This window comes from Lepisma saccharinum, chromosome 15 (genome assembly GCF_977018435.1).
Source record: "Lepisma saccharinum chromosome 15, izLepSacc3.1, whole genome shotgun sequence".
Lineage (NCBI taxonomy): Eukaryota > Metazoa > Arthropoda > Insecta > Zygentoma > Lepismatidae > Lepisma > Lepisma saccharinum.
In genome coordinates, this window is record NC_139243.1 from 25,046,115 (window position 1) to 25,118,203 (window position 72,089).

Below are 72,089 nucleotides of genomic sequence, written 5' to 3' on the forward strand. Positions count from 1 at the left end.
TTCGCTTGTTCAATTGGGTTATGTCAAAGTTACGGGGTTTCCAACACTTATGCGACGAACGGCAAGGAATTAACCTTGTTCCCACTTTTCTCGGTCTAGTTAAAGTTTGTACGTACCTCACCACGATTGTAATCGTCCCATGTAACTGCAACGCCTTCCTTTCACAAAAAGTCGAAGTGATCACTCCATTTGCCTTCTTCCCATTTAGCTGTCAGCGCAGCAGGCGTGGTTCGGCAGGTACTCTCTAGCCGGTTGGGACTGGATGACGAAGCACCTGGCTGGTGCGTGCCGTTCGAAGCGAGCGAGAAAGACCGAGGTCGGAGGACGAACTGAACTGCAATCGCAGCAGGATTTTCAAGCGGGCGTAAGCCGCAAAAATATGCCACCAGGAGGCAGCAGCAGAGAGCGATCGTGAGGCGAAACGCCCTCGATGGCGAAAAATTGAACTTGCAATTTTTTTTTGTTTTAACAATGTAAGGATTGTAAACCGCAAGGGACAAACGTTACAAATGTTATTCTGATACAACAAAACACAACTCTCTCCATAAAGCGTGGCCGCACTGCAAGCAGAAGACGCTCGCCGCAAGCGAAGGTGCTGCCAGTGTTTCGGTGGGGCACCGCTCTATTCACTTGGCTTACGGGAAGAAACCGAAGTGCACACACTTTCTCTTCTATACGCTCTGGTAGAACTGTAACAAATACCTTTCTTGACTATCGTCGCACAACTGATGAAAACAAGCGCTCATTTCTTACTTCGTATGCCGGTGAATCTGCACTGGCAACAACCGGAAGTTCCGGGGGGACCGGGTAAGACCTCACCAATGTTTATGTTTACATTTTTAACACGGTCTATTCGGGTAGAGTGGGTTCAATTTCGGAAATAGTGTCTCCGCGGGGAACTTTGTCGGGCTGGATCGATTTCTCCCTCCATTTCATCCCGGTGGCGTTTTTAGGTGGTTTTGTCCGCACTTATCTGAGAGGGTGTTATGTGGTTAGTCTTGGGTGGCGATGAGGGTTGATCTATTCGCGATTAAAATTACCACCTGAGCGCTAGTATCGCTTCCAATATGGCCGCTCTAAGTATGATAAATCTTTGTTTACATTCATCAGTAGTACAAAGTAGCAGCGTGTTGTCATGACTAGTATGGTAGAAAACGTTTAAATTACGCATTAATTTTAATTATTGCGAATGCGATGTGAATTCCAGATACTCTAACAAACGTGAAGCTGTACTGAGAACGAAGTATTTAATTATGATAGGCAAAAATAACACCGAAAATGCAGACGAAACTATGTATACGCACTGGTTGTCCAAAGCAGTGCTGTATCATCTGCACGTCATGTTGTAACTGGGGTTCTCGGAAATTATTTGAAAATTAAGGAATTGAAATTAGCCTGTACTTGAAAAGCTGGGACAGTAGAAAATTGCGAACATATCGTTGCAGTTCTTTCTCGAAAGAGAAAGACTGGTTTAATAATAATATTCACGATTTCATGACCAGGCTATACTCACTGAAAAAGGACATCGTACTGAATGAAATAGTAACATTAGCAGGTCCACTTTTCTTTCTGGTTACATTTGACATTAATTAATGCTCAAACTATTTTCATTTTCTCTCTTTATCGACTTGCACCTGTTCCAAATTTCGCACATACGTAATACCGGTAATACATGGACGCATTGGGCAAGACGCTTCATGATTTTTCGAAAAAAAAAAGCTTTATTTATAAAGTACAATTTAAAACTTTACTTTCATGGTAATATATATTTATCTCTCGAAAAATAAAGTAAGCAGACTCGTGTATTCTTCGTAATTTCCTTGCCGGATTACAGTGTTATATCCCCCATACCAATCTTCTGTCAATTACGTTTTCGCTGATTTATTAACAAATTTCATTTTCTTGATTCCACGGGGTGGAAACGCATGAAAACTTTTAATTTGTTCTGACCCATAAAACGATTTAGAGCAAAAAAAAACAACTGAACAGTAGACCTTACTCTCTCGCATATTCCCCATGCTTTAAACGACTTCAACACAACGTATCCTACTTAGAGTACTTCCTGGAAATCCCACCAGATGGCATATCGGTTAATTTTAATCGCGAATTGTCGGTGTCCGGGGAATTCGTTCCCGTCCATGGCCGTTCGGGCCGGCTACCCGGGTGAAGGTATACGTATCACTGTTCTATTAAACCACGCGGTATGTGTTCCTATACAATACCTGTTCGCTACACTATCACTTGGTAGCAAAATCGCGAGGACTAGTTGAACGTGTAACCACTGCGCGAGGATCTGCGTACGTACGTCTTGATCCTGTCAAGGTTCCAGTTGAACTCCTTACGTACTACTACTGAATGTAAACACAGATCTATCCTACGTAGAGCGGCCATATTGGAAGCGACACTATCGCTCAGGTGGTAATTTTAATCGCGAATAGCGTAAATACGCATGAAATACATAGCGCAACAACGTAGGCATGACTCGTGTGACGTCAGAACACAAGGTAGCTGTCGCGTTGTGCGTTAAGAGAGACCCCGCATCTTCCATGTGACTGTGGTATAACAATTAGTCCTGTACCGACAAGGTACCACTAAAATAATGTTCATAAAATTATAATTCATTAATCTTGTATGCTATTTTGTTAAGAACTGTATGGTATTTCAAGATAATGTTTATCCTTCCATCGTTATCATTTATAATTTTGTGGTATTAAAGTATGTTTTCTGTATGAGAGTACAGGACATATAGGAAATACTTTGTTGTAGTAGCAGTAGATTTGCGGTAAATTTGGTTGAATGGCAAATTGTGTGAAATGTATTTGCTTTGTAATTATACTAATATAAGTCAGAACTTATTGTAAATCTTTCAATCATGTACAATAATTGTAAGTATATCCCGGATATGTATTAGTGAATTTGATTTTTTTCTCCTATGCAAATTTTACATTTACATATTCGTCGGCAATGACTTGCTTTTAGAGCACAAATGAAGGTGCAAGAGGTTAAGTTACGATATACAAATATATACTAAAGTGTTATTTTTTTTGTCTGTTTTTGTGCTAGAAGTATAAAGGTAAGCAGATATTTATATTTGTAGTACTGATGTGTATGATAGAAAATAAATAAATATGTAGTGTATTGTATATTCTGGTGATTGTAGTTATGGATGTTCGGAGACCTTCCTCCACAATATACTTTGATGTAGGGTGACCAGACGTACTGATTCTCGCAAGGACAGTCCTTTTTTTTTCAGGGTCATGTCCTGCGGTCTGCGATGCTACTCCAAACAAACAAATATGTCCTACTTTTCAACAGCGTCCTGCAAAATATTCAGACGAATTGTTTAACTCTGTGAAACTGTTAGTGCCTTGTTAGTTTGCATAGAAATACTTGTAGATCTAAAAAAAATTTACGCTCGCTTCGCTCGGAACTTTCTTCTTTCTGTAAGGTTTATATTTCCGTACGTTTATATTTATATAAGACAATTATATTCTCAGTATTGATTAATATTTTAATATTATTTCACAGTGTATGGATGTTGTATGGTAAGGAAGTAAGAAAATAAAAAAAAAAGTAAGAAGATAGGACATAGAAAGGTCAATATGTAAAGTTAAAAAGTTAAACAAGAGGATGAACGAAAAGACAGAAATGAAATAATGAAAGGGAAGACCTCCCTGGTGGAGCGGTTGAACGCTAGGATGCCAGGGGTCCTGGAATCGAATCCCAACCCAAGCGACATTAAATAACAAAAATCAAATCAAGAAGAAAACAGATGAAAGAGAATTGTGTAATATTTCAGGAGACATATAAGCAGCATGATCTTTCCTTTGCCAAAGGAGGGAGCAGGGTTTACTTGTCCCTGTGCTCTTTTAGTTATAGCTGCACCCCCTCTCCCCCTCGTACGCATCCATGGATGTCCTGCTTTTCTGTTCAGAAAATCTGGTCACCCTACTTTGATGGTGCAAATAGGCCAAATTGCTGATACACCCAGAGAATTTAATTTGCTTGCTTACACGTACAATAATCATTGAAAAAGGACTAAGAAGTTGTTCAATGTTTATGTATTATTATTATTAAGTTTTATACATATGTAATAAATGCCCCCCCCCAAACACTGAGGTGATAAACAACCTAAGTTGCTTCAGTTCATCCTTGCCTGTTCTGTTTATTTTTATTACATAGTTATATTATTCATGTTCAAGTAGAATAGTAAAGTGGTTAGCTTTACTAAACTTAGATCTCATTACAAATTAAACAAGCAAACATTGTTTTTAACTGGAAAATATAAGCTTTATTCAAGTATCTTTGAGTGCTGTAATCAGTTTTACAATAATGAACTTGTGGACCAACGTCCGGAGCGATTTTACTATACCGGGAATTTCTCCATTTTGTTTGAAATTCGGCATACTCACTAATTTTGGCCCCCTCACACGTGGAAGTAGGAAAATAATCTAAATTATGTTCTTATTTCTACACCCTCGATTTCCAAATTTCCCACAGATTCCGGGCTTCGCCCCTGGGGTAATTGACCTACCGCCCCCAACCGCTAGCGGAGCCCTGCCTCCGCTCCGCTCCGGCTCCCCGGCTTTCTCTATAGAGTCCCTGTTAAAGGCATGTTAGAAATTGGCCAGATTCACCTGCCCCCAAATAAGGGCCAAATTTTAAGTGCAGATTCGTGATTATGAGCCCCAAATTAGTAAGTATCCCAAATTTCAAACAAATTTGATAAATTCCCTGTATTGTTAAATTATACCAATATCCGATTGTTTAATTCAGATTTCATCATGGTATGCAGGCATTTTTTTTTCATCATTTCATGGTTCGATTTCTATTTATGTCTAGTGCCTCCCCAATGGTGCAGTGGTTGCGTTGTTGCCTTGTAATCAAGGGGTCCCGTGTTTGATACCCAGTGGAGGCACATAGTGGTTCGGATCCACTTTAAACTGTAGGCCCAGTCCCAATTAGCCTTACTGTGCACAAAGTGGACTTAAAACACCAAATCAAACCAATCTATTTATGTCTGTTAACACACACTTCAGAGTTTTAGTGATTACTTACTGTGTGTTTGCTTAATAATGGTTTTTCACTTCCATATACTCCCATATGTTTCTTCTCTTGCAACCAGCCATTTGTTTACTGCTGTCTTGGTTACGGACTCTTGCTGCAATGTAGATCACATTTATGTGGTGTGAAGGGGTTTCATAGTTAAGTTAGGCAAGTCAGTTTGAACACTCTTAGTATTCATAGAAAATCTCTAAATATTTTCATAGTTATATTAGGCGGACCAGGTTTAGGGCTCTTAGCATTACAGTAATTTCCCTAAATGCTTTTCAGCATCTCATCATGTTATTGATTCGAGCCTCATGTCAGCAGTAGACTGTGGAATGGTTTGTTGATGGGAAGCAGGAATGTTGGCATAGGGTACCTTTTACATCATCTTTTTCCTGATGAATGGGACTTTTTGGAACTATAAAGAGTAGTTTACTCTGCTAAGCTTACTTTTCATTTTTCCGCGCAAATTTTCCTCACAATCGATTTTGCTACCCGTCTGGTGAGTACACTCCTGACGAAGCCACCAGACAGGTGGTGAAATAGAGGAAAATTTGCACAGAAAAATGAAAAGTAAGCTTATCAGAGTAAATTACCTATCTCCATGTAAACACATATCTTTATAAAGAGTGCTTATTACTTTCAGAAAGATTCAAATTTACTTTCACAATTGTTTCCATTATTCTGCGCTACTTTTTCTTTAATCTATGAATGCAAAATACTTTTTTTATGGAAAATGCAGATGCTTTCACTAATTTAACCAGGTTTCATGATTCTTCACAGTGTAGAGAAAACACATGCTCACTTGTAAGGTACTACTTTTTTTTTTTTTTTTTTTGCAATGCTTGTGAGATTGGGCATTTAGGTTCCATTTCTTTCTCATAAGACTGTCGGAAATTTCAATAGTTGTAGTGAGGTAGTTACATTCATTGCTCTCTCTAGTGATAATACTTATCTTTATTTTTCATGTTATGCTTTATGGTTAGTGTGAATGATTTAACTTGGAGCATTGAAAGTTACGCGGAAACAGCTGGACTGTGTTTCAAGCACTTCATGACAATCAGAATGTTCCATTGTTGTCGAAAATATGTGGGCAGCAAACAGTTCTCTGTTTTAAGTTAGCTCGCATCCTGGGGGTATATTGCTTTGTGTGTGTTCCGCTATTTGTAGAGCAATGAATAATTATGGCCAAGAAGTATATATGTAGTTTGAATACGGACCTGCTACTAGAATTAAAATTCCTGCATCTTGACCAGTAATGTGTGTCTACATGTAAACAACGATAGTCTACATTCTACACGCAGACAATTTTATACACATAGATGACGTAATCTATGTAAACAACATGGTGAAAGGTGATAACTTATCAAAGGACACCATGGACGTAAACTTATAGTCTACGGCACATCACTGATCTTGACACAAACTCAAAATACATATCTTGCTTTGTGCATCCAATATGTGGGGAGTTTCATGAATGGTTGGTGAAGAAGAAAGTTGTTCTCAAGAAGATTGGTTCTTTTAATAAATATTAGGTCAGTCAAAAAGTAAATGCAATCATTTTTTTATTTTTCACAGCAACAATAGAAAACTTACAATGATATAATTTTCCAACATAGTCCCCCTCAACTTCAATACACTTGGTCCAACGTTCCACAAGCTTTCCGATACCTGAGAAAAAAAGGTTTTGGGTTGAGCAGCAAGCCACGTATGCACCGCTTCCTTCACCTGGTGATCTGTGTCGAATCGACGGCCTCTTAAAGCATCTTTAAGGGGACCGAACAGATGGTAATCCGACGGGGCGAGATCGGGACTGTATGCAAGATGCTCTAACACCTCAAAGCCCAGATTCTGAAGAGTTGGAGCGGTGTTGGCGGCGGTATGGGGACGCACGTTGTCATGCAACAAAAGAATGCCTTCCGACAATCGACCTTGTCGTTTGCTTAGAATTGCAGGCTTCAACTTATTCGAAAGCATATCACTGTATCGTTCACTGTTTGTTGTTGTCCCCTTTTCCACATAATGTTTCATAATTACCCCTTCTGAGTCCCAAAAGTGTGAGCATCACTTTTCCTGCAGAGTGTTGACGCTTGACTTTTTTTTTTCCACTGGAGATTCAGGGTGTTTCCATTCCATGCTCTGGCGTTTGCTCTCAGGTTCGAAGTGGTGGATCCATGTTTTATCTCCAGTGATGATTCGTTTTAAAAAGTCTTCACCTTTGTTAGCATGTCTGTTCAATAATTGCTGACAGATTCTCACACGATTTCGCTTGTTCTCGTCAGTGAGTTCTTTAGGGACCCATCTCGCACAGACTTTATGAAAGTTGAGCCTGTTATGTATAATTTCATATGCAGAACCATGACTAATGTGCAAATGGTTTGTCACTTCATCAACAGACACTCGTCGGTTATTCAGAACCAGCTCACGGACTTGCTCAATGTTGTCATCAGTAGTGGATGTGGCTGGAGACCTGCTCTTTCCTCGTCCTTCACACTTGTTCGACCACTTTTGAACTTTTTAATCCACTGGTAAACACTTCGCAGCGGTAAGACATTGTCACCGTATTGTGCTGAAAGTCTTCTATGGATTTCAGCTCCTGGCACACCTTCAGACCACAAAAAACGGATTACAGAACCCTGTTCTTCTGTGGTGCACACGGACAGTGGCGCAGCCATGTTTATTTGGCAACACTGCAGAGCGAACTGAAGTGATGACGCTGTAACCTGCCACAGGCGAAGACAACGATGCTATCTATCGGCTTGCAAGCGCAGAAAGCTGTACAGCCAACCTACAGAAGAAAAGAAAAACATTGCATTTACTTTTTGACTAACCTAATACTTCTAAACTTCAGCGTAGGACAAACATCAAAGGTTGCTCAGAAGGGACCTGAAAGTCATACTAAGATTATAATAAATAATACCTCTTGACAACTGGAGGTCACATTTAATTAATTGTTTATCATGCATCATTTATGTGATCCATACTTTAATAAATAATAATTAAAATACATTAATAATAACAATAATTCTATAGTTAGACCTATCTGACTTTTCAGGAAGGGGTGGGGTTAAACTGACTTCCTTGAGATGTCGCATATTTGGGTCAAAATATTACGGTCACCTCTCACATTAAACTCTCTAATTTTTGGAATTATCAAAGTTCTGAAACCATTTATTTTTTGATTGGAATGGTAGAACATGAAAACATGAACTGTTTCTTGTATTTTATACTAAATGTTTTTTTTATTTTATGTATTTTTCTTTTGTTATTCTCTTTGAATAATAACTAACTGAACTTTTTTTCCATTATTAACTATTAAAATAACTAGCTTTCTGTTTTCTTTGTAAATTGAGATGAATGATGCCAACTTCTAAGTTTGTGTGAGTGGACAGATCCATTTTACTTCCCTGCCGACACCCATGGGTGAATGTCAAAGATTGCCTCTACTCAGTTTTTAGAGTGAATTTATACACTCAGAAGTGTGTAAGATAATTTTTATCGACATTTAATGGTCAATTCCTCCTGTCCCTACCAAGCAGCATTGCCAGTCTCTTGACAAAGTACAGTATTCTTTGTACTGTGAAATCATGCTAAATAGTACTAAATTGTACTAGTATTTAAAAATTGACAGTAATTTTGATTTTAAATATAGGCTATCCTTATTAAAAGGAAAATAAAATATTGACAAGTGCAGGATATATGAATCGGTAGGCTATAAAGATGTGAATTGCAAAATATACAGTAGACAGGAACAGAGAATATATTAATTTGAAGATTTCACCATCAACCACTCAGCTTATAGTTAGGGTTTTAACATGAGGGTCCAAATTTAGGATATTTCACACATGTTATAATACAAAAAAGCCCATTGGCATCCGATTATGAAATTTGGCACACATATTCTCAATTGATGTCTTTAAAATGTGTATTGAAAAAAAAAAAAGAATGGTGTTTTTCATATTTTGATTTTTTCTTTAGTTTTTGTGAAATTCAAATACCACAGTCTTGGCTGGAATTTGAACCCGGGACCCCTGGTGTGTCATAGCATGCTATGCTAACCTCTGCCACAGAGGGCAGCAGGTGTATTTGAGGGAGTGATGAAGATACGAAGATTAAAAAGAAAGGGACTGGACTGAATCTTTTGTGACCTTCAAAAAACTGATGAAGGGAAGGAAGTCCACCCCGACATTACAGGGCCTTGAATAAGTAGTGTGAAAAGAGGACAATTCTGCGTTCTCTGTCGGTTCCTCTGAATTATGATCCGCTAGAGGCACTAGTGATAGAACGGCAACGTGGTATTCGTCTGGAAGTAAATGGAGTTTTTGCTGCAACATCTGATTCTTTTACATGAAGTATTTCTATGAATGCGATAATTGCTATGATATTCGACCACGTCCTGTTATTGTGACTTTCATTAATAATATGGGAGAAAATATACGTGTGGAATGTTCTTGGTAACTGTAAATTTTTGTGTATGAATTAGTTTCATTATTATTGTTTTTATTATTATTATTATCATCATCATTTCTTTTAAAGAAATACACACTGAAGCATTTGTATTTTTTATATTTACCCACAAAACTCCCTTAGTGCCATCGATATGAGTGTAAGGAAACTTTCAGACCAATGGGACAAGCGATACCGGATGTTCACTCTGATGTGACCAGTGACACAGATACTTCCAGACTGTAAAATACCATTCATTAAGCTTGAGGGTCCAAACAGCAAACCGATCAGCACATGTTCATGTGTCGCATTCACGTGCTGCTTGTTACTTTGGTCAGAAAATTCCTTAAAGGAAGGGAAGGGGTACTCAGACCGAAGTGATGTGCCACAGGGGAGTTCCCAATGATGTGCAAGCAACATGGTGCCTTCAGTCTATTAGCAAGCGTTTGCTGCTAATTTTGCGAACAACAGATCTAGTTGACCCCGATAAGCTGCATGTGTCGATTTGTTGCTTGTGTGTCACTCAAACGGACCATTTGCTCAATAGCTTATAACGTTTTGCCATGGTTTGCTGTTTGTGCATGCGCGATACGATGAGGTCACACCGAAGTGGCACGCAGCACTTGTCGCTTGAGGATTTCACCAACAGAACGCAGTCTGTGCTGCCCATCATACTGATGGTGTGAAACATTGCTCTCGATTGGCTCGTTTCCAAGCGACATGTGTCATGTGTCGCTTCAGTCTAAAAGCTGCCTTGGACCAAAGGACCCACGTTGCTTTAGTGTGAAATCATTTGTCGCATGCCGCTTTTGTCTAAAATCTCCTTGAGGAAACTGTGCAGTCAGAGCTTGTGCCCCTACAGTTCGAAAGGCTGCATTGATTACCGATTGCTCGCTTCCAAGTTACACTTGTGGTTTGTCGCTGCGGTATGAAATATCTCCCAGGATGCTATTTATATTCTAATAACACAGAAAAATGAACTCTAGTACACAATCCAACACCTGACATCCAGAATCATATTGCGATGTTTCTTCTTGTGTTACGCATGCTATTTATTTTATTTTACTTTTCTTTCCAAATTAATGCCATTTCATGACTGCAAATCACTTCACAAATACAACTGTTTCCATCAATTCACTTACCGCCTTTGAAGACAAACAAATATACACAACATATTCCAAAAACTTACTAAGCTGTATTAATTTCATAAGAAAATTAGTTGTGGTACCAATTGCACTGCCATCTATGTTGTCATCCACCTCGGGAATCAGTTTTTGTGTCGTTTTCCACACTACCTATTCAAGGCACTGTACCGACTACCGACGGCACCCTCGCTCTGCCTGTTTTAGGGTAAGGGGTGAGGTGGCAAGACACTTGTCAACTCCTAACTAGTCCTCCTTTGTCAGTGTGTACTAATACCCTACATTTCTGGCTGTGATTTTATCTCTGATTGGGGAAATGAAGGATGTTAAAAAAGATCTAAAACTGTACATACACAGGCCCACGGCTAGAATTGATCTTTGTGGGGGGTGGGGCTAACGGGTTATCAGGGGGCTTTGTAAACCAAGTCCAGTTTTAAAAAGTTTAACAGTATTAAATGAATGTAAAAGGGGGGCATTGTGTTATTATAAAACATAAAATTTAGAAATATCATGCAAATACTATAGTTCTTTCTATACCTTCTAAAACATCTATTGAAGTGTTAATTGACTGCTACTGACACCATCCCTTAATACACACACTATACTATTTTTGATGGTACAGGTATTTATATCATACAAGTAGAAATGTACAATATTCACTTCAATCATAGGGCCTACCGTACCCCTGCCGAAGCAATAAAACTCCTCTTCGTTCCCAAAACCATGGATCTGTTGGCATTTGACATGGCTGTGGAAGGAATGTGGATGATGACGTTAAAGTCCCAGATATTTGTCAAACGAAAGGCTGCAATAGAGGCAGGGAAGTTACAGAAGAAGAAGCTCCCCTATGAAATAGCTTTCTAAAGTCTAGAGAAACTTCTAAACACTTGCCGGTACTTAGATTTCTGCTCACAATGAAGATGAACAAATCTAATAGATGCTGTTCATGTTTTGTGAATTTATCCCTCGCAAACTTGTGAACAAAATAATATGTGCTGTCTACATTTTCACTCTTCACCTCAAAGAAATTAGAATACAAAATAGTTTTGCCTAATGTCAAGGGGGCTGGCACCGCCTGGCTACGGGCCTGTATATACGAGTATGCATCAAAAAGTTTCGAGACTAGTTCTGTAACATGCCAACAGATGGCAGCGCAAGACTGCACGCACAGGCACAGGGAGCACCAACCTTCATAAGTCAGTGTCCCAAGAGACATCGTCCTGTGTACATCGTGAGCTGTGCAGCTGGTGCTCTTCTGACCACGTGCGTTACCACGTCTGCGATTTCATCACAACTAGCGAACGTGAAATTCTGTGTGAAACTGGGCAAATCCACCACAAAAAAAAAATCACTGGTCACAGGCAAGATCTGTGGAGAGTTTCCCTCACCTCGCCTGAAGAGATTTGTTTATAACAGTCCCTTTTCCTCAAAGGGAAGGGATCATAAACTTGTGATGTCCCTGCTGAAGGGAACTTTTTCTCTACCTTGACAAATTCATTTGTAAACAGTGACAGGTGTTACAACAGTGACAACAGGATATTTGACTCATTGTATCATTTTTTTAAATTATGATTTTTATTTTGAAAAATAATTTTTGATGATTTTTTAAATTTAAAGCATTTTTTTTATTTTCTTAACCCTAGAACACTACCGTGTTACAATATTACAGTGTAACTACCGCTACGTAAATTTTACGTACATGAAGGAATCTATTTTTAAAACAACCTCTACATCATGAAAACAAATTTCTATTCATTGTGAACATTATTTTGTTTATTTTTCCTTATATTGGAATTTTATTCTTCATTTTAAAATGTATAAACATGGTTTTATTAAACATAGAATATTTTAAGAGAAGGTCTTGCTTGACAAGCTCATTCGTACATTAAGAATGAAGGTGAAAAGTTCGAACAATGAAAAGCAAACAATAATAATATTCACAACGCTGTAAATAAGGAACAAATGTAATTTTAAAGTCACAAGAAAGTAGTGCATGCTTCTAAACGTTCGTTTTCTAAATCCAAGTATCCAAATCGAATTTAGAAATGTCAAAATTACTCGTACGTGAAAGATATTTCTCGTTTTACACAGCTATGTAAAATTGACGTACGGTGCACAACATAACAAACCAAATCAAGACTATCAGTGCTTACACCCTCCTTACCACAGTGCTACCTTATGTCCGACAGACAACTTGAGACACTGCTAAGCAGAGGGGTAAGTGGGTGCGAGGTGGGAGGTAGGGGAGGGATTTGAGCACAAGGCATACGTAAAATGTACGGTAGTGTTCCACAAATTGGCTTCCCACAGGAGCAGTCCGTAGTTGTCATCCTCCTGTTCTTGTAGTTGCAGAAACTGCAATACATTCTGTTCCCTTGTGACGTGGCTGCTACTGTACTTGTCTCTTCCTTCCCAAGTACTTTCAAAATTGACTTTCTTAAGTGCGTAAATCCATGATACGAGGGTCACTATTTATATTTTGAGCCTAACAATGAAAAAACAGGAATTTGGCATTGAAAACTGCTTTATTGTTTTTCGAAGTATTCTCCTTTATGGTCAATACACTTTTGCATTCGTTGAAACCATTTGTCAAAGCAGTTTTTCCAATCTTGAGACACCTCCATAATATGGTTTTTGAACGCATCAACGGCATCTTCAGCCGACGAAAATCGTTGTCCACGCAATTTATTCCTTACATTCGGGAACAAGAAGAAGTCATTGGGTGCCAAATCAGGACTGTATGGCGGATGACCCATCAATTCGATTTTTTGAGTGTTCATAAAGTCGGTTGTTAGACGAGATGTGTGTGACAGCTGGCATTGTCTTGATGAAGAATGATCCGACGGCGTTTGTTTGTTTTCCGTATTTGACCGAAGACCTCTGGCAAACAAATTGTTGTGTACCATTCAGAGTTGACCGTTCTACGTTCCTCTAAAGGCACAGTTCCCACATGACCAGTTTTCCCGAAAAACAGGTGACCATTTGTTTCGATGTGCTTCGAGCGCGAACAACTTTTGTTGGATTGGGTTCATCTTGAAACACCCATACAGTCGACTGCTGTTTACGTTCCGGCTCATATGCATATATCCATGATTCGTCACCTGTTACAATCTTATATACGTCTTTTGAAGCACCACGATTGTATTTATTGAGCATTTGTTTGCACCAATTGACGCGAGCGTCTTTTTGAGTTTTTGTCAAATTGTGTGGGATCCAACGAGAACATACCTTTCTCACAGCTAAATGATCATGTAATATTTTATATATGCTGGTGGAACTAATGCCTACGGTTGCCTCAATCTCACAGTATGACGATCTTGCAGTATTGGGTTTTGCACAGCATCAATGTTTTCTTGAACAACAACTGATTTTGGACGACCTTCGCGAATCTCGTCGGTGAGCGAATGGCGGCCAAGATTAAATTCGTTATACCAGCGTTTCACAGTGGCAAAGGATGGGGCTTCATTGCCAAATGTGGAAGTAAGTTGATCGATGTCTTGTCTTGTCTTGATAATCCACGTCGAAAATCGTAAAAAATCATCGCACGAAAATGTTCACGAGTTAATTCCATTTTATTGTTGTCGCACAATCTCCAAGGCAACATAAACAACACAAATGAAGCTATTGACAAAACATTTGAAGTACGTTATGGTCAATAATGCCAGACGATTCCGTGTAAACGTCAAATCGCACCTAACTTCAATCAGTGTTGCCAAGGCTCAAAATATAAATAGTGACCCTCGTACTATGGGAATACTTGTTAAGTGTGTTAATGAAACTATAATAATTTCAGTAACTTTTTTTCCAGTGAAAATAGAATATTCTGGATGTACCATATAATTGTAACTTAAAATATTTTTATAGCCTTTGTAGCTGAATTTTGACAATTTTGTTAACGATAGTTAGCAAAATATCAGCTGTCATGCTTATTTACAGTTTAATGATAATGACACTATTTATGGTTTAACATGAGTAGTATTTTGCATTTTATTCTACCCAAATTTTTTTCTGTTTTTGGCCATAAAAGTTATTGAATTTTAAATCAAGAGAAATGCAAGTGTGTGTTCAGTTTACATATTACATTTTCTTTCGTGTGAGCTTCACCCTGTCAGTACATATATATTTTGTTTCCTTTATTTTCATTTCTTAGTGCCTAATAAGCACCATTCAATGATTTCAATATTAATGTACTTTCACAAGAAGTGATTCTGATATGTACATTATTGTATAAATTATTTGTTTAAAGTAATTTAAATCAGTGTTCTTTTTTTTAAAAAAAATAACCTGATTTTAATCAAGATTTAAATTAATCCACCTTGATCACATGTAATCATAATAACAAAATTGTGTTATTAATATTAAAATATCTACTAATAATATTGGGTTGGTGCGAATGAAATGTCCGCTTTGACGTCTGGTGGGAAACTCACCTCAACAACATAACACAGGGATTAACTGAGGTCACGTGTCTAACGTCATAAACTCTGTATACATCCAACAAAGAGGCTGGAGTACCCAGACAGTCAGGAGGCAGTATGTTGCTGAACAGGGTCATCTGAAAGTGCACCATGGAGAGCACACAATTGCGAGTGATTTTTCTTTACGAATTCAAACTGGGACATTCTGCTCAGCAAGCCGCCAAAAACATTAACAGTGTATTTGGGCCAGGAATGGCATATTAACACACCATTCGCTGCTGGTTTGTCAAATTTCGTTCCGTTGACACAGCATTGCAAAATGAGCCCCGTGGCCATCGACCAACATCATGTTCGGATGAGCTCCTCAGGAACGCCGTGGAAGCGGACCCCTGGAAAAGTGTTCGTGCATTGCAGACGAGTTAGGCATATACCATACCACTGCCGTTCGGCGGCTCCGTGCGATCGGTAAAGTGAAAAAGTTGGACTCATGTGTACCACATGACTTGACACCGGTCAACTAGACTCGCCGTCTGGAGGTGTGCAGTTCTCTGAGTGTAAGGATTAACCGGGATGGTTTCCTGCATCGGATTGTCACTTCAGATGAAAAATGGATCTGCTATGACAATCGTAAACGATTAGGACAATGGTTGGATCGTGATCAACATCCAGGATGGTTTCCGAAACCACCACTCCACCCACGGAAGGTGTTGTTGCTGGTATGGTGGTCTATGGTGGGTGTGATCCATCATGTCTTTCTCAGGCGAGGTGAAACCATCAATGCAGATCGTTACAGTGCTGAACTCCATGAAATGCACTGCAAACTTCTTCACAAGCATCCAGCAATGGTCCACAGACAATGCTCGCCCACATGTCGCGCAAAGGATGGTGCAGGCTCTCCATGAGTTTCAATATGAAACCCTTCCTCATCCAGCATATTCTCCCTACCTCCCTCCCACTGACTACCATCTCTTCCAGCATCTTGATCACTTCCTGATAGGGAAGACTTTCGCTGATGATCGGGGGGTGCAACATGCCATTGAGGAGTTCTTTGCGTCGCAGACTCCACACTTCTTTCGCCATGGAATCCAATTGTTGGCTGAGCGATGGCAAAAGTGTGTGGCTGCAGACGGCGACTATTTTGACTAACCAGATATTGTAGTTTTGATTTTTTTGGCCTTTTGCAATGACACACCTGGGCCGGGCATTTCATTCGCACCAACCCAATATTTATAGTATTACTATTATTAGTAGATATTTATTTTACTAATATTATATGATAAACACCTCTGTGCATGTAAAGTGGTCAACTATCGATTTCGCCACTGAAGTTTCCAGGTTCATAAATGTATGCTGTACATATGGTTCTATGTAATTCTTTTAATTTGTGAAGGGTGTTTCATAAAGTGCGCAGGTTTTAAATCGCTTGTCATTTTTTTGTTTGAAGGTTGGCAACACTGTTCTTATCATTTTTGTTATATCTTATCATTCCGATTATTAATTGAGCAATTATTTTTTTTTTCAGATGTTCAGTTGAGTTGCCATGGAGCGGTAAACTATCGCAACGCGTCTGTATTTTAAAAAATACATTACAGAAACTGGGAGTGCTATGCAGAGACAGTTCGTAAACTGTCGACTATGCGGTAGCTATGCATTGTTAGTAACGGATGTTTATTCCTGGCACCCCGACAACAATAGAAAAGAACGGGAAATCACATATCCACGGTATCCAGTTCATCCAGAGCAGGCCACTCCTCGTTTCTGTGATGTGTTTTCAAAATAACGACGCATTGCTCGATGATGAACCGCTCCATGGCAACTCAACTGAAAAAAAAAATTGCTCAATTAATAATCGGAATGAGAAGAGATAACAAAAATGATAAGAACAGTGTTGCCAACCTTTAAACAAAAAATTACAAGCGGTTTAAAACCTGCGCACTTTATGAAACAACCTTTACATGATTGTAAATTTTGTCATCAGTCAATTTAATTTAATACATAACTAATAATTCACATAATTTTGCAGGAAATTTACTATGATGGCACTAATGCAGGTTGCCAGATATTACAAAAGCATGCATTTGCTTAAACGTATTAGAACAAGTATCCCAACTGAAGTTCAACGCAGGTCATGTTGTCCAACTAGACTTTGTGACAAAACTGATGATCTCTCAGATGGAACAGTGACTTTTTGTTTTAGAAAAGAAACTGGTGAGTAAAGTTAATGCTATTGTTATTATATTTATTTCTCTTGTAGTTTACGGTTGTTACAAGCATAAAAACACAGACATGTCTGATGAAGGGAGTGTGTGTTCTCCTGAAACGTCACAACAAAAACTTTTTATACCTGTAACAACCGTAGACTACAAGAGAAATAATTCTTCGAGGGGATATCAAGAAGTAATTACAGCCAAACGGAAGTGTATTCACAAGAACTGAAATATACATTTTGAAGGTTGAACATTACTCTACTTTTCCACATAACATCCATTCACATTTATACAATTGTCCCACTGTGACACTAATTTTTCGATGCCCATGCGGTAGAAATTGTTCAGCTGGATTCGTAACCAAGGATGCATGACTGTCACACCTTCCTTGTCGCAGCTGAAGTGTTTGCCAGCAAGGTGTTCCTTCAATGGATCGAACAGGTGAAAGTCTAATGGGGCCAGGTCTGGACTGTATACTTGAGAATTTTCCAATGCCAGGAATTGACTTTTTCCATCACTGATGCAGCCACATGGGAACGAGCATCGTCATGGAGAAGATGACCTTCTCCAGAGATTTTGTTGGCCGTTTACGGTGCAGAACAGCTCATAGACGATCCGGTGTGGCACAATATGTAGCAGCATTTACAGATGCTCCTTTTGCCCCAAAATCAGCAAGAATGACACCCTGGCTGTCCTGAAAATTGTAAGCAAAACCTTCCTGCAGACGGGGTTGTCTTGAATTTTTTGGGTGGGGTCGAGTTTGTGTGTTTCCGTACCATACTCTGTCGCTTTTGTTCAGGGGCGTAATGAAAAACACACAATTCGGTAACAATGCAGTTGAGGAATGCGTTTCCAGCCCTATGGTACCGGAGCAAATGCTCAACACTGTACCCCATATGGTCCTCCATATGTGGTGGTGTGAGCTGTCTGGGGACAGTTCTCGCTGACACTTTGCGATACCCAAGTTCTTCATGGATGATGGGGTATGAACTGCCATATGAAATGCCCACTGCATTCGCTGTTGTTTGGATTGTTGACCGCCGGTCCTCCTGAATCAATGCCTCTACACCGTCAACATTGCTCTGTGAGTGGGATGTGCGATGCCGTCCAGAGCGGTGTTCATCGAATACATTTACATGCCCTGCGTTGAACTTTGCACACCAGTTACAGACATTTGTGAATGTCATGCACGTGTCACCATACACTGCAACACAGAAACCGAATGACACTTCGCAGCTCAACTGTGTCAAACGTCTCAAGCGTAACTGCTATTTTGAAACAACTGCCTCTTGGCATGTGCGAGGTGCACACACCTGCCATCTTGTGGAAAGGTTGCGACACACACATGTATATTTCAGTTTTTGTGAATACATTTTCGTTTGGCTGTAAAAAAATTACTCAATTACTTTTTGATATCCCCTCGTACAATGCAAGCAATGCATACATCCAAGAAAAATTGTTATTATTTTATTTATAGGTTTTTCTCATTGGCTAGTTGTAACAATTAATTAGCATACTTTATTTTTATTATTGTGTTGTGAAGAACGTTTCATGCTGCATGTTGGTGTTCCTCTGTAGACCCCTCCCCTTCATTACTTTCATCATCATCATCATCATCATTCATCCTCATCATTATGATCAGCATAAAAAACACAATTATTTCCCAAAACTTGAAATGTGATTCAAAGTTTTTTTCCACATTACAAATACTTTCTTACAGCCCCCCTGATACCATAGTGTCAAACACTGTGATGTGGGGATGCAAAATTCCAAGTTTACTTCCCAGTGAAGAGGGGAGGGGTGGGGGGGGGGTAGAATCTCCCAGCTAGCAAAATTGTTACAAAGCATCCCCCAGCTAGAAATTTCCACTTCAAGCACTTGTGGGGTGTAAGGGGTACCTTCCACATAGGCACCCAAAAGTCAACCTCACTTCCACATAGTGCACCCTGGACTAAAGACTAACGAGGATCTGGCGACTGGCACTATGGCCAGTATAATTTTGTGTGTGTTGTCCTGTGTTTTGTCCTTGTGTGTGCTGAGCGCCCATTTACAGCCTCAGCTTTTAACAGAAGTCAGAAGATTTTAAGATTTTTAGTTATGCAACGTTAGAGTTGTTATTTGTAATGATAAGGGGCTGGCCCCCGTATAATGTGACTGGAGCAAAATAGCCTAAGTGCTGACGCTCCCAAAATTTTTAATTCAAATTCAAATTCAAGCACTTGTGAGAACATTGTGGTTAAGATTCAACTTTAAACTGTAGTAGACTATTTCAGCATAAAGTAGACCTGAACTTGAATAAAAATAAGCATTTTTTCAAATTCTTTCTTCTTCTTTTTGTATAATATTCAAAAGTCAAGTTACATACATAACCTCGAATTAACCTAAAGTGTTAATTTTGATAGTACACTAAATATTTGATGAGGTTATGCCCATTTCAGGTAAATGAAATGTGAGAAAGTATTACTTTTACAGAAGGATAATAAGTAGAGAGTGGATCTCTGCCTATTTGTCTTTTTTATTTTTTGCAGTAAAACATATGCTTTAATATTTTAAATTCGTTTCATTTTTGTTCCGAGGCCAGTACTGCATGTTTGTAGTGGTTATGCTTGCCTATTTAGTGCCTATTTTGCATATCTTGCCTAAATGTGTCTTTTTTTGTTATTTCTTTTTCTGTTGTAATGTTATAACAAGATATGAACACTTTGCAATATTGATACACTGTATTGAAGACCTTTATTAATAGAAGTACAGTATACCGCGTGAGGCACCTAAAAGTACCACCTAAAATAGCGAAGAAACCAGAAACAGTAGCGATGTGAGGTTTGCGGGAAACAATAATATCAAATGGGGCTCGTAAATCGGAGGTATGGGGTGGGTCGAAAAATATCGACAAATGGGGCATCTGGAGCAAAGTCATAATTTTTTAAATGGAACGATATACAATAACATGCATAATATAAAAGAGCACACGCAGAGAAACACAACGCCGTTGGTCTCATGCATCTACTGTGTACATAGGAATGAAGATATGGCCATGTGAAAATATGTAAACAAACTAACAAGTGGCCCACTTGACCATCAGTACCACGGCATGTACAAGTATGAGATATCGGAAGCCATTGGACAAGATGAAGACAGAACGTGTTAAAGGAAGAAAAAATACAGTAGACATCGTCAGCACCATGTATTTGACAGTGTTACAGCATAATGAAAATGACCATGACAGTATGTCGAAGAACCACTGCGTAAGAAGCGAAAACCTGTAAAAGTGTGTGTTCAAAGTGGTGGCCGTCAGCTGCGATACAGGCAACGAGGCGCCCACGCAAAGATCGTTGCACAGAATGTAGCATCTCGTGGGGAATGTCCCTACAGGCCGCAGTAATGCGGTGTTGCATATCCTCTGGAGTTGTTGGCACATCCCGGTAGACAATGTCCTTCAGCTTTCCCCACAGGAAAAAGTCTAACGGTGTCAAATCTGGGGAACGAGCCGGCCATTTGACAGGCCCTCCACGTCCAATCCAACGATTTGGAAATGTATTTTTCACACATGCTGTAGCGCGTCTTGCACTGTGAGCTGGGCACCCGTCATGTTGGTACCACATTTCCCTCCTTGTCTGAAGTGGTATGTCCTCCAATAGTACAGGCAGTTCATGTTGTAAAAACTGTATGTATCGTCAGCATTCAGTGTCCCTTGTATAAAAAAAGGGCCAATGAGATGTTCACCCACTATACCACACCACACGTTCACACTCCATGGGCGCTGGCGTTCCACTTGGCGAAGCCAATGTGGATTTGTCACCGACCAATAGTGCATGTTCCTTAGGTTGACATTTCCATGATTGGTAAAAGTTGCCTCGTCAGTGAAGAGGATACGTGACAAATCGGGTGTGTCATGTCGTAACATCCATGTGCAAAACCGAACACGATCCACAAAATCATTCCCGTGAAGTTCCTGATGGAGGGAGATATGATATGGGTGAAACTTGTGTGTGTGCAGAATGCGCAATACACTTCGCTGACTCATCCCAGCATCCCTGGCAATTTCACGGGAGCTAACGAGCGGATTCATAGCAACAACGGCGAGAACATTTGTTGCACCTGCCTCACCTGTAGTTGGCTTGTTCCGCACATGCGCTCATGGTGTTACACGTCCGGTATCTCTTAATTTAATAAATAACTTACCAAACAGACGTCGAGATGGCTGTCGTCTGTCCTGATATCTCTCTGCGTACACACGGTAGGCTTCTGAGGCATTCTTTCGGCATTCCCCATAAATCAGGATCATGTCCGCTTTTTCTATGTTTGTGAACACCATAATCTTCGCTCTTACCACTACGACTGCTTGCTATGAACTAACACGATCTCGTGGACCTGCTATCAAAACTTGCTCTGCGTAAAGGCAGTTCTGTCAGGCACCTGAGAAGTCTTACATGCCGTGGTACTGTCGGTCAAGTGGGCCACTTGTTAGTTTGTTTACATATTTTCACATTTCCATATCTTCGTTCCTATGTGCAGTAGATGCATGAGACCAACGGCGTTGTGTTTCTCTGCGTGTGCTCTTTTATATTATGCATGTTATTGTATATCGTTCCATTAAAAAAAATATGACTTTGGTCCAGATGCCCCATTTGTCGATATTTTTCGACCCACCCCATACCTCCGATTTACGAGCCCCATTTGATATTGTTTCCCGCAAACCTCACATCGCTACTGTTTCTGGTTTCTTCGCTATTTTAGGTGGTACTTTTAGGTGCCTCACGTGGTATACAGAGTGTCCAAAAAGTCACGCAACCCGGTGTTTACGACCGTATAACGGAATAGCGAAATGGAATGAGAAGAAACGCTTTCTGCCAAGAGAATGCCCTGTATATTGGGAAAATTTAGAGAGGCAAACATATGTATGAACATGCATGTTTTAATAACAAATAAGCAAAGTGTTGCCAAAGGCGGAAAAAAAAAATTGCAAATCGTGTGTATTGATGCACAGAACTCACCTAGGTAAATTATTGCAACATTTCACAAAACAATTTGGATGGCCATCTATTGAATTTGACAGAAAAAGAACTTTGACGGAGTTTCAAAAACATTGCACAAGGGAATAAATGGGCTGTTCCAAAAATCGATGTTTTCACAATATTACGAGGGACACTGGCAACACTGTTGCTGTCACGTGTCACTAACAGATGTGTTTCACCTGAGGCTATCACACTAAGGCACTTATAACGAAAAAGGAGAAAGTTGGTTATTCTCGAACATATGCAATAAATTACATACAGCTTGCAACCCTGAAATGTGGGTACAGAAGAACGTGTATCAATTGTTATGTTTTCTGTACCTTAGCTGTTTGCCGCTAACGGCATTCCAGATTGTGTCTACTTATGCTGACGTCGTGTGTGTGTTTTAAAAATGCCATATTCTACACAGGAAAGAGTGTTTATTGTTGAAGAATATATCCGAACATCGTCATATTCTGGCTTAAGAGAAGCATTTAGTGCCAAGTTTCCGACCAGTCCCTCTCCAGATAAGTCATTAATTTTTCATCTTGTGCAAAGGTTTCGCCAAACTGGGTCAGTACATGACAGGCAACGTTCAGGGCGCCCTTCTGTGTTAGGAGCTGATGTTCTGCAGCGTGTTGAACAAAGAATGGTGACGTCGCCACAAAAGTCTGTTCAGAAGCTTGCCTCAGAATTGGACTTACACAAGTCAACTGCTCACAAGGCTATACGGAAATTGAAATTTTACCCATATAGAGTTCGTGTTGTTCATGAATTGAAAGCGGTGGATGTCCTGGCACGGTTGCGTTACTGTCATTGGTTTCAATCATTCGTTCAACAAAATGGTGTCAATGTACTGAATAAAGTTTTTTTTTAGCGACGAAGCCTGGTTTCAATTGGATGGGTATGTCAACAGCCAAAATTCCAGGCATTGGGCGACAGAAAACCCACTTCAGTTGAATGAAGTACCCTTGCACTCTCCGAAAATCGGTGTATGGTGTGGAATATCGCGACATCGTATTGTGGGACCATTATTCTTTGAGACAACAGTAGATACCACTGTGTACGGGGATCTCATAATGCAATTCGTTGCTCTCCTGGAAGAAGACGAATGTGATGCTTGGCTACAACAAGAAGGAGCAACTTGCCATACATCTAATGAATCTCTTCGTATGCTGAGAGAATTTTTTGGTGATCGTCTAATATCCAAGGATTTATGGCCCAGTCGCTCGCCTGATTTAACATCTCCAGATTTTTTTTCTGTGGGGTTACTTAAAGTGGAAAGTATACCAAATGAGACCCAGAACATTGGAGGAGCTGAAACGAAACATTACACAGGGATTTGATAATATCGGTGCTGCAACCCTCAGCAAGGTATCTGAGAACATGATCAAGCGAACCAACTTATGTATCCAAGAAAATGGTGGACACTTCGAACATTTGCTTTAATTTGTAGTGATACCCACATTTCAGGATTGCAAGGTCTATGTAATTTATTGCATATGTTCGAGAATAACCAACTTTCTCCTTTGTCGTTAAAAGTGCCTTAGTGTGATAGCCTGAGGTGAAACACGTCTGTTAGTGACACGCAGTGTTGCCAGGTCTACTGATTTCGCAGGAGATTTCCTGATTTTCAGCACGGTCTACTGATCTTCTGAGAAGTTTCATGAAAATGTGGAAATCTCCTGATTTTTTGCTTCCTTAAATATTTATAATGAACAATTATTTTTAAAAAATGGAAAGTTGATTTAAAATTTACATATTCAGCTGATGGAATGCAAAGACCCATGAATATTCTGCATAGAGAGAGAGAGAGGTAGGTGGTGGAGGAGGGTTATACCATAGAATATGGTTATACCAGGCTTGATGACATTGGGAAAGACGCGTGGCTTCTTGAGCCCATTGTGCATTGGGAAATCCAACACCGGTGTCCCATGTGGTGCGATTTTTGTCAAAGGGGAGGTAACTGAAAACTGGTTACAACTAAATACTAATGTTGCCACCCACAATAGGAACAAGTTTTCAGTTTTATGGTAGTGTTTATTGCAACTCGGATAAAAAGGGAGTCCACATAACGAATGCAGCTAAAGGTTATGGTTACAAAAGCTCTTAGTAAGCTGTCGATTGATTGATTTGGTTTATTTTACTTCGCATTTCTGCCACTTTTGGCTAATCGCGGAGACGAGGATGAATGATGATATGATGAAATTCATAAAGAGACAACCGGGCCCATGCCGAGATTCGATCCCGAGACGGCCGGAACCTAGGGTCGAGTGGTTAGCACATCGCGCTGCGACGCCAAGGGTCCCGGGTTCGAATCCCGCTCGAGCTTGGTTGTTTGTGAATGTCCATTCATCATTTCATCACTCATCGCCATCAAATTTGCCAAGAAGCACAAAACGCCAAGTAAAATAAACTAAATCAATAAATCGATCCCGAGACGGGATCCCTGATGTCATAGCGCTGTGCTAACTACTCAGCCACGGAGGTCGGCTTAGTAAACTGGTGTTGCAGACTTATACCTATGCTTGTACGTCGCAGTCTCTTAACTTAGAAATAATAGTTCATGTTTTTATTTAAGCCATTTCTGAGCGTAACGGCTACTACAATTGGTCTTATGTCCCTTTATACTCAATCAATACTGTGGCGATAGAAATTCTCTTTCCCGATTTTATACTAGATAATCTTCGCATGCAAAAGGCGATTTAATTAACATTTATATTGTCTGGAGTGACTGGGGAAAAAGTTGAAGAAAAAAACCTGCGACTTATCTGATACTGGTTCCCGGGTTCGAATCCCGGAATGGGCATGGGTGCTCTTTGTGAGTGTCCCTTCATCAATTTCACATCTTCATGATTAGACAAATGTGGTAGATGCGAAGTAAAATAAACCAAATCAATCTGTCTAATACTGGTTGGTTACCTTCCTTGATTGAAAGTAAAATTCTAATTCAAGGATATTTCGGGGGTTCAGGCATGATAGCCCTTCTCCATTACCATCAATGCGAGTATGCTTTGAATGTGTTGTTAAAAAAAACTGTGGGCGTTCTTACATCCTCTAACTTTGTCTAATTTTAAATAAAAGCAAGCTAAGGTGTTATCAGGTAGAGTAATTCAAAAATATATCCCCGAATGCGTAGTGGCTGAAGCTCTAGTCTTAGTTAACACAAAAATCACGAAATGTTTCCATAAACTTCTAAACGCCAAGTACATAAATCCACGAACAGTCACAACCATTTATTTTAGAATATTTCTGAGAGATGAACAGAAAATCGAGGTCGGATTTTTGCCAGTACTGTCACTTGCACCCCCTCTGTTTTGGCACTCGATCATCGCCACTGGTTGGGGGAAACTGTAACTTTACCTTAGGTGAATTAAGGGGGTGGGGTTATCGTACCACTTGAAGTGCAAATTCATAATAAAATTTGTATTAACATAACAGTATTATCTTTTGATATCTAAAATTAATAATTAACGTTCAATAATGATAGTGGAAAGTTTTTACCACTCAAACCCCCCCCCCCCAGAACGTTGATAATACGCTATTATTAGTTCTTCTGATTTTTTAAGCAGATCTCCTGATTTTTCAGGGGACGATCTCCCGATTTTTGAAAATATGACCTGGCAACGCTGGTGACACGTGACAGCAACAGTGTTGCCAGTGTCCCTCGCAATAATGTGAAAACATTGATTTTTGGAACAGCCCATTTATTCCCTTGTGCAATGTTTTTGAAACTTTGTCAAAGTTTTTTTTTTTCTGTCAAATTCAATAGATGGCCATCCAAATTGTTTGTTGGTATTGTGAAATGTTGCAATAATTTACCTCAGTGAGTTCTGTGCATCAATACACACAATTTGCAAAGAAAAAATTTCCGCCTTTGGCAACACTTTGCTTATTTGTTATTAAAACATGCATGTTCTTACATATGTTTGTCTCTCTAAATTTTTCCAATATACAGGGAATTCTCTTGGCAGAAAGCGTTTCTTCTCATTCCGTTTCGCTATTCTGTTATACGGTCGTAAACACCGGGTTGCGTGACTTTTCAGACACTGTCTAATATGCACAATGCTATATAGGGCCATGGTAGCTCAATCGGTAGAGCATCTGACTACCATGCGAGAGACCTGGGTTTGATCTCCAGGTTTTTTTCCACATGTTCAAGTGGCTCTGGCACCCACCCATATAAAGTGGGTACCTGGAGGAAACTCTGGGGGGTTAAGGTGGCCATGGGCATGGTGCTGATCACATCACTCCCACCCTTGGTTGTGGTGAAGAAAGTGTGGGGTCCTAACCCACACCCCCGATATACATTCATGGCATGGTGCAAAGTACAGGGGAGCACATTACTTTATTTTTATTTCAAATGGGATTACTTGTGTGCTCTATTATGTATTGATTATATTGTCAGAGAAAACATTTCTACAGCTCAGTCATGATGATTGATTGATTTAGTTTATTTTACACACAACAAAAAACGTTTGGAAACACCCACAGTACCAGGTATAAGAGAAAGAAAACGAGGTATAGGCATCATGAAAAATGAATAGTGTATTTGTGGAAACCTTTGACCACAGTACAGTGAAACGACATGACAATCCCAGTCAAGTGACAGACGGAAAAACAAAAGTATGCCATTATGGCATATGTACGCATCCTCGTACACGTCTCAGGTCATTCACAAGTCGTGGCATACCATTGATGAGGCTGCCAATGAACTCTTGGTCCATCTTATCCCACTAGTCTTCTGCCACTCGTCAGAGGTTGTTCAGTGTTGAGGGAGGTGGTACATGCTTCCGGACAGTTTTTTTCAGCTTGTTCCATACATGTTCGATGTGGTTTATGTCTGGGGAAAATGGGGGCCAGTCAATTCGAGTGATACCTGCATTGTCGATGAACGCTCTTACAATCCGCACCCTGTGACAACGAGCATTGTCATTCTGTAACACGAAAGCATCTCCCACAGCAGCATGAAAAGGTGCAACAAAACGTTCCAAAATACAGTCCCGATATGTGACAGCATTCATAGGCCCTTGGACAGCAACCAGTGGCATGCGACGTCCCATCATGATACCACCCCAAAACATAACTGAACCACCTCACTGTTGATGCCGCTCCATCACATACTGAGCTTGAGCAATGCTACCTGACTCTCGCCTCACACGTATTCGACTATTATCAGGTCGCAAACACAGGCGGCATTCATCAGTGAAGAGAACACTGGACCATCGCTGAATGTCCCAGTCGTGGCGTTGTTGAGACTACTGATATCGCACACTACGGCGTGTCATGGTTAACGGGGACGCTCTCCAGGGACGTCGTGCATGCAACTGTGCATTATGGAGCCAATTGCGAATGGTTTGTGGGGTCACGTGTACACCTGTAGCTCCGAACATATCACATCTGAAGTCTGCAGCAGTGCGTTTGGGGTTTTTCCGGGCAAGAATTCTCACATAGCGGTCCTGTACTAGGGTGGACGAAGGGGGAGGACCACTGCGAGGACGATCGACGATGCCTCCAGTCTCCACATACCGTTTCGATATTTTGGACACGGCAGATACAAACCTTCCTCCGCTAAGGTGACAATTCGAACACGATTGTATTCTGATATCGTTACTGGAGGCATTTTTCTACCCAGGCAGGTGCGTTTCACTCACTGCAACACACAGAAACACAATGTGTCTTACCGTACTGACAGCTCAGAGTGGTTGAGAGTTGCACTATTCCCACCCATGCCGCATGGTGATGATGCTATTTCTGTCTGCTCTGCTGGTAACGTCTCGACTGACATCTACCATGAGTCACATGCCAGGCAACGTTCCATATTTCACTGGTCAACTGGGGTGTTTCCAAACTATTTTTGATGTGTGTACTTCACTTTTCTGCCACTTTTGCCTAATCGTGAAGATGAGAATGAATGATGGTAAGGTGAGATTGATGAAGGGACGATCACAAATGCACAAGAACAGCACACAACTCGAGCCCCATGAGGATTATTCTGTCCAGATGCCAGAGACTTTTTAGTCTGTAAAATGCAGTCCAGGATATACTACATGGAGGAGGATGACATTTGGCTGTCTTGAGATAATCACCCCTTACACCCCTCAGTCATGATGAGAAGAACCCTGGCAAACTCATGAACTAATATAGACTGTCATTTGTTCTTTCCTCTTGCTTTCACTTGTGTGAGACTGAGAGTGCCTCAGTGTTGCCATATGTATAACTTCCCACCCTACTTTGTTGTCGAAAACTTCAACAATTGCATCTAAAGATATCAGTTTTGCGGTTACGTGGAGATAGGTAATTCACCTGACAAAGCCACTAGACGAGTGGCAAAATCGATCACTGGAAAAAAACTTTCGCGGAAAAATTAATAGTAAGTGTATCAGAGTTTCAACAATGTTTAATTTTACTCTACTACTGTGTATACTTTTCCTTTTCATATTGATACAAACACTTGGCAATGAATGAAGGTGATGATGATGATGATGATGTGAATGCTGCACATTTTGACAATGCAAGATAGGTTTACATCATAAGCAGCTGATTGTATTGCCCATTCTCCCTGTGCTCACTGTCGGTTGACAAACGCCAAAGAGATTTTCTCATCTTGGTTAAGTTAAATGTATTTTTAATATTCACTAAAAATCATTTTGGATAAACAAGATTTTAGCATATCTGCAGTAAAGTGAAAATTATCTTTTATTTATTTTATCTTGGTTATAGGCATTGCTACTATGGCCATGGGAAACCCTCCTGTTAACAGCATTGATTTGCCTATGTTAAAAAGTATGATACAAAGGTTGGATGAACTTGAAGAGAAAAACTGTAAAGGAATGGTTTTAACTTCTGTAAGTGAATAGCATCTTTGTTGATTAATGTATTGTAGTATTGTTAATATTTTTGTGCAGACAACTATATGCAAATGCTCATTTGCAGTAGTACACTCTTTAATTCGAACAGGAGTTTATTTCCCTTGAAACCATATTTAATAACATGATGCTTCTGTTAATTTGAATTGTGGACAATTCTAACTTTTTTGTGTCCTGTTGGAGTTTGAATGAAAGGGGTCCATTGTATTAAAATATGTTTGCAGAACTAGACTAATTAATTAACAGACAGTGATTCAGTTAATAGTGTATACGAGGGTCACTATTTATATTTTGAGCCTAACAATGAAAAAACAGGAATTTGGCATTGAAAACTGCTTTATTGTTTTTCGAAGTATTCTCCTTTATGGTCAATACACTTTTGAATTCGTTCGAACCATTTGTCAAAGCAGTTTTTCCAATCTTCTTGAGACACCTCCATAATATGGTTTTTGAACGCATCAACGGCGTCTTCCGCCGACGAAAATCGTTGTCCACGCAATTTATTCTTGACATTCGGGAACAAGAATAAGTCATTGGGTGCCAAATCAGGACTGTACGGCAGATGACCCATCAATTCGATTTTTTGACTGTTCATAAAGTCGGTTGTTAGACGAGATGTGTGACAGCTGGCATTGTCTTGATGAAGAATGATCCGACGGCGTTTGTTTGTTTTCCGTATTTGACCGAAGACCTCTGGCAAACAAATTGTTGTGTACCATTCAGAGTTGACCGTTCTACGTTCCTCTAAAGGCACAGTTGCCACATGACCAGTTTTCCCGAAAAAACAGGCGACCATTTGTTTCGATGTGCTTTGAGCGCGAACAACTTTTGTTGGATTGGGTTCATCGTGAAACACCCATACAGTCGACTGCTGTTTACGTTCCGGCTCATATGCATATATATATATCCATGATTCGTCCGTCACCTGTTACAATCTTGTATACGTCTTTTGAAGCACCACGATTGTATTTATTGAGCATTTGTTTGCACCAATTGACGTGAGCGTCTTTTTGAGTTTTTGTCAAATTGTGTGGGATCCAACGAGAACATACCTTTCTCACAGCTAAATGATCATGTAATATTTTATATATGCTGGTGGAACTAATGCCTATGGTTGCCTCAATCTCACAGTATGCCACATGACGATCTTGCAGTATTAGGTTTTGCACAGCATCAATGTTTTCTTGAACAACAACTGATTTTGGACGACCTTCGCGAATCTCGTCGGTGAGCGAATGGCTTCCACGATTAAATTCGTTATACCAGCGTTTCACAGTGGCAAAGGATGGGGCTTCATCGCCAAATGTGGAAGTAAGTTGATCGATGCACTCTTGTCTTGATAATCCACGTCGAAAATCGTAAAAAATCATTGCACGAAAATGTTCACGAGTTAATTCCATTTTATTGTTGTCGCGCAATCTCCAAGGTAACATAAACAACACAAATGAAGCTATTGACAAAACATTTGAAGTACGTTATGGTCAAAAATGCCAGACGATTCCGTGCAAACGTCAAATTGCGTCTAACTTCAATCAGTGTTGCCAAGGCTCAAAATATAAATAGTGGCCCTCGTATAAGTTAGGGATGGGACAGATTAATCTGTACTCTTTCTGTATCAGCCAATATAGGCTTATTGGTAAAATTACCGATTTATGTATCTATAAATATATAATTTATATATATATAATTTTTAAAACATAATGTCATCGAATTGGCTTCAAAATAAAAGTACAAGCATGGTGATATCACTTACACAATTTGTTTTATTTCATTTCAAAGTTCGAGCGCTCTTAATGAAAAACCCTTTATTTCTCTTTTTATCTGTACACTATCTAATAATACATTTAAACAAGATATTTGTTCACTAATAACTAGAGCCCGGGACTTTATGTCCTATAAAACTTCAAAATATGTATGTAATTATGTCATAAAATTTGAAAAATATGTCCGAAAAAAATAAAATTATGTCAGAAAAATGCAGAAGTATTCCCAGTAAAGCCCAAATATGCACAACAATACTTTCGAAATTCTCATTATATGGAAGTCAGTATCTTCCAGGGAGCATCTACTAGGGTGGGGTTGGGGTATTAAATGAAGTCAGAATTTCTTTAACCAAAGAATGTAGTGGCAAAATACTGAAAATATTGTGAGGTTCACTGCAATAATCCTAGGTTTTATTTACTTTTAAGTAAAAAGTAAAAAAGTAAAAGTGCTTCCCTGTGCTTTGCCACGCCATGAAGGGCAAATCTTAACTATACAGAATCTGAAAAGCACCCCATTAAATTTTTGACGGAACATGTTACACTCAATATTATTTCTGTTCACAATGCACATATCATCTTGTGGCAACAATCAATACATAAATAACATTTTAGGGGCATTTTAAGTAGTACAGTAAAACCTCGTTAATCCGGACCCTGGTAAGCTGGACTTCACCTAATCCGGACAGGCAAAACGGGGGGGGAGAGCAGAATGCAGAGTTTTAAATGTGGCTAGAAGTCAACAATCGCATTCGTCATATTGCTCCGTAACGTACTCCCCTTGCTTTAAGCAGTATTGCTTTACATTTTACTGTACTGTATAGTGTATTTAGGCTTATACTCTTTGAATGCACCATAATAAACCTGTTTTGTTGCTATAAACTGAGTTTTAATGAACTTTCTAATGTTCTTTAGGTTATTTCAGTTAATCTTGACTTTTGTTAAACCGGTCAACTCTCCCCCCCCAGTCCAGATAAACGAGATTTTACTGTATAGAGAATTTTAAAAACAGCCTAAAGTTGGAATCATGAACCTTCCGACCCTCTGTAAACGAACCGTCTCACTTCGAGTAACATATCACTCAGCATCAGCTGTTCATTTAATGGCGCGGTCATCATATGCTGTTGTTCACTTGCATTTCACCCGAATACGTTACATGAAAAAATAAAACATGTTCCTATTTTTTATGACATCCCTACACATTGAAGCATAAGAAATTTTCGAAGTGTGATTAAATACTTGTTCTTGTTGAAGCTTGAAGTACAGGCATGAACATATTTTCGACTTCAAAAATTTTTTTTTATCTGACACTGGGTAACGGGCCCCTCCTCCCCCTTTTCTCTCAGTATGATGGGGCCAAAGTAAAACTAAGAGAGCGAGAGAGTCGATTCAGTAAATTCATACCTTTTCGTTTTATTGCTTCCCCTTCCACCAAGCTATTGTCCAACAATGTACCGCCAGTTTTAGCAGAAACTAGACAAAGATAAGCCGGATAAAAAAATAGATTGTTAATCTCCGTTCATTTATCTTTCTTGAGAACTGAAAAAAAACAACAATAAGAACTCACATTATTTATGCAAGGGAAAAATATTTACTTACTTTAATCCAATGGGAGAGTTTCGATGCCTGTCAGATCTTCATCACAACTATCTTCCGATTCACTTTCCCTGTCACTAACTTGGATAACGAGTCTTTCCAAATTTAAATCGTCTGTCAGGTTGTCTACTTCCCACAATTTCCGCTCTTCTGTTTCAATGACATGCCTCAATGCATCGGCCCAGTTACGCGGCAAAATGTGAGAAACTACAATCTCAGTCAGTCTCTTGACCTCGTCCAACTTGAAGGTCTTGTTGTTGCGTACAACGTACCCTTTGACCTGAGCCTATATCATTTCAATGGGATTGAGGTTGCAGTGGTAAGGCATTAGACGCAACATGGTGTGCCTGGCTCTCTCTACCATTTCGTGGACAACGAATTTGTCATAGCTTGGCTTCATACGTGAAACATGATCCAAAAGTTCCACCTTGAGCACGTCAGCTGGAAGTACATCGCCTTTTTCATTCAGCCAAGCTAATATGCCAGCCTTCTTCCAAGCAGTGGTTGAAAACTTTTTGCATTTCATACTGTGATAGGGAGCATTATCCAGCACAGTAACACTGTTCGGGTCAAGTTTTGGCAGAACAGATGAAAACCACTCCTCATAAACATTACCGTTCATTTCTTCGTGGTAGTCACCTGTAGTCTTGAACACAAAAATTAGCTGTGCACCGTCCACAAACCCACTTCCACTTCAAACATGAACAATGATGAGCCTCTTGCCTTTTCCTGACGGTTGCTTCATTCCAGTTGACAGTCCTTCGAGAAAAGCTTTCTTCCTGGAGGTGACAGTGCTATCGCTTCCCATAAACGAACCCAACATCCAACAAGAGGCGATTTAACGTGGATGCGCTAAAATTGGTGGAGATCCTCATCGTTATTAACATCCGCCAATACCTTCCGCACGGTGGGTAGTTCTTGATTAAAAAAATAGGAATGCACTTTGCGACATATTGCACTTATTTCAAAATCGGTGTACTTGTTCATACGAGCAACAACATTTGTGTTTCTTCCCGGGAGTCACAACTTCACCGGTCGTTTCCGTTCTTTCAACGTACTGAAAACAGAAGATGCTGACACACCACTGCACTCGGACACCAACTTCACCACCTCCTTCACTGTTTTATCAGGATGCCACCGACAGAACGTTGCATAAACGTTCAGAACAATCTGCTTCTCACCACTTTTCAACGGCTGTCCTTGCCGATGTTTCGAAAAGAAACTCTGAAAACACAGAGACCTTCCTGCACGCATGGAAGTCGCCATATTCGAAACTGGCGCTACTTTCTTGCCGCTCACGTGATCAATTGTAATCTATCCAATCATCACATATTATTATTATAAGCAGAAACCTTTAATGAAAAGCTATTTTAAAATTCAAATTCCGGGATAATTTACACATTTTTCTTGCATTGGCAAGTTTTTTTTAAAACTAACTATATGCGGCGGAAGAAATCCACTATTAGGTTGTTGCCAACCCCTATTCCTTTGCACTAAGTCAGCGAGGAAACTGAAGTGATGTGGCAAATGTCGGCACATGATAATTTGATTTCACGTTGTCGGTGAGGGTGCTGTGAAGGGACACAGAGGGGCTGACCATAGCAGAGATGTTCACCATCGATTGCGACCCTCATGACTGCAGACCTCACAAACACCCTCACACTCTGCAAGACTTGTGGGGGAGAGGGAGGGCGAGCGCAAGACGTGAGATGGGGATGGGTGGAGGTTGATTTAAAATGAACACTTTTGCTCTAGAAAGAATAAAAACATGGTATTTTTTAAAAAAAACATGCAAATATGCATTTTAATTTATATGTAGGGTTCCATAAAATGTGACTGCCTCCTACCGTCTTCTTCCCCCACTTTTCTTTCCAGTGACAATGCTTCATTGAGTTTCCGTTTTCTCACTTGACTTTTTTGCTGCTTAACCCAGAGTTTTAGATAGAGGTGACAAGAGCATACGAGTGTTTTGGGATAGCATAACTTTAGAGACGTTGAAGAAAACTCTGGAGCATGTTGTAGTGTGTGACGTTGAGGTGTAGATCCCCCACACTGTGATACGCACTTTATGTCATTAGTTACCGAGACAATAAATACGATTGAAGAACTTAGTTAATCAAATTAAATCTATCAGCTTAGTTGCGTGTCATAACACTTTCAAATCCTAAATGAATTTAATCAATAAACCGCTGTTTTAAAAACTTCATTTATCTCAATGTGTCCTCAATAATGTTTACACGGATATTAATTGTCAGCAGGATAAAAAAGGGTGGGGGTATTATTTTTTTGCACTAGTTAGTAAGAAAAAGACTGCATTTGCTTTTAATTTATTCCTTCATAATTTTGTTATTCTACGAAGAATAAATTATAAAATAACCAATTATATGCAAGACAATTACGAAATTGTTCAGAAATATGTCGAATTACAAGAAAATTAAAGAGATATGTTATAAGAATGCAAAATTGGTAAAATATGTCAAAATATGCCTTATCAGGTTTGTCTATTTTGACCAATTTTCATCAAATACGTAAGGATCCCACCCCAGTATTTGATCCGATGCCAAGTAGAAAATATATTATAACATAAAGTCCCGGGCCCTAGTAATAACAAACATGGAACCACTAATCAATTTAGAACTGCTCTGCTTGGATGGTACATCTAGGTAGATCCATAACCTGACAGTACATCGATTCTAGTGTTTTGAACTTTTAACCACTTAATTTTTACAAAAATTTACCTACATTTCAGAGGCTGAATCTGCCTCCGTCTTCAGGGTAGCGTGTAGTCTGTTATGTCACATAAATGGTTGCCTAGGAGGATTATTCTTGGTGGCCTAGGCTCCACAAAACAAACCTCAGGCTGGGATACTTTGAAAGATCCAAACTAGTGACCCACGCCTTGGAAAACAGTCATAGAATACAATGGGATAAAACACAGATAATAAACAGGGAAGAAAATGGCTACAGGAGAAAATTCAAGGAAGCATCGCATATGACAACAAGAACAGAACCGATCAGCCAACCCAGCCTAGAGATCAGATCAATATGGACACCATTAGTCAGAAACTTTTTCAAAAAACAATAGATGGCAGCACTACACCAACGCATCCACATGTCATACATTTACCCACAGAACACAGCAGAAACACTAAAAAACAGTGAACTAATTGTATAGAAACACAAACTACAAAAATCACTAACAACAACGGGACAAGAGTTCACAATTCGGACACTATCCCTCCACACACATAATATCTCATGCATAGTCTCTATAGACTATTCATACACATTGCACACCAACCCCGCTTTACGTCAACATCCAGTCCCCGGAGATCAAGGTGGAAACTTGGTCGTGACCTTGACTTGGTCATTTGACAAAGTGGAGTCTGGGCCACTCATAATCTTACCTGGCACTTTTTTGTATATAGAGGTCCTTGTGACTACAGACGCGGTGGAGCCTAGGCCACGAAGAATAATCCTCCTAGGCAACCATTTATGTGACATAACAAACTACACGCTACCCTGAAGATGGAGGCAGATTCAGCCTCCGAAACGTAGGTAAATTTTTGTAAAAATTAACAGTGGTTAAAAGTCCAAAACACTAGAATGAATAAATCACCACTGATTAGCTACAAAGAAGTACATCGATTGTATGGTTTCGAGTTTTTAGGATCGAACTCATGCTATGCCAGCCTGAAGCTACTCGCTTAGGCAAGAGGTAGGTTTATGGCTTGAGGTAACATCCCAGAGAAACAAGATAGCACTCAAACAAGCAAAGGAGAGCACTTAAACATTCAATTTTAACACTTTGACTGGTCTGGCAGGATCGTGAGAATGATAGAAAGGGGATTAAGGAATGGTCGTTTACCTCTGGTGCCTTGTAGCTTGATGGTCTCGTTGATTCAGTAGGAATGGTCCTGAAGTAAACTTCTTTCGGTAGCGCAACTCATGTAGTAACTCGCCCGACCCTGTGGCCGAGTGGTTAGCACACCGCGCTCCGATGCCAAGGGTCCCGGGTTCGAATCCTGGTCGGGCTTGGTTGTTTGTGAATGTCCATTCATCAATTTCATCACTCATCCCCATCTTCGCAAATTAGCCAAGAGGCACAAAATACGAAGTAAAATAAACTAAATCAACAACAAATCATGTAGTAACTCCTTATGTATTGATTGATAAATCAGAGGCAAAGACTGTTTACGTGATAAATTTCAGAGCACAACTGGGGCTGAGATCTGGTGTCTCGAACTATTTATGGGGGATTCAAATATCCAAACGTTAAAGCCATTGGCATGTCTGCATTTGCCGTTAATGCCGTTTTTAGCATAAGGCTGAGTTTACTTTATTTTTCATACGATTTCCGGTAGAATTCGTGTCAGCGGATTTTTCGTTTCGGCTGAAGATTGCCGGTGTTATATGCTTGTAAGAATCTCTTTGCAGTGCTTCAACCGGACCCCTTGGCCAACACATTAGTCTATCAAGGTGTCCCGGGTTCGAGTCTTGCCAGGCGTGATACGTTATCTAGTGGTTATGACAGTAATTGTGAAAAGGCACAAAATTAACATTCATCAAAACTTCTCTTCCATATTATAGAATGTTAACTTCTTAGTTAATAAACTTGTTTAAGAAATACAGTGGAACCTCGATTTTACGTTTCTCAGGAGACTAAGCCAAAAAAACTTGAAATGCTAGAAAAATATAAAATTGAGGAAGATTTATAATATTCTGCTATGTTGGGACCATCAAGAATGAATGTATCTGGTATCCCACTAAGAAGGACACATTTAAGATGTGTAAAATAACACTATACAGGGTGATTCTAAAGGTAGGGTACAAACGAAAACCACAGATAGCTCCCATGAAATAGAGACGAAAGTGCCCCTTCCACTTTGCCGAGAGATGCCTCCGTGAGGAGCTAGACAACGCCGAAAACGTGTGAAAATGAACTTCACACCTCTGTACAGCCAGTACCAGTGAAGATAGAAAGGCGGAACAAAAGAAGTCAAAAGGAACACAAAAGTCACCCATCCGAAAAACACCAGGTGTCAGCTGCGCAACGCATGCGCATGGGGTTCCACAAAGGAAATAGGAGTGTCCCGCAAGACAAGTGAAGGGAAAGGGTAGCGATCAACAACGGTACGGACAAAAGAAGCAATGAAGCAAGAAGTAACAATTGCACAGCGGCAAACAAACACCATGGCTGAAGCAGTGCAGTCGAGAAAAGTAGTGCAGAGTTGCAGAACCACGGGAGGACGACGTAGGACGAAGAAACACATCGAGAATGCAAGAAAAGTGGTCCGTGACACTCGACAGGCAACAGACGCGTACATGGTTCAGCCATGGTGTTTGTTTGCCGCTGTGCAATTGTTACTTCATGCTTCATGTCACTTCAGTTGTCTTGCGGGACACTCCTATTTCCTTTGTGGAACCCTATGCGCATGCGTTGCGCAGATGCCACCTGGTGTTTTTCGGATGGGCGACATTGGTGTTCCTTTTGACTTCTTTTGTTCTGCCTTTCTATCTTCACTGGTACTGGCTGTACAGCGGTGTGAAGTTCATTTTCACACGTTTTCGGTGTTGTCTAGCTCCTCACGGAGGCATCTCTCGGCAAAGTGGAAGGGGCACTTTTGTCTCTATTTCATGGGAGCTATCTGTGGTTTTCGTTTGTACCGTACCTTTAGAATCACCCTGTATAATTACAAAATGGCAAATATTTTTACATCATTACAATGGGTAAATGTTTTGATTTAAGTATGAAATACAATATCTGGCATATGTCCTTGCTCTGCAGGACTTCTCTCTCTCGATGAAATTCGCAATCACCTTTTCACACACTTGCACATCGATGTGGTTGATAACATGTTTAATTTCCACCTTGAGTTCTTGCACTGTTCGGGGTTTGTTTACATAGACTTTGATTTCAGAAACCCCCAAAGGAAGTAGTCACAAGGAGTAAGGTCACATGACGTAGCTGGCCAGTTCTGGTCACCATTGCGAGAGAGGACTCGACCCGGAAATTTCTCACGCAGCAAGGAAATCGTCTCATGTGAGGTGTGGCAGGTAGCGCAGTCTTGTTGAAACCACATGCGTTCAGTGTCAATTCCGTTCAAATGTGCCACAAGAAACTGCAAACCATATTGCGGTACCATGCTCCATTAACTGTCACAGCATTTTCATCATGTTCTTTAAAAAAAGTACGGTCCTATCACTCCACCAGCCCAAAATCCACACCACATGGTCTCTCATGGATTTCTCACGGATTTTCTGTTGCCCAAATGTGACAGTTTTGTTTGTTGACGAAACCGTTCAAATGAAAATGTGCTTCGTCACTAAACAATATTTTATGTGCAAAATCTTCATCCACCAGTTTCAGCCCCAAAACCCATTTAACAAACTGTCTCCGTTTCACGTGATCATTTGGTTTCAGTTCCTGAGTTAACTGAATTTTAAACACATGCATGTGCAGATCTTTCGTGAGAATGCGATGCATGGAACTTTTCGAAATATTCACCTGTTGTGAACTACGCCGAATGTATTTTTTAGGACTCAATATAACACTGTCACGCACAATAGCGATGTTCTCAACAGACCGGCTAGATCAAGAGCACGGTGTTTTGATGTCTGCTGTCGACCCTGTTGCCTCAAATTTTTTGATCAACTTGCAAACTGTACTCTTATTAGGTGCACTTTCACGCCCAAGAATTGCACGAACCTTTCTAACAGTCTCTGCATAACACTTGCCATTCTTGTAATGGGTTTTCACTATCAAAACTCGTTGTTTCATTGTGTATTGCTCCATTGCCGATTAAGCTAACAATCACTGATAAAGGAACTTGTAAGAACAGTGCTGCCAACCCACACACAAGACATGTTGCGTAAATCAAACTTGGCATTCTTAAATCGGAACATTTACTTGTTATACTGATTTAAAAATATTTGCCATTTCATAATTAAAAAAAAGGTAAAGTGCTCCCCTGTGCATAGCACCACGCCATGAAGGCGTATAGGGGGTGTGGGGGTAACGCCCCACACTAATTCTTTTCTCTTAGCGAAAACTTGACTTTGATTTGTTTTGACCAACGAACGAAGAGAGATATTACCCCATACCCTGAGAGGCATCACGTGTATGCTTTCGAGTCTTTCATGTGAACTTATTATTTGTTCTTTTAGTTAAATCATGTTCTTTTGACTAAAGAACGTTTCAATATTTTGGCGCAACAACGCGGGGCTCGAAATCTGTTGTTTCGTTAGTGGTGTTCATTTTTGTGTGTTCGTGAAGAGTAATTGATTTGTGACTGTGATGGAAATTCTGTGCTAGAAAAATATGGATAAGAAGATGTTGAGAAGTGCAAGTAAATCGTCGGCTGAGGAAAATGAATCTCCAGTGCAGTCAGTTCCAGTTACAGCAGACCTGCTTTCTTCAATACGGATTATGTTGGAGGAAAGTACAAGGGCTATGGAAACTAAAATTAAGGAAAACATTAGAGAAAGTTCCAGCAATCTGGAAGCTAAGTTTCAGGAGAATGTAGCCATGTTGGAATGCAGTTTAAACTTAAAGTTAGAGGAAAGTGGTAGAAATCTGGTGGAATCAGAAAGGCGCTTAGAAGAGAAGTTTTCACAGGGTTATTCGAAACTCACAGAATCTGCTTTGGAGATGGGACGGAGACTAGACAATTTGACTGTAAAAATGGAAGAAAATCAACAGAAGATAAAAGAAAGCATTCAATTAGAGATCGTTAACTTACGTCAGACATGTGAAGCAAACTCTCTACAAGTGGAATCAAATGTGCAACAAGAAATTGCCTTGTTGAGAGAAGAGGTTGAACAATCTCAGGGTAACTTTCATAAGGAAATCGCTGAAGAACAGAGCAGTTTCAGAAAGGAAGTGTTTGAAAATGTGAATCACCAGGTAACTGTTATCACAGACAAGTTAGAAGATACCATTAATCACAAAGTGGCAGAGAAACTTGCTGAGAATGTAAATGAAACCGAGGGATACCGAAAAGCTGACGAAGAATGGAGGAAAACAGTTGAAACTAAACAAGACAAATTTTCCTCAGATGTTGGTCATATCTGTAGTGAAATTGTTCATATTTCTGATCAGCTGAATAGGTTACAGATCCAGACGAACACTGATCATCCTAAAATCCACCGTGTTGATGAAGGTTCTGGAAGATCGACATTTTATCCCATCTGTTCAGATGAAGCTTCAAACCTACAAGGAAAAACCTCACGGAAAAAGAGGTACAAGAAGATGAACGAATCCAGCTCCTCAGACAGTGAATCAACTGCTCGCAGCAGAAGAAACAGAATAGAGCCTGCTTCACGCATGGTACACACTGGGGTAACTCCTAGAATGGCAGACATAAATTCTATGAGAAAGTTCGACGGCAATATTGTCGCTACTTCAGCTGAAATATATTTAAAGGAATTGAATACAAACTTTGAAATTCTACAGATTCCTCAACATTATAGGCTTGAAATCATTCCACGTTTGTTAACTGGAAAGGCCTATCACTGGTTTTATTCGCATAAGAACGATTTCCGCACTTACTCTGATTTTTGCAGAGAATTCAAGAAGCGTTTTGCTTCAACAGAAGCGAAAGAGAGAGAATTGGCGTCTGTGAGGACTAGGCGGTACAATAAGCAGAATGATAACAATGTGGAGGAATACGTTTGGTCTGTGTACTCTGCCTATAGGAATCTGAGTAATCATTACACCGAGCAGGAAGTAGTTAACCTAATCGTTTTTCTTGTATGTACGCATTGCTTGCATGATAGAATTATTTTCCTGTAGTTTACGGTTATTACAAGCATAAGAAAACAGTTTTTTCTTTGTGACGTTTCAGGAGAACACACGCTCCTTTCATCAGACATTTATTTTCATTTTGACTAAAGATACAGTTATAACAATGGTTAGTAATTTTTAAACAAAAATAATCTGTTATATAATGGATGTTGTCAATGTTACATTGTTGTAATATAGCAACTTAACTGTGAAAAAAACAGTCTATTTTATTTTTATTTTAGAATTTTTTAAATTATGAATCCCAAATATCATCAGGTAATTCAAATTCATCATTGTTTCAAGATCTGGTTGAAAGAAAACGACATTTTCTTAATAAAATCGGACAAGGAAAATAAACCTGTCCTTATCCGAATTAAGGACTATAAAGAAAAAATGGAAGAATGTTTCAAATTAAACAATTTCACAGAAACCTCTCGAAACCCTATAACTAAAATAATAAATGAGGTAAAGAAAGTAATTGAAAGCAGTATCACGATACCAAGAGAAATGAAGAAAAAACTCATTGTCAAAAATTCAACCCTGCCGATTGCCTTTGGACTACCAAAAACTCACAAACCGGGAACTCCAATACGACCCATCATTGCAACTTTCACACATCCTGCATACAAACTATCCAAATATTTAGTTGAAAGACTTGCTATAATTAAACAACAAACACCATTCAGTGTTAAAAATGCATATGAAGTCAAACAGAAACTAAAAAATATTGTTTGGAATAGTGAGTATCGTATTGCAAGTTTTGATGTTGAAAATTTATATCCTAGTGTCCCAATAGAAGGTGCCACAGATGCATTACACAGATGGCTTATTGAGATGAAGGTTAACCCAGTAGAATCATGGGAAATGGTTCGATGGTTTACTGTATGTGCAAATTACAATTACTTTATATTTGATGGCAAAATCTATCAGCAAAATAATGGTCTATCAATGGGAAACCCAGTATCCGGAATCATCTCCAGCATTTTCCTTCATTACATAGAATCTCCAATTGTTAATGCGATAGGTGCGGATATAAAACTCTACATCAGATATGTAGATGATGTGCTAATTATTGCTAAAAATGAGAACACCATCATGGACGTATTTAAATCGTTAAATGAATCACATCGTCGCATAAAATTCACTTGCGAACCCATGAATAACAATGTAATTTCTTTCCTTGATCTGCAAATTAAGACAACTGACTCAACAATTCAAACATCAGTCCATAGAAAAAAATTAGCGGGGGAAAAATACATCCATGCCAAATCAGAACATTCGCGTATAACAATGGATAACATATTTTTAAATTTTTTCCTGAGAGCACAAAGACTATGTTCTAATAATGAGGATATCAAAAATGAAGAAGAAAGGCTCTTTAATATAGCAAAAGAAAATGGCTTTCACACTAACAGAATAAACCAAATCAAAAAACAAGTTGCAAGAAAACTAAAGGAAAAGAGAAATACAGACAAAGATGAAAAATCTGTTGAAAAGAAATTTGTGTGCATTCCATTCCACAAGGGATTCTCACATAAAATTGCAAAAATTTTTAAAAGTTTTAATTTCAAAATTGTTTTTAAAGCACCAAGAAGTTTGGAATGTACATTTAATGAATTCAAAATGAGAAACTCGCTACCAGATGTGGAAACCACAGGAATATATAATATAAGTTGTTCATGTTCAAAAGATTATGTGGGACAAACAGCAAGGAAAATGGCAATAAGATGGCACGAACATGATTTGGACATTATAAATCTAAACCCAAGAACAGGTTTGTCAACTCATATCATCGAAGAGAAGCATTTGATTAAAAAGAGAAGGGTTTTAAAAAGATTAACGGGAAACACAGAGTTGAATGTCTGGGAAGCCTCGTTCATTGCAGAAGAACACTGGAATAAATTAAATAATGAAAATGGTAACATAGATCCAGTGTGGAGTTTTCTTTTTCACAAATGGAGTAAGCCACCATCTTTAAAATTTAATGTAACAGAAAACATCAAGAGACTTTGTGAAAACAATGATGAATTTGAATTACCTGATGATATTTGGGATTCATAATTTAAAAAATTCTAAAATAAAAATAAAATAGACTGTTTTTTTCACAGTTAAGTTGCTATATTACAACAATGTAACATTGACAACATCCATTATATAACAGATTCTTTTTGTTTAAAAATTACTAACCATTGTTATAACTGTATCTTTAGTCAAAATGAAAATAAATGTCTGATGAAAGGAGCGTGTGTTCTCCTGAAACGTCACAAAGAAAAAACTGTTTTCTTATGTTAACCTAATCATCGGACAGCTACCTTTTAGAGTAAAGCAATTGTGCTTGGCTCATGCTCCGAACACCGTGGATCTCTTAGCGGATTTTGTTAAGAGATATGAGCAAGCAGAGGAACAAGATGCTTGGCAGTCTACATGGAGACGAGAAACTGACTCTCAACAAAACAGCAGAGATGTTAAAAGAACGTCTAGAATTCGCTTAGTTCAGCAACAAAATAGGAGTAACCCAGCTGAGAGTCCATACCCTAGAAATGGAAATAATTACCGTCAACAGCGTCAGTTTAGATCACGACGAGAATATCCAGCTTTCAGAGGTAATCCTTACGATAGACCGTATCCTAACAGCGGGTTTTCTTCGCCAAGTCAACAACGTTTATCTCCACCGAGAGATAGCAATAATGCTCCCGGGCCTCATATGACGAGCAGTGGCGTGCAGACAGACATTGTTGAACCATATCCCAGCGTTGAGCAACAGCGTAGTGTGGCAGTAACGAGGAACTTCTGTTGGGACACCGGATCTAATCTTGACCAGGTGCGGGATTTTACCCCTCGCCTAGCATAGAAACGTCCCCTTATGTTAGGTAGTCTCGGATGGAATTGGCGGCAAGAAGAGAAATTTTACAGTCTGAGGACAAAGATGTTATGCTGATATTCGTAACAAATCAGAATTTATGTGTAAATTAAGGCAGGCCATTCAGTTTAAAATTCAGTGAGCTAGAACTAGAATTTAGACCTAGAGTGTTGTAAGCGTAACTCAGTGCTGGAAATTATTGAAAGCACCAATCCAGTGGAAGTTTTCATTGTTACAAATTAACCATAAAATCTACTGTTAGGTTATTCGTTTCTACGAAAGTATAAAACTGAAATCAGTCTTATACATAGAATATTATATTTAATGGTGGACGGAGTGTCGATTTAAAAGAAGCTAGAAGAGAATAATTCCGTAGACAAGTAAATAAGGGTCCGGAAATTTAAAGCTAGCCATTAGAAATGGATTCCTTCACCAGATGATATGAAAAAGAAGATTGATTCCAGTAAAATTACTGACATTGGAACGAAGAACCGATTTAAGTTGAAATCTTCACGATCAATAGGAAGGTGTCTTTGGAAAGGCCTGGCACTGGAAACGTTTTCTATGAGTTTGTGGTTACGACATGTTGTAGAACGAGAGCATATTTGAATAGGCTGCTGAATGTTTACATGATCTGGTTTTCTTATTTGTATGGAGTGTCATCGTCTATATAAAATGTATCAGAAGTCCCATGCTGTACAAAAAAATGAATCTTTATTCAAACGACCAGTTTTAACTCAGAAATTGTGAACTAAATACATGAAGAATTGTAAACTGTTTTCCAGAGATTGAAACCAAAATCTCCTAGACTGTTGAAAGTTTTCCAGTTCGTCGTCGATTTTGATTTTTCTTCGGAGGGGGCAATTGACACGTCCTTTCCCATTGTACAAATATTTATTGTTAATATTTATTGTTATTAATTATCTTTTCTCTTGTGCAAATGTTTATTGAGTGTTATTTTACAAATATTAAATGTGTCCTTCTTAGTGGGACACTAATGGCCATGGTGGTTCAGTTGGTAACGCGTCTGACTACCTGCTAAAGGTCCCAGGTTCGATCCTTGGCCAGTTCAAATTCGGCAACTTTTCTTACGATGGAAGCAGCCCCGGTGTCCACCCCGCGTCGAATAACATGGGTACCTGGAGGAAACCCTTGGGGGTAAAGGCAGTCAGGGGTGTGATGCTGATCACATCACCCCCACTCACGACCGGATCAAGAGTGTGGGGCGTTACCCCCACACCCCCTATATGCCTTCATGGTGGGGTGCTATGCACAGGGGAGCACTTTACCTTTACCTTTTAGTGGAACACCCTTTATAATGCAGTAAAGTGTACAATTCAGGAATGCAAAATCGAGGTTCCATTGTAATATTAGGCGCTTCCAGAAAGTAAGTTTCCCTGGGGTCGTGCATAAAAAGGAAACATTATTTCATTCAATGATTTATTGCCACAGTTACTTGTCAACATAATTCCCGCCAGAATTCAGGCACTTGTCATAGCGTGGGACCAACTTCTCTGTACCTGCGCCGTAGAAATCCACCGCCTGGGCACCGAACCACTGTGTGACAGTCATCTAAACCTCTTCGTCACTGTGAAAATGTTGACCTGACAGGAACTTTTTCAGGTGCAAGAACAGGTGGTAATCACTGGGAGCAATATCCGGTCTGTATGATGGATGATCGACAATCTCCCAACCGAACCTGTCCAGAAGGGCTGCAGTGCACCTAGCCATATGCGGCTTTGCATTGTCATGCAGCAAGATCACCCCGGCACTGAGCTTACTGCATTGCTTATTCTAAATGGTTCATCGCAATGTCCCCAGTGTTTCACAGTAAAGGTTAGCGTTCACAGTCTCACCTCTGAGCAGAAACTCGGTGAGCAGAATGCCTTGTCTGTCCCAGAACACTGTGCACATCACTTTTCGCGCCGACACAGTCTGTTTGAACTTTGTCCTGCATGGAGATCCACTGTGACGCCAATGCATGGACTGCTGCTTGCTTTCTGGGGTGCTGTATGCAACCCACGTTTCATCCCCTGTGATGATCCAGTTGAGAAAATCGTCATCATCATGGTAACGCTGCAGAAATGTCAGCGTTTTCCTTTGTGTTCGGGCATCAGTTGTTTCGGCACCCACTGGGCACACAATTTTCGGAACAAGTGGCATTTGGTAACAATGTCGTGCAACAACGACCGAGAAATCTGTGGGAAATGGCTTCTGAGTTCTGTGATTGTAAGGCGACGATCCTCCAATATGTGCTGCTGCACCTGCTCCACAAGCTCGCCCATAACGGCCGATGGCCACCCACTGAGCTCGTTGTCATGCACATTTTGCCTGCCATCAGTAAATATCCTGCACCAACAACGCACCATCTGCTCGCTCATGACGTCTGGCCCGTATACCTGGCACAGCTGATGATGAATTTCGATCGGCTGTATGTTTTGTGCGTTCGAGAACTTTATCACCGAACGAACATCGCACGCGGTGGGAGATGGAATAAGAGCCGCCATGTTTCATCGCTACAGCGACGCTACTGAGGACTTTCGCGAGGCGTCTTCTAGGACATTCACTAGCCAGGGCATGTGCCTCTCACGCATGCGCAAAACTGATTTCAATACGCATGGCCTGCCACCTGTGGGTGACTGGGAAACGTACTTTCTGGATGTGCCTAATACTTATCATAAATTTTCATGCTTGTAACATCCCTGGGAATTGAACCCTTGTCTCCTGCATGTCAGTCAGATGGCAAACACTGGACCACCATGTCTCTTTGAAGAGTGTGAATATGTGGGTATAGAGGGGGGAGTTAATTCAGTTTCTTATGTACGTTTAATAACTTAATCTGTGTATTTTATCTTGTCTTATGCAGATTTTGAGGTAAACTAACTTTATTTTTACCCTTTTTCCAGAATTTAGGGTCAGTGTTTTCTGCTGGTCTAGACTTACATGAGATGGTCAATCCCAAGAAAGAGAGGTTGCATCAATTTTGGTCAAGTTTACAAGATGTGTTCATGAAACTCTATGGTTGTAGTTTTCCTACAGTTGCGGTTATCAATGTGAGCAATTCTCTTAATAGTCTTTCTTTTATTATTTTGTTACATTTCAGTTTATTTTGCTTTTACCAAACTGGTACATGAACATAAGTTGAATTTGCATTACACCTGAGTTGAACCAAATTTTTCCATGGTTACAATTTTTTTCCTGAAAGAAGAATCAAATTATATGATATTAACTCTTGCACCATCCGTATCTGTGGGAGAATGCATTAAATTGTTGACTTTTGATCTCTCAGTTCCTGGCCTAAGTTTGAACCTGAACAAGTGTGAATGTCCCTTCATCCATGCCATCTAATCATCACTCATCCTCGTACCACACCTTAGCTGTGCGGTCTAAGGCGTCATGCTTTATGGCTTCAGCTACAGGATATAAGCAGGTTTGAGTGTCCTGGGGGAAGCATCACAATTTTTCTCCTGTGATTTCGGCCTGTGCATGAGACCAGTGGCCACCCACCATCGTGAGGAAAGGGTGGCTACGAATAAGTAGCATAACCTGGTCATGTGAACCTACTCAGGGTGGCTACTCACCAGGAATTCCTTGAATTCTGAGAATTCTGCGTGAATAATTGGCTCTGGGAATTATGCGTGAATTCTGCGTAAATTTTTCTCCGTAGATGTGAAAAATTGCAACTTTTATTATAAGTTTCCTGAGAAGTTTTTCACAGTTTAAATTTAATTTTTATCGAGGAAGGAAAAGAAAGCTGCGTGGAAAATAAAACAGAATTCTCTCAATCCGTTTACTTTGTCAATGTTCTTTGTAGAACAGACGGAAGGTTATTGCAAGATAAGATATCTTGACATTGATTTGGTAAATTTCGAGTTTGAAATTCTTATACGGGTAACAACTTTTCATAGATTAGAGTATCCCGTAATATTAGTGACTTGCGGTTGTAGGTGTATTTCGAGTCTGAGTATGTGAAATGGCAAATGTAAGCTCCGCATCTTAAATTAAATTTTTACGTATATACAGTTTCGTTTAATTGAATTGAATTAGCAATTTTGGATACATTGGAATCACACAAACCCTTTGTATTGAATATATTTGTGTGTGTCTGTGGGTGGGTGGTGAGAGGCGTTAGTGTGTAATGTTGAAATAGAGAAAACATCTGCTTGTAGCTTTGAATTTTTTGAAAATTCACCTTGAAAAGCGGGAATTATATTTGAATTTTATAATCGCCCCAGAGTGTCCACCCTGCTACTGCAACGACTGGGGGTTCGTCGTGCTGACCACACGTCAACCCATAACTTGTTGGATGATCTCCCACTTTGAGTGAGTGAGTGAGTAGAATCGGGTGGGAGTAAGGTCGGCAGATAGTAGGTAGGCTTGGGCCCTCAATGGGCTGTTGTGCCACGGGTGGTGGTGGTGGTGGTGTTGGTGGTGGTGGTTGTTGTTGTTTTGTTATTACATTATTATTATCACTCATCCTCATCATGAGTGGCCAGAAGTGCCAGAAAGGTGATTCTAAATAAAAAGAAATACAAATTCAAAGCCTTATTTGCAGTTTCACATGATATTCCATTTGAAGACAAATATCACGGTAATTTTTATGGTGATTGCAATATTGTCTGCAAGATACCCCACTGAACTCATGTGACTGGCCATCAATGCTCTGGACCTTCAACATAACAGGTGTTTACATATCATTCTTGATGACGCTTGACAAATTCTATACACCCAGACTAAGTCTCCTAATTAAAGCCTCAGCAGCATAGTATTTGTTCATATTTCAGTACATGACATTTTAGGATATTCTCTTTTACACAACATATGTCTTTGTCTTCTTTTACCTTTTTGATACTTCTGTTGTTGCTACACAAAGGTTACAAAAAATAGGATAGCATTATATACACAGGGTGGCGACAGACCTGGAAAACCTGGAAAACCGGGAAAAGTCAGGGAATTTGAGGTGTCAAAAATAGTCAGGGAAATGTCAGGGAATTTCGTCCTCATTGACTTTTTTTTTTTTAAAAAAAAAAAAGATATCCTTATGGAACTCTGCACGGGAACAGAAAATTGTTATAACTCGGGCACTATGGGAGCAATCTACTTCGGATAAGTTTTGTTTTGCAGCTAAAACATCATACCATACAACCATGTACAATTCAGAACGCCGGACCGAGGAAGGGGGTTTGGGGGCGCGATCCCATAATTTCAATAGAAAAAACAAAAATCTGAAGTTTGCCCCCTCTTCTCCCACTCTTTTGGAAAGAAGGTGCGAACTTTAGTATTATTTTCAAAGAATGGACATTTCTCAAGAGAATGAAACATGTTTCATGTTATTGGGTGCCATACAAGTAGAATAATAAGCCAAAATGTGATTTATTATTTTTTTTACGAAAAATATGTATTTGGAGGAAAATTGTTATAACTCTGGCACTATGGGAGTAATCTACTTCGGATAAGTTTTGTATTTAAGCTAAAACATCATTGTATGCAACTGTGTGCAATTCAGAACGCCAGACCGAGGAAGGGGGGTTTGGGGAGCGGGATCCCCGAATTTCAATAAAAAAACAAAAATCTGAAGTTTACCCCCTCTTCTCCCACTATTTTTCGAAGAAGGCGCAAACTTTAGTATTCTTTTCAAAGAATGGACATTTCTCAAGAGAATGAAACATGTTTCATGTTCTTGGGTGCCATACAAGTAGAATAATAAGCCAAAATGTGATTTTTTATTTTTACGAAAAATATGCATTTTTGGAGGAAAATTGTTATAACTCGGGCACTATGGGAGCAATCTACTTCAGATAAGTTTTGTTTTTCAGATAGAACATCACAGCATACAACCGTGTACAATTCAGAACGCCTGACCGAGGAAGGGGGTTTGGGGGAGCCCGACCCCCGAATTTCAATTAAAAAAACATAAAAATCTGAAGTTTGCCCCCCCTTCTCTCGATATTTTGGGGATAAGGCGCAAACCTTAGTATTCTCTTCAAAGAATGGACGTTTCCAAAGAGAATGAAACATGTTTCATGTTCTTGGGTGCCATAAGCCAAAATGTGAAACACTGTTTTACTAAAAATAGGTAATTTGCATATTGCTCAGAAAATTGTTAAAACTCGAACACTATGGGAGCAATCTACTTCGGATAAGTTTTGTTTTACAGATAAAACATCAGAGCATGCAACCGTGTACAATTCAGAATGGAGGAAGGGGGGTTTGAGGGCACGACCACCAAATTTCAATGAAAAAAACATAAAAATCTGAATTTTGAACCCTTTTCTCCTGCTATTTTAGGGAGAAGGCGCAAAACTTAGTATTCTCTTCAAAGAATGGACGTTTCCAAAGAGATTGAAACATGTTTCATGTTCCTGGGTGCCATACAAATTGAATAATGAGACAAAATGTGAAACTGTTCGGAAATGTGGCATGGATATGTTGTGGAGAGGGGGGAGAAGGGAAAGGTTGGTCATCAATATGAATTTCCCAGGCTTGCTCCAGACCTGTGTCAGAGTTTCCACCAAAACATAAGAGTATGAACGTCCAAAACGTACATTCATTTCGTAATGAGCACCATTATACCGTATGGTATCATCAGGCCATTGCGACCTTACTCTGATGATGCCATATGGTATCATCGGGGGAGTAAAGGTTAAGCCTCTAAATATTACGTGGAAAATGCATTGAATTATCAATTTTTGTTGTCCATATGGGAGTAGTAAGGGGACTTGTCAACAGATGGAGGGGATAAGAGCAGGTGGTGCCGTCCGATAGTTGTTGGACGTCGTAGTAAGGCATTTTTTTGGCAAACTGAAGGAACATGCAAACAAATAGGTTCCATTGATACATACGATTTTTGTTTAATATCGTCACCTGACAAAGTATCTCACTACAACATGCGACACAAATTGCATGGACTGCAACATCCAACAAAAATCGCATGCATGAACAAGAAGAGCTTTAGACTGCAAATGTGCTGCTGAAATTTTATTACTCTTCTGGCTCACTTCACCTTATTTAATGTAGCAGTTTTTATGAAGGTCTTCTTTCATCATCCTGACATATTACTGGTTTTGCACAAGTTAACATACGTTTACAATGACATTGCACTATTCTTAGATATCAAGAAGAATTCAACCAAACGGGAGGATATACTATATTGAATACTATCACGAGAAAGTTAAACATAAATCTGCCATGGTGAACATTATAAAAATTGGCAAGAGCATGCTCCCAACCTCAAATTTACTGTAACACTAGTATTGCATTGAAATTAACGCCACTCTCTGTCCTGTCTGTTTAAACTCGTGAGAGATGGTCATAAATCTCTCACTGAGTAAGGTTAATGTCCAGTATTATGAAACAAAATACTAATAATAAATACGTAAATATTTTAATGTCATATTTACTCGATTCATGCAATCATAAAAGCAAATCACTTTCTTCAAGAATTGACTTCTCTGCCAGCCCTGCTAAATTTTCACTTTCCATCTACTGATTTATATGAGGGGTGGCCAGAAAGTAATTTCCAATTAGTAGGGACATCGATTTTTCGCAAATGCCAAAACCGTGAAAAATGGTAATTGCTGTGAAGTTATGTTTAGGAATGTGCAGTGATGTCTGGACACATTTTTCGCACATTCGAAATATCGAAATAATGCGAATTGTTGACATTTTTAACGATTTTTTTAAAGAAATGTTCTAAAACAACGAAAAATTCCATAAAATCCAACATTCTTGTCTTCTGTAGGCCATGTTTGTGTACATAGAACATGCAAGTTTTCCAATGTTTTACTCAAGAGTAAATTATAGAGTTATACGAACATGGAATAATTCCGACAGACACATTAAATCATGTATTTCCCACGATTTTTTCAACTTCTATCAAAACCATTTGCATCAAAGTGGCAGGGTTCTAACAGGAGATCGAGTGCATATCTACCGTCACACGGGAGCCACATCTTCAGATTTGTCACACGAGATATGTTTTGAACTACCAAGCTAAGTGCGCACCATCAGCATTTGTTGAGCGAGTAATAATGGAGCTCAGTTGTTAGGGTGTCTGACTACTATGCGAGAGACCCAGGGTCCATCCCCTGCGGGGGAGAACCTGGATCTTTTCCAGCTATTCAAACTGCTCCGGCACCCACCCAGCATCATATGAAGCTGATACCTTGACGAAACTTTGAGGGATAAAGGTAGACAGGAGCATGGTGCTTATCACATCACCCCCACCTTCAGCCATGATCAAGAAAGTTTGGGGCCCTTACTCCACACCCCTATACACCTTCATGGAAAGTGCAGGGGAGCACTTTACTTATACTTCCTCAAAAATCTGTTCCAACATATCAAAATGTCACGAAAATACGTAGACCATGTGACCTACAATTTAAAACAATAGTTTAAAAGCACAATGAAGTATTAAGTTTCGGTATATTTGGCAGATAAATGTTCTAAAACAAAAACACAAATTTTGGGAAACGTAACACTAACAAGTCAAAAAAAGATAATGTCAACTTTTGGTGCCATAATATCTGTCACGTGAGATTGATTGATTTTAATTTTTTGGTGCGTCGCCACTTATGGTCATTATGCACCCTTCAGTATATACGGGGAAAATTCTATTATCTAAAATCCTTACCTTCAAATTAAAAAAAAGAGGTATGGAAAATAACTTTCAAGATATCAAACTCTCACGAAGAGGCGTAAGCCATGTGACTTACAATTTGAAACAGTAGTTTCAAAACACCATGAAGGTATAATTTCAGATATTTGCCAGAAAATGCGCTAAAATGAAAATGTGAATTTTGGGAAAAATAACATCGTATAGTAAAAAATAAAAAATGAGAAAATACACCAATTTGAAAAAAAAAAAATTACAAAATATTAAGGTCCCTGCCGATTAGGCATGGCCATGGTATATGTGTCTGACAAACAAAGACTGGAACTATCTCTACCGCAGTGTAGCTGTCAAATCCTTGCCCTACCAGAAACCTCTTCAGTTAAACCAGGAGATGAAAGTCGGTACATTCAAGGGCAGGGATGTACAGGGAGTGGTCCAAGATCTCTCACCTGAAGTGATGCCAAGGGCCTGTGTTGTGCTGTATGGGGTTGTGCACATTCAACTGGCCTTCCGTGAATTGTCTGCACCATCGTCTGACCATACTATCACTCACGACATCAGGTCTGCACACCTCACACGATTGCTGGTGGCTCTGTGCCAAATTCTGAGCCTGCAATGTAGGCTACATCACAGTCGGTGGGAGACTGTATGAGAGCTGCAATCTTAACCTAGAACTGTCCTAAAATGGCTGCATTGCAACTGTACCAGATTACAGCTACAGGCCACTTCTTCCTGCCTGCATGTGTGTGTGTAGCTCTCCGACCACCAGTGCTGCGTATAGGCACCATTGGAGGAGCTTTTATCAGGATGCCCCTCGTATATGGACTTTCGGAAGCTTTTATTATTATAGTGTTCCTGTTTTAATGTGTGGTTAGCTAAATCAGGTACCTATACAATGCAATTCTATAAATTCATTGCGTTCAATTTCTAATTCCTACATACCCTTTTCGTCAGTATTAATGGTATAACTGCATATTGTCAGTTTCATAGTACTTCACTTGGATATTTTGTACTGAAGCAGAAATCCCATTGATAATGTAATTAAATATGACACTTTATTTTGTTCGATTCAATTGTTTCACTTATATGCAAGAGTTAAGTTGTTTGCTTTAGAGAGAAGAGAGAAGTAGCTTTATGCATTGAAAAATGAGTCTGCACTCATGGTTCTTACAAACAGAGGGTTCTTAACCTCAGTGGAAATATCAACATATAATACCGAGACTGTATAAGGAGTGTAATTTTAAAAATAATCAAGTATTTTTATTTTAAACTTACTGCGTATGAAAAATTCCGTAATCGTTTCCTAGCTTGTGAATTGTAATAATTTTCCAAATTCACTATTTTGCAGTTTGAATTCAAATCATAGAGAATAGAGAAATTAAGTCAATTTCATAGAAGATAATATTGGTACTTAACAAAACCATACATGGATCTGTGTGAGTTTATTATTTCTATTTGCAAAAACATCGATTTAGTTTAGTTTGTAATTGTCAGTGGAAAATGGAAATTTTGTCCTGGAAAACCTGGAAAAGTCAGGGAATTTCATTTCTGCTTGTTTGTAGCCACCCTGATACAGCATGTTCACAAAGTCTGAAAGATTACAATTGGCTGTATTTTCACATCGAGATGTAAACATGCTCTCAAATGCTTACAAAATGAAAGATGCAGTCGCTGAGTTATGCTTTATAACACCATCTGCTGTTGTAGTCCTGCCGGCAACACTGCATTCACACACATCTAAAATGGTGTCGACACAGCCTGAGAAAGCATTTTGCATCCTTGAATATGCTGGTGTAGCTTCTTTATGTTGGGTTATGTGAAGCAAGGAGTCTACGTACCACCCCTACTACAAGACCTCTAGGATCTGTGACAGTTGACATACCCAGAATCACCACTATTACTCTGCGTCAGGTACAGAGTGAAATGGATTGTGGGATAGATGTGTGCCTTGTGACCAAAGGTGGACACTTTGAACTTTGGTAAGATGTGAAATCATAATTCGTGAATTCATATTACGTACATTTTGAAAACAATTGAGCTCATGTTTGTCTTGCAGTGATGAAGGGAGTGTGTTCTCCCGAGATGTTAAACATTTTTTGTTGTTGTTGTTGTTGTTGTAACATCCATAAACTGCAAGACAAATTAATATACAGCCATTTGTAATGTTCCATAGACTTTGTGAACTAGCTGTATTACAGATGGGACAGATTAAGTGATAGTCTATCAGTATGAGCCGATAATGTGCATATCAGCACATAATATCACTTTATATCGTACAAACACCCGATTGTGTGAATTAAGGGATCGTAGATAGGCTATGTGAAGCCTGATATTCGAAGTTATTTGGCTGCGAGAGATGTATCGTAAGAGGGAGGTATAGCTCTGAAGAGCTACGTCTACACTTAACCAAGCAAGGGGAGCTAGCCCCGTGAAATAAGAACTACACTCACGATTAACTTTTAAACACTACAATTGACTGGTCTGGCAGGGGTATGAGAAAATGAAAGACAAGGATAGAGGAACGTTTGTTACCTGTATATCTTGAAGTGATGGTCGACTCGCTGATTCGTAGATGAACACTGATGAAACACTACTGAAATAAAACTTCTTTCCGATAGCGTACTACTCCTTGCTGTAACTCCTTTTGTAACGTTCGGCAATACGACTTTAAGTTGGAGGCAACAACTATTCACGCCATAACTTTCTTAGTTCAACTTGTATAATTCTGAGGCACCGACTGCACGCGATTGATTTCAGATACTGACTGTTTGTAGAAATATTCTCCCGAGCTATTTAAACGAAATTCGAACTTCGGCCGTTGAGAGACTGCGTCTCTCAATAACGGCGCTTTCAGCATAAAGCTGTGTTTGCAGTATCTTTCCTGCGATTCCGGAAGGATTCGTATCAGCGGATTTTTACATCCGCTGAAGATCGCAGGTGGCATTTGCTTGAAAGAAGCTCTTTCCAGATTCTTTCATACTCGGGCCCTTTTTATGAAATAATTAGACTATCAGACTATGGCGCTAGGGGTCCCTCATTCGAGTCATGCCTTCGGCATGATACGATATAGTTAAAAGCAATAACGAAAGGACCAGATGTCATTCATCTATTCTAGAAATATCAGATCTGTAAAATTATCAGCAATGTTATGAATCTGATGAATTTATTTTTTTATAATTATAATTTGCAAAATTCAAAATTTTAGTGTGTGTGACTCGATGAGATTCATAACTATGACATTATGCTAATGCGACATGTAGTAGAGGTTTATTGCTTTCATTTTTTCATAAGATGGATGATAGTAGGCTGAATGAATTAATATACGGAAGTAAGGAGGTGATACATAATCTATATATATTCACTGCCTCCTGTCAAAGGCTATCCTAAATAAAATATTAGATTTGTTGGTAATAATTTGATGAATAATACTAAAGACTTAAATCCATTACAGGGGCATGCTCCAGCTGCAGGGTGTCTGTTGGCTTTGTGCTGTGACTATCGCGTAATGGTTGGTCCCAAATATACTATTGGTTTGAATGAAGCAAAGTTGGGCATTTATGCTCCGAAGTGGTGAGTACTGAATATCATTTATTTTGATCTCTTTTCACTTGCTTTTAATATATGCAATAATTATGAGACTCGTGAAGCAACATATTTGAAAACTTAAGACAGACCTGGGTATATTTAAATCTCGCTTTACCGTTCACTTTCAGCTGTGCATAGATACGCCTAGCTCTTTTCTTTATGCAGCAGATTTAAACTTATCGCAATTACCAGTAAACCAATATTGCACATTTGCTTGGATCTAGGAAAAAGTGTGTAAGCAAATAGTTGTAGTATACCTGAAATGAACATAAGAAGTTACACATAACTTTGAGTTGTGATTGATTGATCGGTTTGGTGTTTTCCACTTTATGCACAGTAAGGCTAATCGGGACTGGACCTAGCTTTGAGTTGTGGAGAGTTTTATAAGACCAGGGGTTAGATTAATTGCTCAGTTGGGACAGCATTAGTGTGGAATGCCAAAGAGCAACGGTCAATTCCTGGTTGAGCCACATTTTTCTCAGAGAAAAGTAATGCAATCTTACATTGAAATAGATATGGGTTAGTCCTAGTGATGGGCATTAGTCGATTATTAACCTGCACCATGCTCACTTTAAATTTTAATGAAGTGCCATTTGGCCTGTTCTACTCTCTAGCTGACTTTTAGAGTTTCACGAGCAACCTGTTCACATTTTTATGAGATGACGTAAACAGCATTATCAGAGAGACCATTGTTGTGGAAATAGTGTTGTCAGAGTGAGCACAGAGCTCACACGCAACCAATTACGTTATATATTTTTTTTATTTACATTTGTGCATTATATAGTCAATAAGTTTATCCTGTTTCTAGTGAGTTTTCGTACCTATATGTTCTTGTCGTGGTAATAGAAAATTCGAAAAGTGTTGCAGTGATTTTATATCATATCAGATTTCTGGAGATCAGAGGAACATGCCCTTTTTTGTTAACGTTGCAACTTGTTGGCTTTGACGATGTATACTACCCTGTTTGAAAACAAATAAACATTTTGAAACAAAAATGTAATGAATTAGAAGGATTATAATAATCAGATCATTACAAGTACAAAAAGTCAATTTTAAGAAATTAAAATATGGTGAAATATGCCTGAAAAGCAAGGGTGAGCACCATGCTCACCTGCGATCGGTGACGTGACTATAGCGAGCGTGACCGATCCCGGGTTAAAACCATTGAAAAAAACATCGACTAATGAAAATTACTCTACTAATATTAGTTGAAGTAGCCGAACGACTAATATTAGTCAAAGTAGTCAAATAACTAATATTAGTCGAAGTGTCGGAGTAATTCAATGACCAATATCAATCGACATCACCTCCCTACTTCCAGAGGGTGATGGCTGTGGTCATTCATGTTTACATTGCTGTACTTTCTCAGTGCATTCAGACTTCGAGCTTCTTGGAATTCATGGGCCAGTGACCATCCTTTCGTATCACGGTGGTTGGTGTAAGAAAGACATCACAATATTTAAATTGCAAAGCTCTCCATTTTTGGCCTTCAGATGGGATAGAGATTTTAGGTTTAAAGCATTTTACTCTAATGAAAATATTCTTAAACTAAAAATATAAGAATATAATTTAAAATCCACCAGCTCTCATGCAATGTAAGGGACAAATAATTAAATTTAAAATAAACACTAATTATGTCCGTGGAGCAATAAAATTTGCGCTGTGCAGTACAATCTTAAAAACTTGCTGCAGTCTCCATAATACGTTGATTTTCACTTTTCTTTTCCCCGGGGTAGAAATTTGCCAATAACATCGGTGGCTGAGCGCATTAACATTCTTGCCACTGACAGCTCCAGGATCGAATCCTAACGTGGACATACGTAGGTGTTCCTTTATAAGTTCCACTCATCAATTTTCTCTAATCACCATTCATTCTCATCGCTCTGATTAGCTTAAAGAGGCAGAAAGCGATGTAAATAAATAATGAAAGATGATGGAGGATATGTCACTGCAGAAACTTGTGACAATAATAATTCTCTGGTGTGTATTTACGGTTGTGTATTAACAGTGCAATCGAGATGACATACATTCTTTTAAATTGTTTCCGTATCGATGTTTCACTGCACAAAATAAGCATATTAAATTATAATGTTGCTAGTTTTCGTACCGGGAAATAATCATTACTTGAAAATGTCACGCCACGTTAAGCCTCCTAGTATTTGAATTTGTATTTTTGTAATTTATTGCTTTTCTGCCACTTTTGGGTAATCACGATGATAAGGATGAGTAATGATTATGAAATTGGTGAATGGACACTCGCAGAAAACACCCATGCCTATCACTAGTTATTCCATGTCAAGTGGCATAGGAGTCCCTGCTTGACCCACTTCAATTTTGATGAAACTTCTACAGGTTGTGCATAATATGTATTCCACATGAATGCCTGCAAAGTTTCTGATTCATAAGTAGTTTGATTGGGGGCTTCTGTGAAGGTCACTTTCTCCAATCCTGCAGCAACTACAAATGTGGTGATTTCGCCCCAAACTTGAGCAAGCTGTAACTACTGAATAAATTACTTTGAGAGCCTGGCATTTCTTGAGTTCGTTGGCCATGGGCATGTTGTAAAACTGGTTAAATGGTGTTGTGCCTGCTCAAGTATTCATTGAGTTATCCATCCTTAAACCCCTCCCCACAAAATTTAGTTCATAAATTTGAACCTGTTTTCAGAAGCCTATATCCCAAAACTGACTCTTCTAATTTGATCATTCTTAGTATCACTGGAGAGAGCACATCCAAGTTGTCTGGAAACGGCATCTAGCCGTCATATTGGATTCAAAGTTGTGAAACTCGTAATGTATTATTGCTTGTTTCTCGGCTATTTATTTCTTTTTTAAGTGTGAAACGGAAAACTCCAAATCTTCAATTGATCTTATCATTTTTTCGTTCAAATCAACAACTGTGCTACAAATTTGATAAATAACTATTTAACTGCATAACTATCCAGCCCCTATTCATTATGCAGTATGTGCACACCAGGTGTTTGTTGACGGTACATGTGCTATGTCATTTTTACTTGATCGAACATGTATTCATTCCTTTGCTGCTTGTTCTTATGCCAGACTGACTGAAGAATATCCTGCAGAAATAAAAAGGAGCAAGGAGCAAAGAGCAAGAGCCCCATAAGAGTACATGCAAATTGTGGCACAAATCCTGACAAGTTACACATACTGTAACCAGGCGTGTATCTAATATACTTCGGAGGGGTACTTGCATCTGACCACACATCTATTTGTGTTTTATTTTATGCCACTTTTCTGCCACATTTAGCTGGTTAAAGTGGTGAGGATGAGTGATAATAGATGATATTCATGAAGGGAAACACCATGCCAAAGATAGGACTCAACCCCAAAAATTTCAGTGGCAATAACTTAATGTGCTTGCCCACCGAGCTGGCATATATTTTTACAGGGTGGGTACTCACTGAAAATTTCGGGAATTCTGCATGGATTATTGGCTCAGAGAATCATGCATGAATTTTTCTCCGTAAATGTGAAAAATTGCAACATTTATTAATCCAAATCTCATTGAATTTATAGATATTTATGAATACCCTGTGGCAAGTTTTTCACAGTTTAGCTTTTATTTTTATCGAGAAAGGAAGAGAAAGCTGCATGGGAAATAAAAGAGAATTATCTCGATCCATTTACTTTGTTAGTGTCCTTGCAGGACAATCTATCTGACAGACGGAAGGTTATTGCAAGAAGATTATAGAAGTTGATTAGTTAAATTTGAGTTTGAAATTCTTATACAATTAATAATTTTTCACAGATCAGTATATCTCGTAACGTTTGTGACTTGTGTTTGTAGATGTATTTCGAGTCTGAGTATGTGAAGTGGTAAATGTGAACTCCGCACTTGGAAGAGCTGCATAAACCACCCACCCCACAAAAATCTATCTCATGTTAAGAAATTAAAGTCTTAGAGGTATGGAGGAAAACCCCTGAAGATATGAAAATGGCTATTCTGCTAAGACAAAAAAAGATGGAAGATCCTACCTCTCACACCAGTTGTTTTCAGAGATTGCGGCAATAATGTCCCTGGTAGAGAGCCCAGGCAGTTGGATCATGCACTTTCTTTTATGGGACTTTTTTTTTTTTTTTTGTAATCTCTTCTTGTACATAGTGGCGCAAAAAGAATGCATGTTTTTGGAATAAGTGTAACATGGTTGATTTTCAAGATACAAACGTTTTATTAACACGAAAACCATCGTTAAGAAATGCAGTTTGGATAGGTATACAGTGATGATTTAATTACGGAAGATGTTGTCATTGTTGCTGTGCACACATCCGGAGCCTCTCCTCAAAGTTCCGCATTGCCCTTGCCAACATCTTTCATGTCATCTTTCCGACATCATCTTCCATACTTAAATCATCAGTGTATACCTATCCAAACTGCATTTCTTACCGATGGTTTTGATGTTAATAAAACGTTTGTATCTTGAAAATCAACGACGTTACACTTATTCCAAAAACATGTGTTCTTTTTGCACCACCTTGCATATTCTTAATCAGGAAGCAAATAGTAATTATTTTGTTTAACTGAATGTATGGGCTATAATTCAAGCAAGAATTAAGTTTTTGCGATATTCATGATCACTGGTATAATATTTTGGTACAGTATTTTTTCAGCTACCTTTAATTGGATAGAGCCATATTGTACCCTAGAGATAATACAGTGGACCAAGTGGACCGTTTTCCAGTGGACCGACCAAGCTGAAAAAACTTAAAATGCAGGAATATGTAAAACCGAGGAAAATTTTATAACATTCTGCTTTGTTGCGACCATCAAGATTGAATGTACAAGGCTCATTCAATATATAACCAGAAATATGTTGTAACAAATACTTATTACAAGCATCAAAAGAACTACAGTACTATGTTTCAACATAGTCCCCCCCCCAGTTCAATTTCAATGCACCTACGCCAGCATTTGATAAGTGCACTGATTCCACAGGAAAGAAAATCTTTTGGACGCGTGCGTAACCACTCATGCACCGCTGACTGGACTTTGTCGTCATTCTGGAACCTTGATCCACTTAGTGCATCTTTCAGTAAGCCAAAGGTGTGGAAATCGGAAGGTGCGAGATTGGGCAAATATGGAGGGTGGGGTAAGCACTCAAACTTTAGGTCCTCGATGGTAGACAATGTGACACTGGCAGTGTGTGGTCTCGCATTGTCATGTAGCAAAAGGACACCAGTGGATGCCAGACCACAATAGCATTTTATAGGTTTGTCGCGTGTTACTCACAAATCCAGAATATAAAAAAGGAAAGTTAAAAATTTGTACTTACGTATGTGAGTATAGTGCTCTTATTGTAGAACGACGTTTCAGAGATTGACTATCTCTTTCCTCAGGTTCGTATAAAAACTAAGTACTTGGCATAGTACTGCGTCAAAAATGTAAAATGAGGATTGTGGTTAAGGGTTGGTTAGGGTACATTTAAAATATTAAGTTTTTGCTATTAGAAGTACGTAAAAACCAAGCCGTTCCCTAATAAAACTTGTACAGTAGACCTATTCACAGGTAAAAAAGTTAAAAAAGTTAAAAATCTAAAAAACCTGCATAAATCACAATGCAACCTGCAGGTTTGGCCTTTCCTACCCAACTGTGCTTATCCATCCACATGAAGGTCAATTCACAACGAATATTTCCCCTCCCCTTAATTTTCTCGTTTCCCCTTATTACATCACAAATCCAACGTGAATTCACGTTCCTCTCTTGCAGCTTGCATAACTTCCGGAGTGACGTGGAAACCGATATTGGGTTCAATCTTCCAGGCTTTATCCCATTTTTTGAGGAAATTGATCCACCCTTCTTCCAAATTTCCTTCGTCCCTATTAAGATTATTCTCCCCCCCCCTACAAATACTCGCTGTTTCATACACGTTTCTTCCTAATTTCCTCCCCTCTTTTCTGATTATCTCTTTTTTTGCGATTCTATGCCCACTTTCCAAAATGTGTTCTGAGAGACCCGTTTTGGGAACTTTTTCCCTTATGTCCTTTTCATGCTCGCTCCATCTTTTACCCATATTTCGGCCCGTCTGTCCTATGTACTCCTTCCCGCATTGGCATTCTATTCGATAAACCCCCTTCTGTTTTTCCGGTATTTCCCTAGTTGTCTTTCCTTTCTTATAATCGGTGAAGTATTTTTCTACATTCTTTGGTGCTTTCATCCCGCAAACGATTCCAAAATCTCTCGTTATTTTTCCAATTTTTTCCGATACGGATTGATGGTAAGGGATGCCAACGTACTTTACCCTCCTATTTTCGATTTTTTCCCCTTCTTTTTGATCCCCTTCTTTCCTAATAATTTTCCGTGCTCTCTCCGCTATCTTATCCATTTCTCTATTTGTGTATCCGTTTTTTAATCCTGTTTTTCTTATCCACCGAATTTCGTTGTCTTTTTTTTTTCATTATTGCATAGTCTACTGGCCCTAATATAAAATTTAAGGAATACGTTTTTCTTTGTTATTTCGGGGTGCGCCGATTCCTTGTTAATATATAAGTTCCCCGATAGGGGTTTACGATGTACTCCTGTTCTAATCCTATTCCCTTCTTTCAAGATACTAAGATCCAGGAAATTGATTTTTCCATCGCTTAAGTTTTCCCTAGTGAAGTTTATTCTTTCATCTTGTTTTTCTAATTCTTCAAAAACCTTGTTCAGTGCTAACCCCTTTCCTATAATCAAGATATCATCAACGTATCTCCCATAATATTTAATACCCATTCCTGTTTTTTCCAAAGCTGCCTTCTCAATGAAGTGCATAAAAATGCTCGCTACTATACCCGAAATGGGGTTTCCCATCGCCAAGCCTTCTTTTTGTCTATAAATACTGTCATTGACATAGAAAAAATTATATTCCGTTACAAGGTTATACCATCGTACATATTCCCAAGCAGTTAGGATGTCTATTCCTTTTTCTAACAGCCACCTTAGTAAACAATCTCCCGCCCGCCCCCTCGGTACACTTGGGTATAAGTTAACAACATCAAAACTACTTATTGTATCCTCGTCATCAATTTCCAGATTTTCTATACATTCTTTAACTTCTACGGCATTCCTAACGCTATATTGGGTGTTCTCATTTACCTTCCTTATTCTTTTTACCAGCATTTTTGCTAGCCCATATCCCGGATGTTCGTATGTTGGTATAATAGGCCTAAGTGGTATGCCTTGTTTGTGTGTCTTAGGTATTCCAAAAGCAATTGGTATGTTGCCAACTTTAATTTCCTTAATAAGGATTTTCTTTTCGCTTGTGCCCAATGTAATGCTTGTCTCTACCCCTTTTTTGATCTCTCTTCTAATCTTATTAATAGGGTCTTTCTCTATTTTCTCAAAATCGTTACCTTTAAAGCTATCTTCTAATTTTTGGTGATATTCCTCTCTGTCCATGATAACCATCTTGTTTTCTTTATCAGACCTAATTAGAAATACGTTATTCGCCTTCACCCATTTTCTTACATTTTTTAAATCGCATCTTAGGTTTTCGTTTACTTTCTCTTTCCGTGTTCTCTCCCCCTTTCGTGTTCGTTTCCTTTTTAATTTCTTTTTGCAAGTGTTGTTCTACAATATTACGTATCCTTTGTCTAACCTCAGTTTTATCCTCCCTTTCGTCAATAGTTGTTACGATCGTTTCTGCTGCTATTATGAATTCCTCTTTTTCAAGTTTCTCTACCCCTATTGCAAATTTCTGCCCCTTGTTCATAATCCTAATCAACTCCTTAGGTGGTTCGTGGGTGGTTAAATTTAAAATGTTCTCATTATTTCCCCACTCCTCTGTTTTTTGTTTCTTATTCTCTAGATTATCCTTCCTATTCAATTTTAATTTCATCAATTTCCTCCCTATAGTATTACTATCCCTAAATTTGGCTTTTTCCACAGCTCTAAAGTGTCTCTCTTCAATGCGGTTCCACGTCACTTCGTCTAGTTCCCCACTAACTTCCAAATGTAATCTATAGCATTCCTTATTAAGACGTTCGACTTGTCCATGTGCTTCCCTAATACATTTCCCTAGTATTTTAAACTGTATTTCTTGTTTTTGTTCAATCATGCCTACACTCAACGGTTTATACCCCCATTTTAAAAAGTTTGGTAAAACCCCCATTTTCCTGCATTGTTTTAAAAATCTAATCCTGATTAAACCCTTATTCAACTTAATCCTCTTATTTTCTAGTGCACGCACTTTTCTCCCCGTATCGGAGATCAATAGCATTTTATAGGTTTGTCGCGTGTTACTCACAAATCCAGAATATAAAAAAGGAAAGTTAAAAATTTGTACTTACGTATGTGAGTATAGTGCTCTTATTGTAGAACGACGTTTCAGAGATTGACTATCTCTTTCCTCAGGTTCGTATAAAAACTAAGTACTTGGCATAGTACTGCGTCAAAAATGTAAAATGAGGATTGTGGTTAAGGGTTGGTTAGGGTACATTTAAAATATTAAGTTTTTGCTATTAGAAGTACGTAAAAACCAAGCCGTTCCCTAATAAAACTTGTACAGTAGACCTATTCACAGGTAAAAAAGTTAAAAAAGTTAAAAATCTAAAAAACCTGCATAAATCACAATGCAACCTGCAGGTTTGGCCTTTCCTACCCAACTGTGCTTATCCATCCACATGAAGGTCAATTCACAACGAATATTTCCCCTCCCCTTAATTTTCTCGTTTCCCCTTATTACATCACAAATCCAACGTGAATTCACGTTCCTCTCTTGCAGCTTGCATAACTTCCGGAGTGACGTGGAAACCGATATTGGGTTCAATCTTCCAGGCTTTATCCCATTTTTTGAGGAAATTGATCCACCCTTCTTCCAAATTTCCTTCGTCCCTATTAAGATTATTCTCCCCCCCCCCTACAAATACTCGCTGTTTCATACACGTTTCTTCCTAATTTCCTCCCCTCTTTTCTGATTATCTCTTTTTTTGCGATTCTATGCCCACTTTCCAAAATGTGTTCTGAGAGACCCGTTTTGGGAACTTTTTCCCTTATGTCCTTTTCATGCTCGCTCCATCTTTTACCCATATTTCGGCCCGTCTGTCCTATGTACTCCTTCCCGCATTGGCATTCTATTCGATAAACCCCCTTCTGTTTTTCCGGTATTTCCCTAGTTGTCTTTCCTTTCTTATAATCGGTGAAGTATTTTTCTACATTCTTTGGTGCTTTCATCCCGCAAACGATTCCAAAATCTCTCGTTATTTTTCCAATTTTTTCCGATACGGATTGATGGTAAGGGATGCCAACGTACTTTACCCTCCTATTTTCGATTTTTTCCCCTTCTTTTTGATCCCCTTCTTTCCTAATAATTTTCCGTGCTCTCTCCACTATCTTATCCATTTCTCTATTTGTGTATCCGTTTCTTAATCCTGTTTTTCTTATCCACCGAATTTCGTTGTCTTTTTCTTTTTCATTATTGCATAGTCTACCGGCACTAATAAAAAAGTTAAGGAATACGTTTTTCTTTGTTATTTCGGGGTGCGCCGATTCCTTGTTAATATATAAGTTCCCCGATAGGGGTTTATGATGTACTCCTGTTCTAATCCTATTCCCTTCTTTCAAGATACTAAGATCCAGGAAATTGATTTTTCCATCGCTTAAGTTTTCCCTAGTGAAGTTTATTCTTTCATCTTGTTTTTCTAATTCTTCAAAAACCTTGTTCAGTGCTAACCCCTTTCCTATAATCAAGATATCATCAACGTATCTCCCATAATATTTAATACCCATTCCTGTTTTTTCCAAAGCTGCCTTCTCAATGAAGTGCATAAAAATGCTCGCTACTATACCCGAAATGGGGTTTCCCATCGCCAAGCCTTCTTTTTGTCTATAAATACTGTCATTGACATAGAAAAAATTATATTCCGTTACAAGGTTATACCATCGTACATATTCCCAAGCAGTTAGGATGTCTATTCCTTTTTCTAACAGCCACCTTAGTAAACAATCTCCCGCCCGCCCCCTCGGTACACTTGGGTATAAGTTAACAACATCAAAACTACTTATTGTATCCTCGTCATCAATTTCCAGATTTTCTATACATTCTTTAACTTCTACGGCATTCCTAACGCTATATTGGGTGTTCTCATTTACCTTCCTTATTCTTTTTACCAGCATTTTTGCTAGCCCATATCCCGGATGTTCGTATGTTGGTATAATAGGCCTAAGTGGTATGCCTTGTTTGTGTGTCTTAGGTATTCCAAAAGCAATTGGTATGTTGCCAACTTTAATTTCCTTAATAAGGATTTTCTTTTCGCTTGTGCCCAATGTAATGCTTGTCTCTACTCCTTTTTTGATCTCTCTTCTAATCTTATTAATAGGGTCTTTCTCTATTTTCTCAAAATCGTTACCTTTAAAGCTATCTTCTAATTTTTGGTGATATTCCTCTCTGTCCATGATAACCATCTTGTTTTCTTTATCAGACCTAATTAGAAATACGTTATTCGCCTTCACCCATTTTCTTACATTTTTTAAATCGCATCTTAGGTTTTCGTTTACTTTCTCTTTCCGTGTTCTCTCCCCCTTTCGTGTTCGTTTCCTTTTTAATTTCTTTTTGCAAGTGTTGTTCTACAATATTACGTATCCTTTGTCTAACCTCAGTTTTATCCTCCCTTTCGTCAATAGTTGTTACGATCGTTTCTGCTGCTATTATGAATTCCTCTTTTTCAAGTTTCTCTACCCCTATTGCAAATTTCTGCCCCTTGTTCATAATCCTAATCAACTCCTTAGGTGGTTCGTGGGTGGTTAAATTTAAAATGTTCTCATTATTTCCCCACTCCTCTGTTTTTTGTTTCTTATTCTCTAGATTATCCTTCCTATTCAATTTTAATTTCATCAATTTCCTCCCTATAGTATTACTATCCCTAAATTTGGCTTTTTCCACAGCTCTAAAGTGTCTCTCTTCAATGCGGTTCCACGTCACTTCGTCTAGTTCCCCACTAACTTCCAAATGTAATCTATAGCATTCCTTATTAAGACGTTCGACTTGTCCATGTGCTTCCCTAATACATTTCCCTAGTATTTTAAACTGTATTTCTTGTTTTTGTTCAATCATGCCTACACTCAACGGTTTATACCCCCATTTTAAAAAGTTTGGTAAAACCCCCATTTTCCTGCATTGTTTTAAAAATCTAATCCTGATTAAACCCTTATTCAACTTAATCCTCTTATTTTCTAGTGCACGCACTTTTCTCCCCGTATCGGAGATCAATAGCATTTTATAGGTTTGTCGCGTGTTACTCACAAATCCAGAATATAAAAAAGGAAAGTTAAAAATTTGTACTTACGTATGTGAGTATAGTGCTCTTATTGTAGAACGACGTTTCAGAGATTGACTATCTCTTTCCTCAGGTTCGTATAAAAACTAAGTACTTGGCATAGTACTGCGTCAAAAATGTAAAATGAGGATTGTGGTTAAGGGTTGGTTAGGGTACATTTAAAATATTAAGTTTTTGCTATTAGAAGTACGTAAAAACCAAGCCGTTCCCTAATAAAACTTGTACAGTAGACCTATTCACAGGTAAAAAAGTTAAAAAAGTTAAAAATCTAAAAAACCTGCATAAATCACAATGCAACCTGCAGGTTTGGCCTTTCCTACCCAACTGTGCTTATCCATCCACATGAAGGTCAATTCACAACGAATATTTCCCCTCCCCTTAATTTTCTCGTTTCCCCTTATTACATCACAAATCCAACGTGAATTCACGTTCCTCTCTTGCAGCTTGCATAACTTCCGGAGTGACGTGGAAACCGATATTGGGTTCAATCTTCCAGGCTTTATCCCATTTTTTGAGGAAATTGATCCACCCTTCTTCCAAATTTCCTTCGTCCCTATTAAGATTATTCTCCCCCCCCCCCCTACAAATACTCGCTGTTTCATACACGTTTCTTCCTAATTTCCTCCCCTCTTTTCTGATTATCTCTTTTTTTGCGATTCTATGCCCACTTTCCAAAATGTGTTCTGAGAGACCCGTTTTGGGAACTTTTTCCCTTATGTCCTTTTCATGCTCGCTCCATCTTTTACCCATATTTCGGCCCGTCTGTCCTATGTACTCCTTCCCGCATTGGCATTCTATTCGATAAACCCCCTTCTGTTTTTCCGGTATTTCCCTAGTTGTCTTTCCTTTCTTATAATCGGTGAAGTATTTTTCTACATTCTTTGGTGCTTTCATCCCGCAAACGATTCCAAAATCTCTCGTTATTTTTCCAATTTTTTCCGATACGGATTGATGGTAAGGGATGCCAACGTACTTTACCCTCCTATTTTCGATTTTTTCCCCTTCTTTTTGATCCCCTTCTTTCCTAATAATTTTCCGTGCTCTCTCCGCTATCTTATCCATTTCTCTATTTGTGTATCCGTTTCTTAATCCTGTTTTTCTTATCCACCGAATTTCGTTGTCTTTTTCTTTTTCATTATTGCATAGTCTACCGGCCCTAATAAAAAAGTTAAGGAATACGTTTTTCTTTGTTATTTCGGGGTGCGCCGATTCCTTGTTAATATATAAGTTCCCCGATAGGGGTTTATGATGTACTCCTGTTCTAATCCTATTCCCTTCTTTCAAGATACTAAGATCCAGGAAATTGATTTTTCCATCGCTTAAGTTTTCCCTAGTGAAGTTTATTCTTTCATCTTGTTTTTCTAATTCTTCAAAAACCTTGTTCAGTGCTAACCCCTTTCCTATAATCAAGATATCATCAACGTATCTCCCATAATATTTAATACCCATTCCTGTTTTTTCCAAAGCTGCCTTCTCAATGAAGTGCATAAAAATGCTCGCTACTATACCCGAAATGGGGTTTCCCATCGCCAAGCCTTCTTTTTGTCTATAAATACTGTCATTGACATAGAAAAAATTATATTCCGTTACAAGGTTATACCATCGTACATATTCCCAAGCAGTTAGGATGTCTATTCCTTTTTCTAACAGCCACCTTAGTAAACAATCTCCCGCCCGCCCCCTCGGTACACTTGGGTATAAGTTAACAACATCAAAACTACTTATTGTATCCTCGTCATCAATTTCCAGATTTTCTATACATTCTTTAACTTCTACGGCATTCCTAACGCTATATTGGGTGTTCTCATTTACCTTCCTTATTCTTTTTACCAGCATTTTTGCTAGCCCATATCCCGGATGTTCGTATGTTGGTATAATAGGCCTAAGTGGTATGCCTTGTTTGTGTGTCTTAGGTATTCCAAAAGCAATTGGTATGTTGCCAACTTTAATTTCCTTAATAAGGATTTTCTTTTCGCTTGTGCCCAATGTAATGCTTGTCTCTACCCCTTTTTTGATCTCTCTTCTAATCTTATTAATAGGGTCTTTCTCTATTTTCTCAAAATCGTTACCTTTAAAGCTATCTTCTAATTTTTGGTGATATTCCTCTCTGTCCATGATAACCATCTTGTTTTCTTTATCAGACCTAATTAGAAATACGTTATTCGCCTTCACCCATTTTCTTACATTTTTTAAATCGCATCTTAGGTTTTCGTTTACTTTCTCTTTCCGTGTTCTCTCCCCCTTTCGTGTTCGTTTCCTTTTTAATTTCTTTTTGCAAGTGTTGTTCTACAATATTACGTATCCTTTGTCTAACCTCAGTTTTATCCTCCCTTTCGTCAATAGTTGTTACGATCGTTTCTGCTGCTATTATGAATTCCTCTTTTTCAAGTTTCTCTACCCCTATTGCAAATTTCTGCCCCTTGTTCATAATCCTAATCAACTCCTTAGGTGGTTCGTGGGTGGTTAAATTTAAAATGTTCTCATTATTTCCCCACTCCTCTGTTTTTTGTTTCTTATTCTCTAGATTATCCTTCCTATTCAATTTTAATTTCATCAATTTCCTCCCTATAGTATTACTATCCCTAAATTTGGCTTTTTCCACAGCTCTAAAGTGTCTCTCTTCAATGCGGTTCCACGTCACTTCGTCTAGTTCCCCACTAACTTCCAAATGTAATCTATAGCATTCCTTATTAAGACGTTCGACTTGTCCATGTGCTTCCCTAATACATTTCCCTAGTATTTTAAACTGTATTTCTTGTTTTTGTTCAATCATGCCTACACTCAACGGTTTATACCCCCATTTTAAAAAGTTTGGTAAAACCCCCATTTTCCTGCATTGTTTTAAAAATCTAATCCTGATTAAACCCTTATTCAACTTAATCCTCTTATTTTCTAGTGCACGCACTTTTCTCCCCGTATCGGAGATCAATAGCATTTTATAGGTTTGTCGCGTGTTACTCACAAATCCAGAATATAAAAAAGGAAAGTTAAAAATTTGTACTTACGTATGTGAGTATAGTGCTCTTATTGTAGAACGACGTTTCAGAGATTGACTATCTCTTTCCTCAGGTTCGTATAAAAACTAAGTACTTGGCATAGTACTGCGTCAAAAATGTAAAATGAGGATTGTGGTTAAGGGTTGGTTAGGGTACATTTAAAATATTAAGTTTTTGCTATTAGAAGTACGTAAAAACCAAGCCGTTCCCTAATAAAACTTGTACAGTAGACCTATTCACAGGTAAAAAAGTTAAAAAAGTTAAAAATCTAAAAAACCTGCATAAATCACAATGCAACCTGCAGGTTTGGCCTTTCCTACCCAACTGTGCTTATCCATCCACATGAAGGTCAATTCACAACGAATATTTCCCCTCCCCTTAATTTTCTCGTTTCCCCTTATTACATCACAAATCCAACGTGAATTCACGTTCCTCTCTTGCAGCTTGCATAACTTCCGGAGTGACGTGGAAACCGATATTGGGTTCAATCTTCCAGGCTTTATCCCATTTTTTGAGGAAATTGATCCACCCTTCTTCCAAATTTCCTTCGTCCCTATTAAGATTATTCTCCCCCCCCCCTACAAATACTCGCTGTTTCATACACGTTTCTTCCTAATTTCCTCCCCTCTTTTCTGATTATCTCTTTTTTTGCGATTCTATGCCCACTTTCCAAAATGTGTTCTGAGAGACCCGTTTTGGGAACTTTTTCCCTTATGTCCTTTTCATGCTCGCTCCATCTTTTACCCATATTTCGGCCCGTCTGTCCTATGTACTCCTTCCCGCATTGGCATTCTATTCGATAAACCCCCTTCTGTTTTTCCGGTATTTCCCTAGTTGTCTTTCCTTTCTTATAATCGGTGAAGTATTTTTCTACATTCTTTGGTGCTTTCATCCCGCAAACGATTCCAAAATCTCTCGTTATTTTTCCAATTTTTTCCGATACGGATTGATGGTAAGGGATGCCAACGTACTTTACCCTCCTATTTTCGATTTTTTCCCCTTCTTTTTGATCCCCTTCTTTCCTAATAATTTTCCGTGCTCTCTCCACTATCTTATCCATTTCTCTATTTGTGTATCCGTTTCTTAATCCTGTTTTTCTTATCCACCGAATTTCGTTGTCTTTTTCTTTTTCATTATTGCATAGTCTACCGGCACTAATAAAAAAGTTAAGGAATACGTTTTTCTTTGTTATTTCGGGGTGCGCCGATTCCTTGTTAATATATAAGTTCCCCGATAGGGGTTTATGATGTACTCCTGTTCTAATCCTATTCCCTTCTTTCAAGATACTAAGATCCAGGAAATTGATTTTTCCATCGCTTAAGTTTTCCCTAGTGAAGTTTATTCTTTCATCTTGTTTTTCTAATTCTTCAAAAACCTTGTTCAGTGCTAACCCCTTTCCTATAATCAAGATATCATCAACGTATCTCCCATAATATTTAATACCCATTCCTGTTTTTTCCAAAGCTGCCTTCTCAATGAAGTGCATAAAAATGCTCGCTAC

General features: G+C 38.9%; 1 protein-coding gene across 2 annotated transcripts; it reads left to right on the top strand.

The window, feature by feature from the left end:
* The first annotated feature begins 2,772 nt into the window (after positions 1 to 2,772).
* Positions 2,773 to 56,314, top strand: LOC145999427 (enoyl-CoA delta isomerase 1, mitochondrial-like). Of its 2 annotated transcripts, none has more exons than XM_083136386.1 (5): positions 2,773 to 2,885; positions 17,079 to 17,263; positions 28,980 to 29,104; positions 47,033 to 47,179; positions 56,192 to 56,314. In XM_083136386.1, the coding sequence occupies exons 2-5, from the start codon at positions 17,089 to 17,091 to the stop codon at positions 56,312 to 56,314; spliced, it is 570 nt and encodes a 189-aa protein (XP_082992512.1). In that variant the 5' UTR covers positions 2,773 to 2,885; positions 17,079 to 17,088. The 2 variants fall into 2 exon arrangements, with proteins under 2 accessions (XP_082992512.1, XP_082992513.1); XM_083136387.1 differs by lacking the exon at positions 2,773 to 2,885 and adding an exon at positions 3,026 to 3,073.
* The last annotated feature ends 15,775 nt before the right edge of the window (positions 56,315 to 72,089 follow it).

What these genes read in the sequence shown, in the direction of transcription:
- LOC145999427 (XM_083136386.1), top strand. Translation starts at nt 17,089, where the DNA reads ATGATGGCACTAATGCAGGTTGCCAGATATTACAAAAGCATGCATTTG. An exon ending in TTGTTTTAGAAAAGAAACTG is followed by an intron (nt 17,264 to 28,979) that starts GTGAGTAAAGTT and finishes TCTTGGTTATAG; the next exon opens with GCATTGCTACTATGGCCATG. An exon ending in AAGGAATGGTTTTAACTTCT is followed by an intron (nt 29,105 to 47,032) that starts GTAAGTGAATAG and finishes CCCTTTTTCCAG; the next exon opens with AATTTAGGGTCAGTGTTTTC.